This window comes from Cervus canadensis, chromosome 17 (assembly GCF_019320065.1).
Source record: "Cervus canadensis isolate Bull #8, Minnesota chromosome 17, ASM1932006v1, whole genome shotgun sequence".
Lineage (NCBI taxonomy): Eukaryota > Metazoa > Chordata > Mammalia > Artiodactyla > Cervidae > Cervus > Cervus canadensis.
Window position 1 is genome coordinate 34020370 of NC_057402.1, and position 69291 is coordinate 34089660.

The 69291-nt window shown below is 54.2% G+C and overlaps 2 protein-coding genes and 1 long non-coding RNA gene across 7 annotated transcripts; 2 read left to right on the plus strand and 1 right to left on the minus strand.

Annotated features, from left to right (window-relative positions):
* Positions 1–8872: 8872 nt before the first annotated feature.
* ISLR (immunoglobulin superfamily containing leucine rich repeat) lies at positions 8873–12012 on the plus strand. 2 transcript variants are annotated; one of them, XM_043490048.1, is made up of 2 exons: positions 8873–9184; positions 9991–12012. In XM_043490048.1, exon 2 carries the CDS (start codon positions 9992–9994, stop codon positions 11276–11278), a length of 1287 nt encoding a protein of 428 aa, XP_043345983.1. In that variant the 5' UTR covers positions 8873–9184; position 9991; the 3' UTR covers positions 11279–12012. The 2 variants fall into 2 exon arrangements, with proteins under 2 accessions (XP_043345983.1, XP_043345982.1); XM_043490047.1 differs by lacking the exon at positions 8873–9184 and adding an exon at positions 9671–9805.
* A 1956-nt stretch (positions 12013–13968) lies between these two features.
* STRA6 (signaling receptor and transporter of retinol STRA6) lies at positions 13969–56915 on the minus strand. 4 transcript variants are annotated; one of them, XM_043490043.1, is made up of 19 exons: positions 56799–56915; positions 36333–36465; positions 31081–31147; positions 30704–30789; positions 29364–29503; positions 28743–28766; positions 28393–28559; positions 26917–27039; positions 24491–24558; positions 24236–24312; positions 23903–23964; positions 22818–22980; positions 19592–19667; positions 18219–18352; positions 16854–16971; positions 16664–16765; positions 15857–16020; positions 15481–15630; positions 13969–14811 (listed from the first exon to the last, which is right to left on the minus strand). In XM_043490043.1, the coding sequence occupies exons 2-19, from the start codon at positions 36446–36448 to the stop codon at positions 14642–14644; spliced, it is 2007 nt and encodes a 668-aa protein (XP_043345978.1). In that variant the 5' UTR covers positions 36449–36465; positions 56799–56915; the 3' UTR covers positions 13969–14641. The 4 variants fall into 4 exon arrangements, with proteins under 4 accessions (XP_043345978.1, XP_043345979.1, XP_043345977.1 ...); XM_043490044.1 differs by lacking the exon at positions 56799–56915 and adding an exon at positions 42946–43078; XM_043490042.1 differs by lacking the exon at positions 56799–56915 and adding an exon at positions 39655–39785.
* On the plus strand, positions 38275–43089 carry LOC122455138. Its single transcript, XR_006273595.1, has 3 exons — positions 38275–38690; positions 39381–39473; positions 43027–43089. It is a non-coding gene; the product is annotated as an uncharacterized LOC122455138 (long non-coding RNA).
* Positions 56916–69291: the final 12376 nt, after the last annotated feature.

The window sequence follows — 69291 nt, forward strand, 5'->3', positions numbered from 1 at the left end:
ACTCTAGCATTCTCGCCTGGAGAATCCCCATAGACAGAGGTGCCTAGTGGGCTACAGTCCATCGGGTCGCAAAAAGTCGGACACAACTGAGTGACAAAGCGCCGCACACAGTACCTCTCTATGGAGTAGGAAGGAAGGGGTACTATTTAGAGCACAAATGCAACCAACAGAAGAACCAGGACAATTTTAACTAGCCCTGCACTTTAGAAGGCTCTGCTCTGACTCTAGCCTAGAGTTACCATGTTTAGTAGCATTTAGATAACAAATATGGTTGTTGTCCCAGTATAAGTATGCTCCCATTTGCTATTGGGGCCATACTTACACTAAAAAATTGTTGTTTAGTGGACATCCTGTATTTTATCTAGCAATCCCATCTTGCACATGCCTCTCAAGGGGACTTTTCCACCTAGAGCCTGCACCCAGTTCTAGACCTGGGACCCTGGAATTCTCTGCCCAAATGAACAGCCTGAAACCTACTTCCAGGGCCTCTGTAAGTCTTCTCACCCTAACCACTCCTCCTGAGGGAGAGCTACACCAGGGTGTGTATCCCCTGAGGCCTGAGTCAGTTTGAGGGAGGCAAGGGATGTGGACAGAGCTAGGGTATGGGGACTGGGACGTTCACTTCTCTTTGCATAGGGCCCCTCATGGTACGGGATGGAGCCTGGGGTGGGAAGAGAAACAGGACAGCTGTCAGCTGGGGGCTGTGGGAGACGGTGGGTGGGCCCTGCCTGCCTGTCTAGTTCTAGGACTCCAAAGAGTACAAGAATTCTAAATTTGAACTTGGCCTTCAAGTGGTTATGAAAGTACATTTTTCAAGGTGGGAGAATGGAACACATTATGTAGTTTGCAGGATTTACAACTTCTAAATATTTAGACATATGCTATGTGCGCCCCCAATGTACCCTTGTCCCAAGCCCTGCAAATGTTCTGGGCAGGCTTGATGGGTGTAACCACAGCAGAACTAAAAACAGAAACCATCCCGACTTGTTGCCTCTGGGGAGGACGGGGGAGGGAAGGATGGGAGGCAGAGAACCGTAATATTTTATATTAAGCCTCTCTGTCCATTTGATTTTCTGTTGTATGATTTGCATTCTTTGTTATGAAAAATCATTCAAGTTCCAAGCTCCTCCCTCAAATCTTCCTGACCCCCAGCTCACACCCTCTCCTCCCAACCCCTACACCCCTACGTGGTGTGGCATTCTGTCCTGCCTGGCTCTCTCCCAGAGTTCTCTGCAGCCGAGGCCACCTCCCCAGCTTGGCCAACCACCTGCCTCCTCTCCTTGTCTTCCCTTGAGAGGCAGCCTTAGGCTGAGGTCAGCACAGGCCTGTGGCCCTGCTTCCCCATGGTCAGCGGCCTCAGCAGGAACTCCTGTCCTCCCTACATCTCCGGGTGGTACTCTCACTGGTACCCTCCAGGCAGCCTCTCAAGGTTGGGGGAAGCCTGCTACCCTGCCTGCAACCTCTTTCTGCAGGTTTGTGTGGAGCAGGATTACATGGAAACAGTGCTGCAGCCTGGCCTGTTAATGGGAAGCAGGTACCCAGAGGGCTTTCTGCTGCTGGAAGCATGCTCCGCGCTCCTCCGGGCTGTCCCTGCCTTTCCCACCTTGTTCTCTCATGGCTCTGGCTCTGCCTGCTCCCTCCTCTCTTCTTTCTCTCTCTGCCCTTGTCTCTCTGTTTCTCCTTTGGTCTGTTTACATTAGCCTGTAGTCTTCTGCCTACTGCCGAGGATTCCACTTTCCAATAGCACAGGGACCATTGCTACTCTCCCATGCTGGATCCCAGACCCTGCTTCAGACCTGGTTTTCAAATACTCCTGTCCCACCCTCTAAACCTGCACCTTCATCCAAACCTAGCCTTTGAAATTGACCCCTAACAAATAGCCTTTGGGCTGTTTCGGCACCCTGGAGCTACTTAGGGACAGGTATCCTGACCGTATAACTCTGGTTCCAGTCTAGAACATTAATTCAAAGCCTCATTCATTCATAGCACTCCCCAATCCCACCTCTAGCCTCGTAGAAGGGCTGGGGCTGAAATGTGGAAATCTGGTATGTGCCCTGGGTGTGTGGCCAAGGTCTGAATTTCTGGAAATTGGGGGATTGGCCTGCAGAAGAACAAAAATAATTCCAATGAGATATGTCCCAGTTGGTGCTGCTGCTGAAAATGGTCCCTGTGAACTAAGGGAAAGGTCAGAAGAGGGCAGCGAGGATGGTGCTAGGAGGTGGGGACCAGGAAGGCCAGCTAGAGAGTGTCCAGTGACAGAGAGGGCAGTACCACACCAAAGGGAGGGGCTGGAGAGACTCTGGGCAGACAGAGGAGGGCTGTGGGCAGAGGCTTCCTGCTAGGAGCCTAGAGGTCTTTCTTCACTAATTCATTCAACACTATTTATTGCGCACCTACTAAGTGACTGGCCCTTTGGCAGGCGCTGGGTGTATTGCAGTGAACAGAACCAAGTACCCCCTCATGTGGAGCTTATATTCAGACTGGGGAGATGGAGAAGAATTATACTCAGATACTTCATAGGTGTTAGGAAGAAGGACAAAGAATTCCCTTGTGGTCCAGAGGTTTAGGATTTTCACTGTCGTGGCCTGGGTTCAATCTGTGGTCAGCGAGCTAAAATCCTGTAAATCCCACAGCCTTGTGGCAAAAAAAAAAAAAAGAAGAAGAAGAAGGATAAATAAGGCAGGGTGAGGGGACAGATTCAGACTTAAATTGAAGAAAGTAGGGAAAACCACTAGATCATTCAGGTGTGACCTAAATCAAATCCCTTATGATTATACAGTGGAAATGAGAAATAGACTTTAGGGACTAGATCTGAAAGGCAGAGTGCCTGAAGAACTATGGATGGAGGTTCATGACAATATACAGGAGACAGGGATCAAGACCATCCCCAAGAAAAAGAAATGCAAAAAAGCAAAATGGCTATCTGAGGAGGTCTTACAAACAGCTGTGAAAAGAAGAGAAGCAAAAAGCAAAGGAGAAAAGGAAACATATATGCATCTGAATGCAGAGTTCCAAAGAATAGCAAGGAGGGATAAGAAAGCCTTCCTCAGTAATCAGTGCAAAGAAATAAGAAAAACAATAGAATGGTAAAGATTAGAGATCTCTTCAAGAAAATTAGAGATACCAAGGCAACATTTTATGCAAAGATGGGCTCAATAAAGGACAGAATTGGTATGGACCAAATAGAAGCAGAAGATATTAAGAAGAGGTGGCAAGAATACACAGAAGAACTGTACAAAAAAGATCTTCATGACCCAGATAATCATGATGATGTGATCACTCACCTAGAACCAGACATCCTGGAGTGCGAAGCCAAGTGGGCCTTAGGAAGTATTACTACAAACAAAGCTAGTGAAGGTGATAGAATTCCAATTTAGCTATTTCAAATCCTAAAACATAATGCTGTGAAAGTGCTGCATTCAATATGCCAGCAAATTTGGAAAACTCAGCAGTGGCCACAGGACTGGAAAAGGTCAGTTTTCATTCCAAACCCAAAGAAAGGCAATGCCAAAGAAGGCTCAAACTACTGCACAATTGCACTCATCTCACATGCTAGTAAAGTGATGCTCAAAATTCTCCAAGCCAAGCTTCAACAGTACATGAACCATGAATTTCCAGATGTTCAAGCTGGATTTAGAAAAGGCAGAGGAACCAGAGATCAAATTGCCAACATCCACTGGATCATTGAAAAAGCAAGAGAGTTCCAGAAAAAGATCTATTTTGCCTTATTGACTATGCCAAAGCCTTTGACTGTGTGGGTCACGATAAACTGTGGAAAATTCTGAAAGAGATGGGAATACCAGACCACATGACCTGCCTCTTGAGAAACATGTATGCAGGTCAGAAAGCAACAGTTAGAACTGGACATGGAACAACAGACTGATTCCAAATCAGGAAAGAGTATGTCAAGGCTATATATTGTCACCCTGCTTATTTAACTTATATGCAGAGTACATCATGAGAAACACTGGGCTGGATGAAGCACAAGTTGGAATCAAGATTTCCGGGAGAAATATCAATAACCTCAGATATGCAGATGACACCACCCTTATGGCAGAAAGTGAAGAGGAACTAAAGAGCCTCTTGATGAAAGTGAAAGAGGAGACTGAAAATGTTGGCTTAAAGCTCAACATTCAGAAAACTAAGATCATGGCATCTGGTCTCATCATCATGGCAAATAGGTGGGGAAACAGTGTCAGACTTTATTTTTGGGGGCTCCAAAATCACTGCAGATGGTGACTGCAGCCTTGAAATTCAAAGACGCTTGCTCTTTGGAAGGAAAGTTATGACCAACCTAGACAGCATATTAAAAAGCAGAGACATTACTTTGCCAACAAAGGTCCGTCTGGTCAGGGCTATGGTTTTTCCAGTAGTCATGTATGGATGTGAGAGTTGGACTATAAAGAAAGCTGAGCACCAAAGAACTGATGCTTTTGAACTGTGGTGTTGGAGAAGACTCTTGAGAATCCTTTGGACTATAAGGAGATCCAACCAGTCTATCCTAAAGGAAATCAGTCCTGAATGTTCATTGGAAGGACTGATGTTGAAGCTGAAACTCCAATACTTTGGCCACCTGATGCGAAGAACTGACTCATTTGAAAAGACCCTGGTAAAGATTGAAGGCGGGAGGAGAAGGAGATGACAGAGGATGAGATGGTTGGATGGCATCACTGATTCAATGGACATGAGTTGAGTAAGCTCCAGGAGTTGGTGATAGACAGGGAGGCCTGGTGTGCTGCAGTCCATGGGGTTGCAAAGAGTCGGACACAACTGAGCGACTGAACTGACTGAACTGAACGGAGGGGACAGAGTGACAATATGGTGGCTGGGAAGATCTGGGGAGTTGGTATTTGAAAGTCTCCTGAGATAGAGGAAGTGAGCCCTACAGAGTCCAGTTTGAGAAAAGAGCAATAGCAGGGCCCCAAGGTGGGAGCGGGTGATGTGAGAAGATAACACAGGGAGCAGGGTGGGGGTTGGGGCAGATCACGGAGACACTTCCTGGTTTTCAGGGTCTGAGGAAGTGAAACCAAAGAAGAGAAGGGAGAGACCCTCACACCTGAGCAATGGGAAGGGGTGTGTGGAGAGGAAGGTGGAGGGTGGGAAAGGAAACAGGAGTAGAGCAGAGTCAGCCAGGGGCCAGGCATGCTCTGTCTGGGCGGGGGGCCTCTGGGAGGAGGTGAGAAGATGGGGCCTGGCCTATGCCCCCAGTTACAGCCTGGGGAGCCCCCACAAGGAACTGACGCTCTAGCTATCTACCCCTCATACCTGCAGGGTACACGTACCAACAAGTACACATGGAAAACCAGCACAGTGCATGCAAATAGAAATGATTGTGCATGAACACACACATGCACACAAACTCCTCATGTGAAGGTAGACTTTCATTAGAAATTCTAGGACATCAGGGCTGAAGGATATCAGATGGTCTCATCTGACTCCCACCTGAAACAGAGAAACTGTATTCTCAATGGCCCAGAACAGACTCTCCTTCCGGGGAGACCCACAGGCTTACCCAAGTCCCTCCAGGAGCAGCTGAGCTCCCTCCCAGTTATTCCCACAAGCTGTGTGGAGAGAGAGTGAGGTTGGGATCAAGACCCACCCGCCCTCTTGGCAGGATGGCAAAGCCCTACCACCACGACTGCCCACGCATCTGAGTGCCTGCTGTCTCCTTCCTCTCAAAGCTGGTTTCAGGGCCCACCAGACCTTCTCTCTTCACCTCTTTTTCGTGTCTTCCTTTCTCTACCTTCAGCTCTAACCCTGGCTCTTGGTGATTCTGCACTTTTGCCCGTCCCCCCCGCCCCTGTCTCTCTTTCCTTGGTCTCTCAGCTTCTCTCCGGTTCCCTCTCTGCTGGGCTCTATCCCTCTCACTCTATTTTCTTTCTCTCTCTCCAGGATCTTTCTTTGCCTTCCAGGAAAAGCTGACGTGGCTCTGGTCACTCAGCAGGAGTGAGGCCTCTTTGGGGTGGGGGCTTCAGGCGGGTTGAGCTGCTGCAGCTGGGGAGGGATTGGCCGCCCTGTTGGGGGGAGAGCCTGGATGGATGGGAGGAGAAAGGGCTGGGCTTCCGAGGAGGGCTGGAGAAGGGGGAGCCGGAAGAAAAACTCTGGGAAGAGGCGAGCCCCACCTCCTCTGTTAGGGCAATCAGCCGTTCCAGCTGGCCTGGGACTGTCTGGATTTTAACACCGAAAGCCCCACATCCCAGGAATGCCGGGCACTCTACCCTGAGGCCCACAGGAGCTAGGATGGGGCAGGCAGGAAGGGCTTCCAGACCTGACTCCTTCCCTCCCATTCCCCACCTCCCAATTCTCCCTTCCACTGTTGAAGGGCTGCCGGGTATCCAGGGATGGTGCAGAGGTTTGGGGTTTGAGAGATGCTCTCTAGTCCTGGGCCTTTGTGCCCGCATCTGTGATCTGGGGACAGTCAGTGTGTCCACACACTCACTGAGGACCCCCATCTCTAGGCCCCCAGGGAGCTCCTGGCCTGGGAAGAGAAAGGGGAGCTGACTCCCAGCTGTGTCCTTACCTGCTCACATCATCTCCTTGGGGACGGGCTTTGCAGGAAGAACTTGATAAGATGATGGTACGTGGAGAGCCTAGGGGCTGCCTAGGAGGTGATAAGCCCCACCCTTGGAGACGCGCCTCCACTTCTCAGGCTCTGTGGTGGGTGGCCCCGCGTGGCCCACTGTGAAGCGCCTTGGAGGACATGAGATGCTTCTTAGTAGAGGCCCACTGGGTCCCAGTGGCCCTTGTCCTATTGTCCTTCCTGGGAGAGGTGTGTCATGCTGTCCCCTTTTTACCCTCAGGAGGTGATGGGATCTGGGCAGATGGGGAAGGGTTGTCAGTGACTGATGCGTGCAGACTTGGTTCTGCCTGGGTGGGCAGGTTACTCTTGCTTCTCCTGCCATAGCCCCCGTCTCCACACCACACCACACCCCGCCCCTCCTCCCGCCCCAGCTGTTCTGCACAGGATTCTGAGGGTGGCCTAGTGCTGGCTTATCATCAAGGTCTTTGACAATGTGGAATGAGGTGCAAGGACCCCCAGGAAGGCTGGTAACATGCTCACACACCCAATAGAGTATGGATCCCCCACGCATGCTCATGCTCATGCTAAGTCGCTCAGTCGTGTCCGACTCTGTGCAACCCTGTGGACTGTAGCCTGCCAGGCTCCTCCATCCATGGGACTCTCCAGGTAAGAGTACTGGAATGCGTGGTCACTCCCTCCCAACCCAGGGATCTAACCCACATATCTTATGTCTCCTGCATTGGCAGGCAGGTTCTTTACCACTAGCGCCACATGGGAGGTGGGTCCCCTACATTGTGTGAGATAGCCTTAGAACGTCCTGTCCTAAGGAACCTGGTCTGGACCCAGAGTCCCTATTTGTAAAAGAGGGTGTGGAGAAGGGAACCTCCAAAGTGCTTTCATTTCTGGCATCTGATGCTCACCCAGCTCACTCACTCATTGAGTTAAGGGCTATTTATTGAGCATCTTCTCTGTGCCAGGGATTAACAACAACTGGGAGAACAAGTTGTCTGCTTTCAACAGGCTTCTTCCCTAGTAGAGGGATCTCCCTTTAAACATAAGGGAGTAAATTTATGTTGAGTAAATTAACTGAGAAAAACCTCTAAAAGGAAAGATAGTTCTAAACAAGTTAACTAATGGCCGGGGGCCGGGGGCGGGGGGGGCGGGGAGAAGGCAACTTGAAGAAACAGACCATGCAGATAGAGGGACACGTTTTTAAAAAAGCTATTATTAGCTTCAGAGAAATTTAAAAAATATACATATATATACATGAAACAAGAACTGGGTGTAAATCTACTCCCCTGGAGGCAGTTAGAGTTGGAACAGTGGAGTTCAGAGAGCAATGCTGCCTCTCCAGACAAGCAGCGCCAACGGTGGGGTTTCAGGCAATTTGGGAGACCCCAGAGAGAATATCACAGAAGGAGAAAGGTCCTCAGCCTCACCTGGCTGCCAGGTGGAGAGTCCTGGGTGATAGAACCATCTCTGTGAGCCTGAGTGCCTCAGAATCCCCGTCAGAAAGCTGAAGCCTGGCCGATTCCTGTCCGGAGCTTCCTTTTACCCGACTGGAGGGCAGTCACACCCCTGCCTGCCTCCCCGCCCTCCTCTCCCGGCTCATCAGGGAGACCTCCTGGGACTTCAAGTGTTTAGGGCAGCCTAGCCTGGAGCCAGCAGGCAGGCATGACTTGGGGCGGGAGCTGGTGAGGAGGATGTGTTTTCTTACATAAACAGGCCTGAAGTTTTGGCTTCTCCCCGAGACTCTGGATCACGGTGGGTGTTTTCTACGCTCTGGCCTCAGCTTTTCACTGGAACACACCCACCACCCACACAGATACACGGTCACAGAGACGCACATTCATTACTACACATAAACACACACACACACACACACCCAAATATATGAATTAGACTCACGCACATCCACACAAACACACGAAGACTTAGCCTCACAACCTGCACAAATACACACACTCAAACATTCCCAAACACACAAAGTCATACATACATGACCTCACACCCACACCCACACACCCCCCACACACAAACTCATCCACACACAGAGATGTCACACCCACACTCAGACATGCACACACAGTCCCTCACATGGTCCCAACTTGGAGAATACCCTCTCCTTTTTCTCCTGTTCAAACTGAGGTTAAAAGTCCCCCACGTTCCATGGGATTCAATTTCTCACCCCTCCCTCCCATAAAATCCTTCTGGCCCCATCTTTTCTTGGGTTCTGTCCAGCTAGTGCTGTGTCTTTAAGGAAGTTGAAGCTGCTAAAAGTGAGTGAGAGAGAGAGAGGAAAAAAAAAAAACAAAAAATTTGGCATCTTTTCCCCCTCAAGTTTCTGGTGTCACTTATGAAACACGGGTCCTTGTTGCTGCAGAGAGGCAGTCGTTTTGCTGGAAGGAGGGAGTATACGGACTGCCTGGGTTCCCTTCCTGCAGCCTCGTCTCAACAGATGGTCTCAGGTACCCTGTCTGGATAAGGGCAGGCCCTTATTCAGGGTGTGCAGACTGAAGGTGGGACAGGGACCAGGCTGCCCCTTCCTCCAGCATCGCCATCTTCTCTTGGCCCTGCAGACTGTCCAGGACTAACTCTTTCTTTGTTGCTTGTTGGTTCCATCTTAGAAGAAGCTCTGATTGACTAAGAAAGAGTAGTTTGAAGGTAAGTCAGCGGCAAAAGGGCTCCAGGGGCCAGTGGGAGGAGAAAGCAGTCTACTGGGCATGGGGACTGGACAGTTTCCTGTTGGTTCGGGGTGCTCAGACAATCCCTTGCTTGGATCTGTCCAGGGGTCATGGATCCCTCTAACAACCACAGCTCTGGAAACCCCAGCAGTATTTGGGTTGAGCCACTGGCCTCATCCAAGCCAGCTGAGAGGTCCTGGCAGGGGTTTATTTAGGCAGCTGCCTGGTGTAGTTTGAACCGAAAAGGCCAAGGGTGTGAGTCTGTAGAAAGGGTCTGGTGTGTGCTGTGGTCACGGCTGGTAGGAGCAGGAGAGGGGTGGGTGGGGCAGATGGGGGTGGTGTGCACTGCACAAGGGGCCTTGTCTAGGCCAGGGGGCAGAGCGTACCTTTGGGGGGCTCCAGGGGGAGGGGCTGTGGCCAGGATGTGGGAGGGCAGGAGGGAGGCTCTGCCAAATGCTGGGGGAGGAGGCGGCTGGAAAACAGATTTCAAGTCACAAAGTCAGCTAGGAGCCGGCCGAGGCAGGGAGAGCTCTCGGCTCAGAGAAGGAGCTGGGGTCCTCTTCCGTCCTGTCTTCGCCCCCTCCTGACTGCGTGACCTCGGGCAAGTCTTGGACCTTCTGTGGGCCTCAGTTTCCCTTCTGTAGAATGGGGGTGGTGGGCTAGGTGCTGTGAGGGGTGTCTTATCTGGATTATGTGGGCAGGGCCTTCTGATGGGGAAGAGCTCTGTGTCGGGGTGCCTTCTGTGGGTCTTTGGGGGTCACCTTGGAGGCATGTCCTTCTCTGCAGGATGCAGGAGCTGTGTCTGCTGTGCCTGGTGGTCCTCGCGGGCCTGGTGCAGGCCTGTCCGGAGCCCTGTGAATGCGGGGAGAAGTATGGTTTCCACATCGCCGACTGTGCCTACCGTGACCTGCAGGCCGTGCCATCCGGCTTCCCGGCCAATGTGACCACGCTGAGCCTGTCGGCCAACCAGCTGCCAAGCCTGCCGGGGGGCGCCTTCAGGGAGGTGCCCCGGCTGCAGTCGCTGTGGCTGGCCCACAACGAGATCCGCAGCGTGGCCGCGGGTGCCCTGGCCTCCCTGAGCCAACTCAAGAGCCTGGATCTCAGCCACAATCTCATCTCCGACTTTGCCTGGAGTGACCTGCACAGCCTCAGTGCCCTTCAGTTGCTCAAGATGGACAGCAATGAGCTGACCTTCATCCCCCGCGACGCCTTCCGCAGCCTTCGCGCCCTGCGCTCGCTGCAGCTCAACCATAACCGCCTGCACACGCTGGCCGAGGGCACTTTTGCCCCGCTCACTGCACTGTCTCACCTGCAGATCAACGATAACCCCTTCGACTGTACCTGCGGCATCGTGTGGTTCAAGACGTGGGCCCTGACCACGGCCGTGTCCATCCCAGAGCAGGACAACATCACCTGCACTTCGCCCCACGTGCTCAAGGGCACACGGCTGAACCGCCTGCTGCCGCTGCCCTGCTCAGCTCCCTCGGTACAGCTCACCTACCAGCCCAGCCAGGATGGGGCCGAGCTGCGTCCGGGCTTCGTGCTGGCACTGCACTGTGATGTGGATGGGCAGCCGGCCCCCCAACTCCACTGGCACATCCAGACGCCCGGTGGCACCGTGGAGATCGCTAGCCCCAACGTGGGTGCCGATGGGCGTGCCCTGCCTGGTGTCCTGGCAGCCAGCAGCCGCCCACGCTTCCAAGCCTTTGCCAATGGCAGCCTGCTCATCCCTGACTTCGGCAAGCTGGAGGAGGGCACCTACAGCTGCCTGGCCACCAACGAGCTGGGCAGCGCGGAGAGCTCGGTAAATGTGGCCCTGGCCACACCAGGTGAGGGTGGCGAGGATGCGCTGGGGCGCAGGTTCCAGGGCAAAGCAGCCGAGGGGAAGGTCTGCTACACGGTCGACAACGAGGTGCAGCCGTCGGGTCCAGAGGACAACGTGGTCATCATCTACCTCAGCCGCCCCAGGGGCCCCGAGGCTGCAGCAGCAGCAGAAGGGGTCTCTGGGAAGCAGCCCCCTGGCCTGCTTCTGCTGGGCCAGAGCCTCCTCCTCCTCTTCCTTGCTTCCTTCTAGCCCCACCCCCACCTGAGGGCTTGCTGACTCTTGCCCTGACCGCTGGCTGTCCCTCACAAGGGGTGCAGGGGCCTGGGGGTAGCAATTCTTGGAGCCTGCATCAGGGACTTCCCACCTTCCTACCTCCCCTTCTCATCCCTTCTAGGACACTCAGCACCCCAATTTCTAGACTTGCTCAAAGCTAGTGACTAGGATGGAATTGGATCCCCTAACTCACCGTCTATGGTGCTAATTGCTGCTAACCACACTGCACATGCTCCTCTGTCTCAGGGGCAGCATGCTGACCAGGCGATGCCCTAACCACCTAGGGGGAGCCTCACTGATGGAATTCCAGGCACTGGGACTGACAAGCTGTCAAAGTTACGGTCAGGGCCTGGGGCTTGGGGCTGGGTGGGGAAACAGCCTGAAGATGGGCACGGGAGATGTAGAATGAGGACACAGAGCAAGTGGCTGGCGTGGCTTTGAGGCTCTCTGACCTGCTTGAGTTCCTGCTGACCTTTGGTGTTCTCTAACGACTTGAGGGCTTGGGAGTCTCTGCCCTCAGACAGGACTAGAAGACCCAGGATGGTGCTCATCTCCAACTCTTCCTCCCTTGGTGTGCCCCTCCATCCTGGATTCCTGCCCTGCCTTCCTCTCCAGGTACACATCTATAGCCTGCATCCCCCCCGCCCCCACCTCGGGAGAGGCTAGCCAGCCTGGGGGCGGCAGAGAAATAAATAGCATTTCTGATGCTCCCCTGCGTCTGCCTGGAGTTTTGTCTGGATCTGGGAGCCCTGCTACTTCCAACCCCGTCCCTTTCCAGATCAACGTGTGCAATGCTTAGGGACAAGAGCCTGTGAGAGAAGCTCTGAAGCCTCTGACCAGAGCCCCCAGAACTGCTGAGACCAGCAAAGTGGAGACAGGGAGGCCCAGGAATGTAGGGTAGCAGCTGTGAGACTTGCAGTCTGGCCAGCCCCGCTTCCCCCTCCTTCCACACGCAGTATCTCCCCATCCCCCCCTCCCCCGTCAGCTTGCAGCTCCCGCTGAGCTGCCGTCACCAGAGCACATGTCGAGGATGACTGCACCTCTGATGGAAAACCGCGGGATGGAGCCAAGTCCCCTGTGCTGCGTTACCTTGGGTGAGTCACTGCCCATCTCTGGACTTTGGTTTCCTCAGAAGACAAAGGATGGGGTAGGCCATGGTAAAGTCACGGGTTCCGTTGACTCTGAGTATCTAAGGCCTTCTAATCCTAACCGAACGTGGACCCCTCGACATCCCTGGCTCTGTTCACATCTGAGCAGGCTTAGCTTCTTGCAGTAGGATGTGGGCCTAAGACCTGAGGCCGGGGGGTGCTGGGGAACATTTGTGCCCTGAATGAACTAGCTACTCGCTTGTTTTAAAGTCACCTGTGGCCCCCGTGCCCTCAGGGTGAAGCCCAAGTCTCTGGTCAGACATTCCTGGCCCCTCTGACTGGCTCTCTGAAGCCACCCAGCCCCACCCCTCTGGGAACAGCTAATTAATTGTCCCTTGAACGCTCTGAGATGTGTCATCCTCTGTATATTTACTTACGCTGTTCCATCTCTCTGGATATCCTCCTGCTTGTCACTCGACTAAGTCAGCTTTTGAGACTTGGCTTAGGTACCACCTCCTCCAGGAATCTCCGGGATGCTTTCCCCTCACCCCCTCAAATGGGACTAGGCCCCCTCCTCTGGCTCACATAGCCCTGAGTGTCCAGTGTCCCCGTCTGATCACTCTCTTGTGACTCTGTTTCCATATTAAGGACAGACCCTGTCAATCACAGACACAGGGCTAGGAATACATTTTACAGTGGGCTTCAGTGGGATCAACCCTGCCTTCCTTGCCCTCTTCCTGGGCACCCTTGAAGGTGGGTTGGAGCTCCCTGGCCCCCCCTGGCTTCCTGCCAGTTTGAGGCTGTAGTTTGGGTTTGGGAATGTGGTGGGGTTGGGGGTGGTCTTCACTAGCTGTACAGACATCTCCTGAGGCCCCACTGATCCAGGTATGTGGGGTGGCCACATTTGCCCCACTCTCGGTAGCCCCAGCCCCATAGTAGTCCACACCTCAGCCAACCCCCCCGCAGGAGTGGGGGACCCCCTCAGCGGCCCTTCCGTCTGCAGGCCAGTCTCCTCCCACCTGTGTGTGTGTGTGTGTGTGAGAGAGAGTCAGTCTTGTCCAGCTGTTTGCCACCCCATGGACTACAGCCCACGAGCCTCCTCTGTCCATGGAATTCTCCAGGCAAGAATACTAGAGTGGGTTGACATTTTCTTCTCCAGGGGATCTTCCTGACCCAGGGGTTGCACCCCCGTCTTCTGCATTGTAGGCAGTTTCTTTACCCTCTGAGTCACTAGAGAAGCCCCCCCACCCCAACCTCCATACTCCTATTCATATTGCTTTCTCCTGAAATCTCTCCTCCTCCCCAAATCCTAAACATTCTTGAAGACCCAGAATCAGTCCTACACCCAAAGCCCACACTCACACAGCTCAGGGGTGGCACCCTGGGTCCCCAGGCTCTCCACCACCCAAAAGGATGTGGCCACGGGTTCCCCCTCTGCCCTCTCTACCCAGCCCAGCATGTGACCAGAATACCCCAACCCCACCCAAGCCCCACAAACACAGTGTTGATTCACTGAGAGTCCGGGTGGTTTTCCCCAGATATCCCCCTCCCCGCCTCCCCCCACCTCAGGAGGACTGCTTCTCAAGCACAAGTTTATTACAGAGAGCACACTAACCTCTTTCATAATCTCTAAGGGCATACCAACTACAAAAATATCAGGCTCTCAAGTGTGGCCAGCTTGGTGTGGGGCCTGGTTGAGCCATGACTTTGCTGTGGGGTAGGAGCCCATGGCTTCCTCCTGGGCTGCCTTGCAAGCCATAAGGGCCCCCAGAAAGAGAGGGGGAAGCTTTAGGAGACAGGAGGCACTGCGTCTCGTCACGGTGGGGAGGTCCGTCTGCAGCTGAGGGGGCCAAGCTGGAAGGCTAGGCTGCCCTGGCCTGAATCGCCAACCCCGGTCAGGAGAAGGCTTCAGGGAAGCCTGGAGGCTGGTGGCAGGGCTGGGCGTCGGCAGGGGCCTGGACCTGCTTCCTGGACCAAGAGGCAAAACCACTGCTCGCCTTCTCCAGAGCCCTCACTGGCTTCCCAAGGTCAAGAGAGGCAGACCAGAGGCTTCCCGAGGCTCAAGGCTCATAGTGCTGACAGACTTCCATCCAACCAGAGTGACCCCCCGGCTGGTCCCGCTAAATCCCCGGGACCTGCGGGCAGAGCTGGGGCCAAGCAGAGGGCTGCCATGGCCATGGTGATGACGCTGGGAGAGCCGGGGAGGGACGGGCTGGGAGGCAAGGACACGGAGGTGTGGGCTTCCCCCGCCTCAGGGCTGGGAGCCGTTGGCCCGGGCACCCGGCGGGGCTGTCTTCCGGAAGGCCTGCAGAGCTGGGTTGTGCAGCAGCGTGTACGCCAGACCCCAGCGAGCCCTGCCTTGACGGGCCCTGGGCCCCGCTCCCTTGGCCACCAGGTCCTTGGTCTGTAGCAGCTGAATCCCTGAGAAGAGGCCTTCTGTGAGTCACTCAACAAACACCCAGCCAAACCCCGCCTCCCCCCTACCAACCCCAAGATGAGGGCAGAATCTGAAAATCCCATGTGTAGAGTGGGGGAGGTTGATGAGACAGGGGCTCCGGGTGCGATTTCACAGGGTGGGAAGCCGGGAGAAGTGCGGGGCTGCAGAAGGGCTTTGTTCAAGCTCAAGGGGTCATCCTCTGGCTAGCTGGTAGGAGAGGGAGAGGAGGAGCTCTGCGGGGGGCAGGGATGGGACAAGGGGCTGGAGCCAGCTCCGTGCCCCCCTCCCTACCACACCCAGGCAGAAGGGCAGGGGAAAGATAGACTGCTTAGATGGCGAGTAGGGGGTGGCCTGGGTGGTGGGGGTGACTGAGCCCCTTAGCAAGACAGAGGACTCATTCCCCAAGTAAGAATTAAGTGTGTGTGCACACATGTGACAGTGTGTATATGTTAGTATCAAGGAAAAAGTTACCCTGAGACGGGCCAGGAAAATTCTCACTTCTTCTCTCCCACAGGCAGCCCAGAGAGGAAGTAAGCATTTTCCTGGCCCTCTCTCCCTTGCCCGTGTTGGAGAGGGGGGCATGCCTTCCTCTTGGGAGAAGCCAGGTGGGTTCAACTCCCCCCCCCCCGCCCATCCCCAGTGGAAAGGCGCACCTTCCTCTTCCTCCCCCAGTCTGAGGCCATCCTGGGGGGTGACGCGGGGCTGGGGCCTCTGAGTTCGCAGGAGCAGGGCACAGAAGGCCATCACGGCTGGGTGTGACTGGCTGACCTCCATCTTCAAGAAGTTGCAGTATGTGTGGTAGCCTGGGTGGGTGGAGGAGGCAGCGCTAGTCGGGGAGGACCCAAGACAGCCCGTAACACAGATACAGGGAGTATCCTGCATGCCCACGTGGACACCTGAGCACGTGTGAGTGGCCCCCTGCTCAGGGTTACGGACATCCTCCAAGGAGACTAGGTCAGGGCAGACCCGCCCTCCCTGATTGGCCAGCCTGAGCATCCCCTACCCTTGGCTCCTGCCCAGTGACCTTACCGGGGTCAAGAGTGGCGGCTCTAGGAGGCAGCAGGCTGAGGTCCATCCGGCCAAGGTGGACAGCGTTGTAGAGGGCAGACAGGAGCACTCTCCAGGCGGCCACCATGGCGCCCACCAGCACGTTGACGGGGAAGAGAAGGAAGGTGGCTGCATAGAGCACTCGCCTGGGGTCAGGGAGAGGAGGGCTGAAGCAGTTCCCCACACAGAGGCCCTTCCTCGGGGTCAGTGTCAGACTGACAGGACCACAGCTGCCGTGTATTTACTGAGTACACCTCTGTGCACCCGCCTTGTGCCTTATGTAACCCAGCTCACCCATTTCCCCAATCTGGGAGGCCCAGAGAGATGGGGTGACTTAGCTAAGGCTGCCTAGCTGGTCAGTGGCAGATTTGGGGCTTCACTCCAGGTCCACCTGGATCTTCCTATGATCCTGGTGTCTCCCACCTCCTTTCTCTGGGTCCCTTGTTCACAACTCTAAGCCTCTCCTGGGGCCAGGATCCTCCCACAGCCTAGCAGAGAAATGACATGGCTGTTAACCTCCTCCTGCAAAGGGGAGAGCAGGGCTGATCCCCAAGATAGGGAAAGCTCAGCGGGTATTTCTGGCCCTGTGACAGGTAAACAGAGGCGTTGTGAACTAAGCTGGGCCATGGCAGCCTCTCTGTGGAAAAGGCGAGCTCTTTTTACCACCCGCTGGGGCCCCCTGTTAGAGAAAGGGGAAAGACAGCAGTGGAGGGAGAAAGACACAGAAAGGAAGACAGGGAAGAAGCGGCCAAGGGCCTGCGGGAGCCACAAGCCCAGGAGCCACCTCACCGGTTGGTCAGCCCCGGGCGTCCATGGTGAGTGTCCAGGAAGACCCAGTGGGCCGCCACGTTCTGCAGGGTCACAGCCAGGACCAAGGTCAGCCAGAAGGGCCTGTGGGAGGTGAGGGGATGGGGAGGGTGTCACTGTTAGTGGCCCTTAGGGAAGGGGTCCCAGAAGCCTCAGCCCCTTCCTCACTCACCATGAGGACTTCAGGTAATGGAGGAGCAGGAGGTTCCTGCCGTGGAGCATGGGCATGAACACCAGGAAGGCCAGGGTCAAGGTCCCCAGGAAGAAGAGGATCTGCTGCACCAGGAGCCCTGCCAGCATCGGGAGGAGGGGCGCAGCCATCAGCCCACCCCCGCCACTCCCAGAAACTCAAAGCTTTGGAATCGGGTAGACCGGGTTTCAGATCCCTGCTCTGCTGCTGTTTAGCTGTGCCACCTTGAGCAAGTTACTTAACCTCTCTGAGCCTTGGTTTCTTCCTCTGTAAAAAGGGGAGAGGGCCCCCCTACCCAGGAGGACCGTGCTGAGGAGGCAGTGAGACAAAATCTGTGGCCACTCTTGGAAAACCACAAAGTGCTTTGCAAATGTTACTTTTCCCCCCAATTGCTCCTGCATCCTTGAGGACAAGACAGTATTTGAAAATAATGTTTACATTCCTACTGGCCAGAGCCTGGCCCGTGGTAGGCACCTGAAAGCTGTCTATTGAAATGATGGGCTAATTGTTTACCTAGGATGTGTACAAAAGGGCTTCGGAGGCTTAAAGTTTACTAATTCAAGGAATTATGACTTTTAGTGCTAATAGTCCCTCTACCCCTTTTTATCATCTTGTCCCACCTTACCCAGAGAGTTGAGAGCTGAAAGAACCAGCAGGAAGGGAAATCAGACCCTTGCTGGCTTCGGCCCACTCACATTTGAGAGGACTTTACTCACTGCAGTGCCCAAGGAAAGAATCAGAAACTCGGAGCATGGAAGGGTCCTTGAAGTCCATCTAGTCCAGTTCTCTCAGAGTAGGACCCCCTTTGCAGCCCCCAGTAATGGCCACATAACCACGCTAGTGGAGGATAGGGAAGCCTGGCATGATACAGTCCACGGGGTTGCAAAGAGTCGGATGTGACTTAGCGACTGGACAATAATAACAGTCATGCTTGAATACTCCCAGTGACAGGGATCTCATTACCTACTGAGAGGCCATCATGATATAGCCCTCTCTTACAAAAGCAGCAATGTGCCTCCTTCATCTTTCCAGCCCTGGGTCACCCTCTGTGCTAACACCTGGTGGCACCCAGGAGCCAATCTAGTGATGGATGTTCTTTCACCAAAGGCTCCCGCACCTAGCCCCTCCCACTCCATCTGTGTGGACTCCCTGAGGGCAGGGGAGGCAAGGTGGTTCTTTCCTTTTGCTTTTACCCCAGAGCCAGCTCTAGCACAGGCAGGCAGACCCACAGGGGCAGCCAAGACCTGCAGCACATTCTCCACCCTCCCCACCCCCAACTCGGGCCAGTGTCTGGGGTCAGATGGAGGTCAGTGCTGAGGTCAGGTGGAGTGGACGAAGGGGGCTCACCAAGGCAGGTAAAAGCAGTCTGGTAGGCGGTGAAGCTCATCCAACAGAATATGGCCTGGCGGGAGGGGTGGGGGCTCTGGGTCAGGGGGCCCATGTCCAGGGCGCCCCCTCGGTGCAGAGCTTGCAGGTTGGTCCTAGGGTGGGAGTGAGGAAGGCAGGGATCTCAGGGAGCACACATACTGCCTTATTCTCAGCTCTGGGCCGGCCTCTGGCTGAACCCCCAGTCTAACCCACAGCCACGGGCAGGGAAGCCCAGGGCTGTGGGAGCCCAGTGGAGCCTACTAACCCAGCCTGGGAGGTCAGGGAGGGCCTCCCAGAGGAGGTGATGCCTGAGTGGAGTCTTAAAAATGAACGAGAGTAAGCTGGTAGCGGGTGGGGCAGGGATCAAGGGAGACAAATCAAAACAGAAGACTCAACCTGAGCCAAGTCAGGAAAGTGAGACACAACAGTAGGGATGGAAAGTGACTTGCAGCTCAGCCACCAGGGCGGGAGGCCAGGTTCCAGGTGGGCAGAGGCTTGAGAGCCTGAGCCACCTGACGCGAAGAGCCGACGAATTAGAAAAGACTCTGATGCTGGGAAAGATGGAAGGCAGGAGGAGAAGGAGGTGACAGAGGATGAGATGGTTGGAAGGCATCATTGACTCAATGGGCATGAGTTTGAGGAAGCTCTGGGAGTTGATGAAGGACAGGAAAGCCTGGAGTGCTTCAGTCCCTGGGGTTGCAAAGAGTCAGACACAACTTAGCAACTGAACAACAACAAATAGTGCCAACCCAGTAAGAAAAGATTCTGGAGCAGGAACCATGAGGCCTGATCAATGTAAAGTATACAGACCAGCTTCCTGCTAAGTCCCTGGCCCTCCCCTCCCCATCCACCCTACTCCCAACCAGAACCTTCTCTCCTTCTCTGCTCACACTTCTTCAGTGCTCCTTACCATTCACCATGAAAGGGCGAGGTAGGCGGCTTGGCATTCAATATCCCACAAGAATCTCTCCGGTGCCCCAGGCGCCAGCCGGCCCACCCCCTCACCCACACTCACACTTGCTCTTGCCCATGCAGCTCCTCCTGCCCATGTCACCCTGCCTCCCTCGTCTCCCGGTAGGATGCCAGCTCTCCCAGGCGACCCCTCCTCAGAAGGCAAACCCCACTCCTCAGCCCTTTATCAGCCGTGCCCTGCATTATTCACAGATATTTCTCCAACCAGATAGGGAGACCCCACCTCCACCCACCGCAGGGCAGCTGGCCTCAGGGACAGCTTGGTCCTGCAGGTATTCTCCCTCCCTCTAGTCCCGATTTCCCCCTCCTGGGTCAAGGGTCCTGCAGGCCCGACCTCTCCCCCACATCTGTATCAGGGGGTGTCAGAGCCTGCCACTGACCTGTGTGTCACCAGCGAGTGGACCAGCATGAGGAAGGTGAGCAAGCAAGACAGGACCAAGGCCGAGATGTAGCAAACTGGAAGGCCGAAAAGGAGCAAAGCGGGAGGTCAGGGCCTGGGGCAGGTCTCCCGGGAACCTCTGAACTGCTGTCGAAGGGGTGGCTGGGTGGGAGTTACCCCCACCCCACACCCATACTGAGCGGAAGCCTCTCGTCACTTTCCCTGTTCTCAGATCCAGTGTAAGTCAACAACTTCGGTTGGCCCATCCTGCCAGGTGACGTCTGGTGGCCAGGATGGGAGAGGCCGGCTCTGAGGTTGCAGATCTGGCCCTCACCCTGGTCTTGCTGCTTCCACTGCTGTGTGGCCCCCAGTGAGGGACTCCATGGGGGTCTGCCTGGCGTGTGCCTCCAGCTCCATGACCTCCTGGCTGTGAGGCGTCAGGAGATCATGCCATCGCCCAGCCTCAACTTGTCCATACCAGGCACACCGCTGGGCTGCCCACCTCCCAGCATGTTGTGAGCCCTAAAATCCCATCAGGGCCAGCATCAGTGGCCTTGGTTCAGAGCACAGAAGATGCGAGCGACCATCAGTGTGACCTGAATCCATCAGAATGAGGGATGTGACCGCTGCTACCCATCTCCTCCCCAACTCCCCATCCACCCTGGCCAGGAGTTCCTTGTATCAGCAGTAACTGGGAGAGAATGCATGATGTGCTGTGGACAAGCCTAGTCTTTAAGCATAGCAGGGCTGCAACCCTTCCACCCGATATCCACAGCCAGTCTCACACAGTACCCTCAGAACAACCCCACAGGAGAGGCCCAGGGAGACGTGGGACCCACAAAGAAGCTGAGACTCAGAGCTGGTGGGCTTGACCCACCAGCCACACCGCTTGGATGTTATGGAGCATGTTGTGCAATCTTCTGATCTAGGATAAGCCTGGGAGGTCTGCACCCTGATCCCATTAGTCATCTGAGGGAAGTGTTCCTGGTTCCCATCAGAGACTCAGGAGGGGAGCAAACACACATGGGAGAGGCAAGCACTGGGTCCTTGCAGCCACAGGTACTGGAGATGTGGGTCTTACCACTGACAGCATATTAGGATCACCTGGAGCTGTTTCAGTTCCCATGGCCCAGGGACTTCCAGTGGCCCAGTGGTTAAGAATCTGCCTTGCAATGCAGGGGACACGGGTTTGATTCCTGGTCGGGGAACTAGGATCCCACATGCTTCATGTGCCACAGCTACTGAGCCTGTGCATCACAGCTGGAAAGCCAGAGTGCCACAAGGGAAGATCCTGAATACTGCAACTAAGACCCCACGCAGCTAAAAAAATAAATAATTTAAAAAATTCCCATAGCCCAAGCTGCACCCCAGAGCAATTAAGTCAGAATTCCTGGGCATAGGACCCAGACCTTAGCTTTTTGGAAAGCAACCCCAGTAATTCCAACATGCACTCAGGGTTGAGAACCACTGAACTGGGTTTTTTCCCCCAAAGTCAGAGCCTTAATGATCTCTTATAGTCAGCAGTTGATTGAAATCCATCAGGCCAACCAGCACATGTAAAGCGCCAGCTACAAGTGGTTCTCAGACTCAGTCTTGTATTTGAATCATGGAGAAGGCTTGTCCAATCACAGAGGCTGGGCCCCACCCTCCAGATTTCTGAAGTCTGACTAGAGCCTTGGGATTTCTTCAAAGTTACCAGGTGATTCTCAGGCACAGACAGGAGTGAGGACAACCACTACAGAAACCTGGGGCCACTGTGCCTGCCCCTGGTTCAGTCGTGCAAGGAGGCAGAGGTGGGCCCTTTACTGAACAGAAGGCCAGGAGAAAGCCCTGGGCATGTGCAGCTCTGCTCCACTCTGTCCAGAGCCAATACGGTGCCAGCAAAGATACACCCTGGACTGTCTCAGCCAGGAGGCAAGGAGTTTGCCTGCTGAGCCTCCAAGGTGAGCAAACAGGGTAACTTGTAAGTGTCAGGTGTGTTGAGTAGAAACCAAATCCCCTGTCCTAGACATGTCTGCCTCTTGAGTTCCTGCTCTGTGAGAGGAGATCAATGATGCTGACCCAACAGGGCTGCTGTGAGCAAGGTCTGAGCTTGGATATGGACTGATAAGGGTCATGTCTGCTCCTGCCCGTGGCTCAGATTGTGACCTACTTGGAAAATCTTGGAGGTGTCATTTTTCAGCCCATCCAGAGCTTGTCACCTGTGGGCTTTAGCCACAGTTCCAGGACAGATTCTGGTAGGGGAGCAGATGCACTCAGGAAAGTGATGGTCAGGGAAGGAAGCAGTCACCACACACACCTCTGCCCACCCCTGCTCCCTCCCTGATGGTCTTGGTAAGGAAGAGCTGCAGGGCAGTCATACCTCCACCCGCAATAATGGCAGCCTAAGCTCCAACCATCACATGTTACTCCTCAGGAGCTAGGGTGCCTGTGCCAGCCAGAGACTCCCTAGCCAGAAGAGGGTGTAGGCCCCTTGACATCTGACCACCAGGCCCTGAGTCAAAGTGGTGGATAGTCCCAGCCTGGGTTAGGAGACTTTGTTCTTCTCTTGGCTGTATTTCTGTCTGGCTGTACAACCTCAGACCAGTTCTTCCCCTTGTGTCAAGTGAGGATGTGTCTCAGTCTCCTGCATGGGGCTGTGGAGGTGAGGCAGGTGGGTAACAGGGCTAAGGGCTAGCGGAGGCATCAGACCACAGAACTGGGAGGAAGGGGGGCGGCTGGTATAGTTTCAGAGCCCAGGAACTCATTGTCAAGGGAAGGAAGGAGAAAGGAGGTGCCTTGAGGACAGGGATTGGGAAGAGAAAGCATTTGCCCTTCCTGACCCCACCCACCTGCCATAGGATTAGCTCAGAATCCTCACCCGCCATCCCACCACAGTGCCTCCTTTCCTGCTTCCCTCAGAGCCTACGGCTGTCCCCTCAGTTCACACACACCATGCTCTCCTCGACCTCCACACCTATAGAGAGGGGCAAAGTTGCTGGGGGTAGGGGTAGTGGTGGGGGTGAGAGATCCCACACGAGCTGACAAGGGGCCAGTGAGATGACCCCTTCAGGTCTCAGAGACTCGGAACCGGAAGCTCCAGCTGTCCCAATTTGTAGATGAGACAGCCGAGGCTCAGAGAGGGGATGCCCAAGGCACCCCACGTGTCCGTGGCTCCTGGGACAGAGCTCAGGCATCCCAGCTTGGGTCCCCACTGCGGCACCTCGGGGGCTCCTGGGAGGCCTCACCTTCTAGAGCCCACAGGTGGTGCTTCACCAGCTCCACCACCTCCTGCCTGTCCTCTGACAGCACGATCCCAAAGCCGGCCAGCAGGTAGGAGACGTCCGTGGTGATCCCCGCCCTCACCTTCTGGATGGTGGGTACCACGCCCACTAGCAGCAGCAGGGCCACCTGGAAGAACCCCAAAATCAGGGCGGCAGGGCCTGGCTGTGCTCACACCAGACACTCCCATCCCAGGAGAAGTGTTTTCTGAGACTTCAGGAGATAAACTCCAGCAGCCCTGGGCTGCAGCCATGTGCCCATCACTCATCACAGTGCTCTTATCTGTCTCTTAAAGCAGCATCCTCAGGCCTCTAATCAGCATGTTACAGATAACGACTTTAGCCTCATCGACCCCAGACATGCTTTCAAGCAACACAAGTGCATGTGTGCATCTCTGAATCATCTATCTAAATTTAGTATGAAATTTCCAAATTTCCCATGTTGGAGAAAGCAAGGTATCCCATAAGTGAGCACAGGCATTGAAGCTAGCTGAACCTGGATTCGAATTTTGGCTACCCCGAGATATCAGCTGTAGGAACAAGGCCAAGTCAAATTCATCTCTCAGCCTTAATTTCCTCCATCTGTGAAAGGGAAAAGACTCATACTGACCTCCCAGGATCTTCAATTTTTTGTCTTTTTTAGGGGGAGGGGTGGTGGTGGTGGTGGGGATTTATCAAACATACATTATCTCACTAAATCTTCTCGACTGAAAAGAAAATAATTCTATTTCCTCCATTTCACAGCTGAGCTAGTGGGTTCAGGGATGTTGAGTAACTCGTCCAACATCACTCAGGAGGTAAATAAAGGAGTGAGGATTTAAATCTGTGTTTACATGACTCCAAAACTCATGCTCTGACCCTGTGTGAGCCCAAAAAAGGTTAGCATCCCCTCCCTTCTGGGTAGGCCAGCATTCCCAAGATGGCCAGAAGCAACAGGATAGGATTGTGGGTGGGGCTCTTGGGGAGCTGAGCAGGGGAGCCTGAGTCATCTCAGGGTTGGGGGTTGGGAGCAGGGGTCCAGAGGCAAACGGCATGACAGAGGCAGGACATACCTGGTAGATGGCTGTCCCTGTCAGGGTGACTGAAAGCACCAGCTTCAGGGGGAGTCGGAAACCTGCAGTCCCCAAAAGGAGGGGCATGGTGAACCCAAGCACCACCCAGGCCCCAGAGCCCTCTCCCGCCCAAAGGACCCAGGAATAGGACCACAGGTCACAGGATCCTGGACCACCCAGGCCAGTCAGGGGCTTCCCCTTGTCCCAAGCTGGGGTTGTTGCTCCTGATGACAATGGTACTAAAGGTCAGAGCTGGCTTTCTACAGCACCTGTTCTGTGCAAAGGAGGGCTGAGGTCACCTGTCACTCTTGACCTCAGCTCCCCACTCTATACCTCGCTGTGGAATGTAGACGGAGTGTCTGAAGTAGATCCAGGCCCGGGACGCAAAGCCACGCTTGCAGGTGTGGGAGCTGAGGAAAGACCCAGGCAGGAGGGAGCTCTCAGGAGAAGCTCCTGCTCCGAGCCTGGGCCCCAGGGTCTGGTTGATTCTTCATCTCTGCCCCAACATGTGGCCCGGTGCCAACCTCCCAAACAAACCTGCCTGCCCAGGCCTGTCCCCCAGCCCAAAGGATGTGCCTGGAACCTCACCTGCTTTTCAGCTTCTTCTGGCAAAGGAGGGTCCTGAGATATTCTTCAGAGTAGCTGCTCTGCAGCCCCTGTGGGGACAGAAGGACAAGAAGATGGGACCTGTCTTGAGCCATCCCTGGGGCCCTGGCTCAGGGTACCATGGTGGGCACCCTGTAGGTGCTCCATACAAACCTCTTGGCTGTGGTAGAGTAGAGAGAAAGGGCACCTTGTGGGGATAAGGGCCATGCCCCCCAAAGCTGCCCTCCCCTCCTCCTTAAATAAAAGACTAATCCGTCTCCTAGCTAAGAACTCCCAGTGCTGGCAAGTTTTTCCTAAGGGCTATTTCCAACCATCCCCGGCTTTACTCAGTCTCTTCACATCATTGCTTTCCCCCTGGCCCTCAGGCCTTTGCTAGCTGAGACGGGGGTTAAAGGGAGACTATGTCCCACGAGTTTATCCCTTGACCAGGACACAGGCTGGGCTGTTTTGGGTCAGATGCCCCAGGCCTCTCCTACTCCAGGGAGATCACAAGGGTGACCTGATTTGTCTAAGCCACATTCCAGGCCTTAAGCTGCCTGCCAAGTGGCAGAGGCCCACAGTAAGATGCGGTGAGCCCCTGGCCCCTGATCATTTGGAAAATATAGGCCAAGTCACCCATTGCCATGGGAACCCTGGGATCCAGGGCAGGTGTGGATCAGCTCAAAGAATGACTGTGTCCTTTGAGGATTAAAACTCTTTGACCAAGGGCCAAAGAGGATTTTATTTCTCCTAAGACTTCCCAAGAGGAAAGGCGTGAAATGGAAGGAGAGGCTGAGAAGATCCCCAGGAGAGAAGGGAAGGGCCTGAGCAAGGCAGAGACGTGCCTGGTGTATCCTGGGGAGCCGCTCCCCTCCTCTGAGCGTTTGGAGGGCAGTAGTGACAAGTACCGAGGACCCTACTGCTACCCTGTGAGCTCAAACCTGCAGTCAAGTGGGTCAGCGGGGGATCCAGAGCCACCCTGGAGATGCTGAGCCCACCTGCCTCTTCTCCCCTCCGTGGGGACCTCACTCCTTCTCTGGTTTCAGTCCCAGCCCCTCCGTTGCGCTCCAGGCCCAGGGTCCAGCTGCCCGCCAGACCCCTCGGCACCACACACGCACATCTGTACATCGTCCCCCGCACACCTGCTCTCATCCAGGGCTCTGCATGTCGCCAGGAACTGGCGCCACCACCCACCTGCTGTCTGTCCTGGATGCCACCCTTCAAGCTTTTCCTTCAACCTCCCCATCTGCAGAGCAACCAGCCTTTTGCATCTCTGTGGGGTAGTTTCCCTCCTCCCCCTCTCTCACCAGGCAACGACTCGACCCCTCCTCCACCCATGCTCTGGGGTTGCAATTCTCACACTGCACTGTAAATATATGTCTCTGTATCCATCGCCCCCAGCACACTGGGAGCCCTGGAAGTCCAACTCAGGTCACCTGGCTGAGTCCATAGCCCCAGCCCAGGACCTGCATAAGATAGGTGCTTGGAGAATGGTGAATATGATTGCCATATCTTGTAAGAATTCTCCCTTGCCATGACATATTCATCCACACACCCACCTACCCAAAACTTCAGAAATATTTGCTGAGTGTCTACCATCTCCACCATGATGCTGGGAAAGTTTGAAGGCAGGAGAAGGAGGTGACAGAGGATGAGACGGTTGGATGGCATCACTGTGTCAATGGACATGAGTTTGAGCAAACTCTGGGAAATGGTGAAGGACAGGGAAGCCTGGCGAGCTGCAGCCCATGAGGTCACAGAGAGTCGGACATGACTGAACGACTGAATAGTAACTCATGTGCTAAGACCTGCCCGATGCTGCAAATCATGCAAGAATGAAACAGATGCAGCCCATTTCTGCACCTCACACTCTTTGCTAAGCCTGCAATGCCTTTCTTTTTCTCTCCCTACTCCAGATCTTCCCTGTCCTTCAGCCCCTGCAATGTCTACTTCCTCCAGGAAGCCCTCCAAGCATTACTTAGTTCTTCCAGCCCTCCCCTTTATCCAACGTTATCCAACCTAGTGTTGATTCATAATACAATTCTGCCCCGGGTGCTCCCTGAATCATGTCAGCATCTGCAGAGCTTCTATTAGGCACAAGGCCCTGGCCTGTCTCATTTCTCCAGCTAGATCCTCCATGTTCCAGAAATAGAGCTATGAGTTCCCTGTCTTCCAGCCCACTTCTCCTTTGTTGAGTCCCCACTCTGCAAACAGCTTGATGCTCTAGGCATCCTGGGTGCCAGCCAAGAGCCTGGCTTGGCCTTTGCTTGGGGAGGGAGGACTCAGCGACTCAGCAAATGTTTTCTGAGCACCTTTTATGTTCTAGGCCCTACATCAAGTATGACCACATGTAGGAGACCAAAAGACCTGGGCGAGTCCAAGGTATCTTGAGTGCCGAGTACAAGCCCACCCCAGCCCTGCGCCTTTACCTTGGAACCCGTGGCTGCCCCATGACTGAAGCTTCTCACCAGCTGCACTGGGTACCAAAGGCTCAGGAATCCGAGGCCCAGAAGGAGAGGCAGCGAGGCCAACAGGGAGTAGTACTTGTAGATCTGGAGGGACAGACAAACATCAAGACACATCTACCTTCTGCCTCCTTTTCCCAATCAAAGACTGAGATTCATTTCCCTTCCCAGCTCACAGGGGCCCCTGAAGGTGATCGAGGGTGTGGGGGAAGGCTTCTGGTTCTATCACTACCCTACAACCTAGGCCACTTGGCACCGACTCCTACTTCTCCTTCTCTGGCCCCACAGAGGTGCTTGCCCCTCCCCCAGGCCCCTAGACTCCCAGGGCCCTTTCAGAAGCCAAAGGGAGGATGTTTTGTGAGCCCCTCCTACCCACCCCAGGGGACTGCCATGGGACCTGAAACAGGAGACAGCCACCTTCTAAGTCCTGGTGCTTTGACACTGGCCTGTTTTTGTTTTTTTCCTATTACAGTTTGCAACCTGAGCAACTGCAAAGAACATGCCCTGCCTCCTGGGGCTGAGGGCCTCCTAGGGTTGAACATGGATTCATTTATTTATTAATTCTGTATGTTTTTACTGAGAGCTTAGTATGTGCCAGGTCCTGGCTGGTGAAAAAGACCAACCAAGTCCTTACTCTCACGGAAACCACCTGAGCTTCAACTCTACCCTGAGGGATCTGTGTTATCAGCTCCATTGATGGGAGCGGGGTAGGGTAGGTGGGGGAACCTGAGCCTCAGAAAGGTGATAAGGTGTTCTCAAAGAACCTGGCACCACCTGGCATCATTGCATGCATTTGCTTGTTTGACTGCATGTTCCCTTCCAGAAAAGGCAGCTCTTGGGATGCCAGGGACTTCATTGGTCTTAGTCACAGTGCTACTCAGTGACTGGAAATGCCCCTGGTACAGAGAATATGCTCAAATATGTTTGTGGAATGAACTAAGGAAGGAAGGGATAAAGCTGGATTCAAACTTGGGTTGTCTGATTCTAGGCTACACCTACACCCTTTGGGCTCCAAACCAGGCAGCTTCACACCCCAACCAGGCCCAGTGAACCAGGTTCTGAGGTTCTGGACTTCTCTTTTTAGCCCTCTGAGACCATCCCCCAACTCAGCGCTTGCGTTCTGCAACTTTCTTCACTCTCTCTCCAGCCTGGCCAAGGAAAGTCTGGGCAATTAATAATGGGGAGATTTCAGGGTTCCTCTCCCTCCTTCTCTGCCCCTTCCCTCCCCTCCCCCTCCCAGACAGGAAGCTCCTGAGGGCAGGCCCAGCTGTCTCTCCCACAGAAGGGCCAAGCTTGGAACCAGCACATGGCTAAAGGCATGAATCCCGTGCCCAGTAGAAGGCAGCAGGGAAGCGTGTAGACAGAGGTGAAAGGGGCCTCACTGGCTGATGCAGCTGCCCCATACCGCGCTGTCCCAGGCCGTCCCGAGTCCGTGGTTACCTTGGGTGATTCAGGACACTCTGCCCTTTGCCAGACCTGGACCCCCAAATGAGCCCAGGACAGCACGCTGCCTAGCAGGTGGGCGGCTCCATGCCTGACGGTGGCACAGGCAGCCAGCGGATAGTAGAGGGCAGGATAATAGAGCAGAGCCAGTATCTTCCACAGCCCTGGAAGGCAAGACAGGCAGAGAGACACATGATGGAGGAGCAGAGGTGGGGCCTGGGTCCCGCCCATCCCCACTTCTCTCCTGTCTCTATCTTCCCAGCCCCTCGACTGGTTCAATAGGCAAGAGCCCTGCATTCAAGCCAGACTCTTGACTAGTATCAGCTCTGTGATCTTGGGCAAGTTACCTCTTGAAGTCTCAGCTTCCCCATCTGTAAAATGGAGTAACATAGCACGTTAGCAAAGATCAAAGGAGAAGGTATGTGTAGGGTGCCTAGCACCATGCCTGAGTTAGTACTAAATAAATTCAGCTACTATTTTATTACTGTTCCCATCTCTGACCCTCGGCCTCCACCACTGTAGAATGGAGCTGATATCTGCACTTTGCGGAGTCATTGTGAGGATCAGATGACCTGAGGCGGCCACGTTGGAGGGCGGCGGCTCCTCTGGATGGTGGCTGTGCTTTCTACCACCACTTCCTTAAGCCCAGATCAACTCTCCAGGACCCCTCCCTATTCCCCTCCCCTGCTCCTTCATGTTCACACGGGACTAGGCTGTCTGAGGTCTGGGGGACTCCGTCTGTGCCCCCTCACCCAGGGGGGTGGAGTTTGTATAGGAGCAGAGAGGGCAGCATTGACCCAAGGATGGAGCGACAAGATTTCAGACACTGGGGTGGGACAGTTGGTGAGGGTGATGGGACAGCGTCTTCTGGGCGATGGCGCACAGCTGGGATCAGGAGCCCCAGTGCTCTGGATTCCCACCAGCCCCCTGCTATCCATCCAGCCCAGGGCCTTAGCCATGCTGGGTACCTCGGCCGGGTGGTGAGGTGAGGCTCAGGAAAGGCAGTGGGTCCTCGGTGGGGAGCAGCAGACACAGGGAGCTGAAGAGGACCATGAAGACGGCGGCAGGCACGGTCCGGGGCCTGTCCCCAGCCAGGAAATCCACAGGGCTGGTACAGAGCAGGGGCAGGACAAGAGGCCGTCACTCAGGCCCTGCATGCCCGTTACCACCCCGTGTTCCACACACTGGGGAGGTGGAATCCTTCCCCTTCCAAATGGGGAAACCGAGGCCCCTTCATGTATTCATTCCACAAATATCTGTGGAGTGCCTCCTACGGATCCAGACCTGGGCCCTATGGCAAGTGACTCAGGAACACGCCCCCCTCCCCCCAACACACAGACGCAGAAGGAGCAAGCCTAAGCACTGCTCCCCCCGCCCACTCTGGAAGCTTCAGGAAACGGCCGCCTCCACACTAATCGGTCTGTCTGGGCTGGCAGACCTTCAGAGAGCTGGAGAGTCACAACATCCTTATGCAACGGCCGCCGCCCTGGCCTGGGAGTGGCCCCAGGGCAGAGGGCAGACAGCGGGCACGGCTATCCCAGGCATTGCCCCTCTGAGCTCAGAGCAAGCCTCTGAGACCCTCTGCTTCAGTGCTCCAGCTTGCCTCCATGCCCAAAGGGCTCCATCCTGCCTCGTTCACCCCTGGGCCCTCCCCTAGGCAGGGCAAGCTCTTTTTCCTGGCCAGCCAGTGCAGTAGAAACCCCCGGCTCTTTCCCGTCAAAACCAGCATGGCAGGCCCCACTCCGGTGTTCGGTGTGCAGTCCGAGTGCAAGGCTGTCTACACTGGGGCTCCACCTACCACCTCCCCCGATTCTGCAGTCTCTCCCACACACACCTGCCCAGTCCCAACTTCTCAGGGTCATCCCCATCCCAGGCTCTGGGGTTGCAAGGCTGAAGGAGGCAGGGAGAGAAATTTCAACCAGAGGAGCTGGTGGTCAGTCCCTTATAAAACTGTGTCATGTCTAGGAAATACCCTCAGGGAAGAGGGTGAAGATGGCGTGGAGTGATCATGGCCTGTCTAGACCATGGGTTGCCTGAGGGGGTGTGTCCTGGAGCTGGGCCCTCTTGGGCCCAATCTCCCTGGGGTCTGGAACAGGTGTGGGTGCCCCTGAGCGGGTCCCTCCCCTTCTCTCTGGGGGTCCCAAGCAAAGCTGGAGATCTCAGTGAAGGGGGGCGGGATGGGAGAACCTCCAGACTGAGAAAGTTCTGGGTGTCACAGAGGCCCAGGGACCTAACAACTCACCACCCCTCCAGAGTGGCCCTGTCAGCTGGGCCCCCCAGAGAGGAGAGCCGAGGCCAAGGCACCAACCTGGGCAACCCGGGCCTGCCATGCCCACAGTGGGGCCAGAGCTGGCGGCGCCTCACCAGCATGGCCAGCAGCAGCAACACGAGGATCTGAAAGAATAACACAGAGGCGGGGCTAGGATGCCCAGGCCTTCCCCCAGGGGCTGAGTCAGAGCCCTCGGCCCTGGGAGGCCCCTAGCCCCCGTGCACACTCGGGCAGCATGCTGGGGACCAGCAAGGAGGTGACAGAAGTTTGAGAGGTTAGACTCCGTCTGCATCCCGGTTTGGGTGCCCGCCCGGGGAGAACTCCCAATACCACCCCCCAACCATGTTTAGGGTCCCAACGTCTCCCTTAACCACCCCAGCCTACATCCCCCTGGTAGTAGGCCAGTTTGGACTCACCGACAGCACGGCCAGGCAGGCGTGGTAGAGGCCGGGTGGCACGCTGGGCTGACAGGAGGGGACCAGCCTGCAGAGCAAGTGAAGGCTGGTCAGGCTGAGGTAGGGAAACCCCAGGTGTGCGGCCAGGCCTGGGGTTCCAGGCTCCCTAGGCTGGGTCTCTACCCACCACCTCCCTTGACCCCTCTGATCGCTCACACACAGTTCCACCTTCTCAGGGCTGTTCTGGGCCCCATGACCCTATGGGGTGCCGCTCCCATACCAAGGCTTAAGGTTATAGGGCTGAAGGAGACAGAGGGCTCCAGGGGAAGACATGGGAGAAACAGAATGGGTCAATTCAGCCTTTCTCTCCATCAAGGCTCGCTTCATTCCTCCCTCCTCCAGGAAGCCTCCCGGACTGCTCCAGGTGTCAAAGACCCCTTCTCCGAACTGCGGCTGAGCATACCACCTGGATCCAGCAATCAAGCACTTGGTTCTGTGATCTGCCTTTCATTCACTGGCATCTGAGTTTGGTCTGTCTGTGACTAGAATGATCTACCTTGGTCTTCCAGGATTTATGTCTCTACTTGTTTTACTTTTGCTAAGGGCTGAGTCATGTGTCAGAGAAAGGTATCAGGTGGAAGCCCTGAGCTCAGGATTGGACCTAAACCTAGAAAAGCAGATAGGATTGGGTTCCTGCGGGAGGGCTAGACCTCTGGGTTTGCCCAGCTGGAGCCTGGGAGTGCCAGAGGGAGGCCACCAGTGTGGATGGGACCACCAAGTTCTGGCGGACGAGGCATCGGAGGAAGCCCCTGCTGCAGCTGGGCCTGCCCTGCCCAGGGGTGGGGGCAGGGGGCTCACCCACCCTGATGGGCTCCGTCCCCTGTGTGGACAAGATGAGTCTCAAGGGTGGGCCTGAGGACTCTGCGCTAGAACAGCCCAGGCTTCCTGAGCTTGGAAATCCCAGAGAGTGAGGAGCAGGAAAGAACCCAGTCCCGTGGGCTTGTCCTTCAGGTGGCAGGGTACAGAATAACCTTTTTTGTGCAATTTCTTGGCTCAGGTAGCTCCAGCCTCTTTCCAAAGCAGAATAGTGCTCATGGTAGAGTAGAGTAGGCGTCACGGGGGATCAGGTTCCTTCTGTCTGCCCTCAGGCCTCACACGCCCCACTTACAACTCCGTGGCACCTTACAGGAGTATGTGGGGTCGGGTTTGGGTGAGACAGGGTTGCTTGCTAGCCCCAAGAGTCCAGAGCCCCGACTCCTGGCCATCTCTGGTGGCATCTCGTCACTTGACAAAATCCTACTCAGTCCTGCCCCCCACCTCCAGGTCCAGCCAGAGCAGGGGCTCAGCAAACTGTCCCTGGGCAGCCTGACCCTTTCCCATTCATCCTAGACCAGGAGGCACCCTGGACCCCCTCCAGAGACCTGTCTGGGGGAATCACTGGCCTTTCTGTGCCACCTGGCACCCGCCTCCATCTACCCTTTATTTAGCTCCGTTTGACTGAATCTCATGAACCCTCAAATGTTTGCGGTCTGGGCAACAGAAACTTGGCCAAGCAAATGTTTGGCTGATGGTGCGTGGACCCATGTTTTGTGCTGTGGGGCAGGCAAGATGGCACAGACATGAAGAACACCGTGGTAGGGAGGGTGGGAGCTTGATCCTCGAGGGAACACAAGCAGATGCTGGAGGATGAAGAGGGGGAGACATTTGGGCCAAGGCCTCAGAGTGGGTGGTATCTGAGTTTGGAAGATGGTTAGCATCTCTTCAGGCAAACAAGGGCCAAGGGAGCTCCATGTAGAGGAAAGAACAGGAGAAAGTGCAGTGACAGGCAGCAGCGAGTGGAACTGGGGCCACACGAGGTTTTCAGCTTGATCGGAGCCTGGCAGGCTGAGAGCCGGTGATAGCAGGCATGGGAGGCACTGAGGGTGTTTAAGCAGGACAGTGTTCTAGATTTTAGGAGATTTCTGTGGCTAGATTTGAATAAATACAACAGCACGGACTTCCCTGGTGGTTCAGTGGTTAGGAATCCACCTCCCAATGCAGGGGATGTGGGTTCAATCCCCGGTCAGGGAACTAAGATTCCACATGCTGTGGGGCAACTAAGCCTACACTCCACAACTGAGCCCAAGTGCTCTGGGGCCTGTGTGCAGCAACTAAGACCCAATGCAGCTAAATAAATAAACATTAAAAATTTAAAAATGCAACCTAGTACTTACTAAGCATTGAATAAGTGCCATGTACTGCTTGTTCCACATACTAACTCAGTTGTTACCTAAAAGGTGGATGCTATTAGTATCCTTGTGTAAACGAGGAAAACAAGGCTCAGAGAGGCTAGGTGTCTTGCCCAAATCACACAGCTAGTAAAGCACCAGAGCCAGGATTCACACTGAGGTAGTCTGACTCCAGCAGCCGCAAGTGAGCAGGATGTGAAAGATAAGGAGTATGTGGAAGCCATTAAGTTGAACCATATGAAACTGCCATTTCTTTACATCAGAGACAGTTGCACATCAGCATTTTCAAATGGCCCAGCGTAAACAGTCTCAGAGGTATTTAGGAGGAAGAACTGACATGACTTAATGTGGAGGAGCAGGAGGAAAGGGGCGTTTCTGGGATGGCTGTAGGGTCCTGGGCCTTATTCCAAGATGAAGAGTGAGGACCAGAGTCAAATGGAGTCCAAGGAAGCAGAGGCCTGGTACTGAGCATCAGAGGTGGTGACAGGCCCTCGGGGACAGAGGCCAGATTGCCATGTGGTAAGGACAGTGGGACAAAGGAGAAGCCAGAAAATTGTTTCAAAAGTTTGACTCTGAGCGAGAAGCTGCAGAGGGCCCCACCCAGAGCAGAGGGCAGAGCACAGCTCTGGGGGTGAGAGACAGGCTGACTGTCTGGGGCAGGGGTCTGCAGGCCTGGGTTCCAGGGGGGCCTGGAGCCCTGCTCCCTGGCCCTGTCCCCCTCCCACAGCAGAGTGACCTGCAAATCACCCTGGCGTTAGCCTCACTTAGTAGGAGGGCAGGCCATGGAGGAAGCCTCCCAGTTCCGCCTTCCAGGCAGCCCTTTGAAGTGGTGGGGAGGTGACTGACATCCTGGACAGCTGCCACAGATGTATTTGTGTCCCCAGGCTCTGGCTGGGGAGCTCAATATTGATGACGGGTGGATGACACATGAGCACATGGCAAGTAGCACCTGGCCGGAGGAGCCTCTGGGGGGAGGAAGGAGCCAGCCTGGCTTCTATAGATCAATCCTATGTCCAGAGAAGACCCCAGCCAGTGCATCCCAACCCCATCAGACTCACCCCCACCCCCCCAACCTCTCCAGCCAGGCCCTGGTGCCAAGGGGACGCTTGAGTAAGTGTGACCAGGAGGTTGAGTCCATCCCAGACACTGTCACCAGTGCCCATGACCCCAACTCCAGCCCACTGAGGCACAGGGGGAACCCCTGTCCAGAGCTCCTCCAAGTTTTGGGGCACGACCTCACCAGGGTGTCTGACTCACACAGGAAGAAGTGAGTCCAAATTCACCTCCTTGGGATTCCCCTGGGATCCCAGCTTCCCACTCCCACCTCCAGCAGGAAGCTCGACTTGGTTGGGCCAAGTACATAGAGTCAAACAAAGCTCTTCATTCTCACCTGCAGTGGGAGAAGGGAGCTACAAATGCGAGATGTCACCTACCGCAGAGGTAGTGCTGTTCATCACCCAGTCCCTGCCACGCTTCCAATTTTATTCTAAGGCCATGTCTAAATACTGGAGCCACGGAGCTGGTGGCGGGCACCTGGCCCCAGCCAATGCCTGGGCCCTGAGGTGGCTAAGGACACAGCTTCCAACTAAGGCCTTAACTTGGGTGGAAGTGTGTGTCCTCCTGGGGCTCCTGGGCCTCTCTCCATTCTTCTGCTTCTCTCAACTCACACACACACACACACACACACACACACACACACACACACACACACACACACACACACACACACACACACACACACACACACACACACACACACACACACACAGAGCAGGAACCTGGGGAGCCCTGGGCTTTCAGGCAAGGGAGGCGGGTACATTGTGCTGACAGCAGGACTGCTTCCCAGGTGGTCAGAACCCCAAGTCCTCCAAACAACACTCCTTCCCCCAGGCTGGGGTGGGGCCTCCCTGCCTGCCGGGTGACCCAGGCCTGGCCAGGCCGCAGCCCGGCTCCTGGGAAGGCACCAGAGCATTTTCCCTTCTCCAGTTTTGGTTGCTGATGGAGAACAGATGTGCACATATCTGGCTCGACGCCGCCCACCCCCCACCCCCGGCCCACCTCACCTTTCCAGTTCCCCAAACCCTCAGACAGAGCAGGGAGGTGGGGGATGGGGCTGAGGCCAGGAACAACAAGAGGAGAACTGGGCTCCGGGGCCCACGCAGGCCGGGCGTCCTTGGCAGCATGGGGGCACAGGGAGGCCCAGCTCCTCTGCCAGGGTGCCCAGACTAAACAAAGATAGAGGGATCTGGGCAGAGGCGGCCGTGGGCCGAGTCCTCAGGCCACACAGACTTGGGAGGAGGCCGCCTCCCTCCCCTGACCTGGCCCGAGCACTCCTGCTCAAGAGAACTGGGTCTCCTACCTTCACGGAGCCTCAGACCAGCCTGCGCCAACAGGGCAGCCTGTTCCCCCAGGCCTCCCCCTGACCCGGGCCTGCTCGGAGAAACTGACGCTCATTAACAGCACACCCAAGATGGTCACCACACAGACCAGTAACCCCTTGAAGGCAGGCCCGACTTCCCTCAGCCACTCACCCAGCACTCTCCGTCTTGGCTACAGGCCAGAGTCACCCAGCCCAGGTGGATCTGAGTTTGCAAGAGGGGTCCCCGGAGTCTGTTTTTGAAACACACCACAGGGAGTTCCCTGGTGGTCCAGTGGTTAGGACTCAGCGCTTTCATTGCCAGAGCCCGGATTCAATCCCTGGCCAGGGAACTAATATCCCACAAGCCATGTAGTATGGCATCACCATCCCCCCACAAAAACAGTCAAAAAATAAACACGCCACACAGGTGATAGTTAGGTGCCTAGCCTGGCCGAGGTCCCCCACCTCAAGTATCTTAACACCAGTGTGAGGGCTGTTCTCACAGAACAGGGGAGGAGTTGAAACCCAGAGAGGCTGTGACTTGCCGAGGGTCCACATAGCAAACGAGCGACAGAGTCCCTCTTAGCAACCCTTGCTCAGGGTCTTCCCCACCTGCCCCCCAATATCAGTAACCTCTGCCACACCCCTCATGCTGGCCAAGAAGAGCCAGAGAGAGTCCAACTCACCCCTCGGGCTGGAGCTCCTGGCCACCCTGGGGCTCGTCGATGTACCAGCTGTCATAGGAATCCTCGTCGTCAGTGGCCCCGGAGGAGGTCTGGTTCCCTGCTGCCTGGGTGGACATCCTCCGACCCTTCTCCTCTGACCCAGAACAAGAGGGAAAAAGCCACTACAGATGTGAAAAGAGGCTTGGGGGGAGGAAAAAAAGAAGAAAGAAAGAAAACCCAAACAAAGAAACGTTTCTTTTTAATCCTAAAGGTTACTTTCTTGCTTTTAGCTCTCTGGGAAAAGCCCGTTTGGGAGTGAGGGCCGCAGGAGGAGGGAAGGGCTTCTCCGGTCCCCTCCTGTCCCTTCCCGCCCAGTCTCGTGCGGTCCTGTAGGAGGCTATTATCCCTCGGGATCCCTGGGCTCTTGCTAGAGCACCTGTCTGTCTCTCTGTGTGACTGGCCACGGGTAGGCTTTGCCTCAAAGCACCATTTTCAAGGAAGTTTTATCCAATCCAAGCTGCCCACAGAGACCTCCCCCCTTCCTTCCCCTCCTCCCAACCACCCAGATGGACCCACAGACACACACTCAAGGAAGGACCAGGGAGGAAGAAGCTGCGGAGATGAAAGGGTGGGCGGGCAGCGGGCGGGCTCAGCACACCCGGCTGGACTCTCCCAGCTGGGCTCCTGTCCCCTCCCGCTCTCAGGGGTCCAGCCCAATCCCCTCCTCTTTGTTCAGGTTCCCTGGAGACCATCCCCCAGCCGCAGCCTGCCCCTCACTGGCCCCTGTGGGCGCCAGTGATGGGAACATACCCGGGGTCCTCGCAAGCCCCCCTCCCAGAAGTGGAGGCCCGGCTCCACCAGCGGCCCGAACCTGGGAGGAGCATGATCTGGAGGCCGGCACCTGACTGCACCCACATACCTGCCTTCCGCGCCTGCCCCAAATCGCTCACACCTTTGCCCAACACATCTACTGGGCCCCTGCTTATAAGTCAGGCATTCCGGCAACCCAGGGAGACTGCTGGGGCTGGGCCAGGGGTGGAGGCAGGGGAGGGAGCCCGTCCGTTCCTTCCCCTGGAGGAACATGTGTCCCTCGCGGGTAAAACCTTTTTGTTTCTCCAACTTGATTTCACAAGGAGATAACTCACCCCCACAAGGCAGAAATTAGTCCTTTAAACTCAAAGCAGACCCACGGGTAGGCAAGAGCCCTGCCTGCCTCCTGTTCCTCCCGGAGTGTGGGATGTGGGTAAGGAAGGCAGGAGTGGGGGTTCCTCTCCCCTTCCTGGTTCCCAACCGTGGTGGGAGTACAGCAAGATACAGACGAGGCAGAGAGGGGTTCTCAGGACCCTACTCCTGGGTGGGAATCAGACCCGCTCCCTGAATTTTTGAGGGTCCCTGTCCTTTCAATACCCCACAGGTGCCTGGGCCCCCACTGCCTTACCCAGCTAAGGCATTCATTCAACAAGCACAGAAAAGGACATTTATCTACTTATTGTTTTAACACACATTCACTGAACACCTATGAAGTGCCAGAACTGTCTGGGGCCTTGTGACAGGAGAATCTACAGTTTAGGAGGACACAGAAGTTTAGGAGGAGGTGGTAAATAAGCTCGAATCTGAAAGTTACAAAGAGAACATAGATTGCCCTGACGTACACAAGAAACTGAATTTAATCTGAAAGGATGGGTTGGGTGGGCTGGAGGGAAGCGTGTTCCTGATAGAGGGAACAGTGATGCTCAGAAGGGTCAGAGCTTGAGATCCTAAAAGCTCTCCTTCCAAATTCTGTAGCCAGGCCCACCAAGCCTTCCAGAATTAGGACATGATTTTGCTCTGTTGGCCTTGGCTCCTCCCTCTCCTTCCCGATGGCCCCTCTTCCAGGAAGAGGGCTCTGGCCACCCCTCCCCTCCCCCACAGAGACGTCAGAATCTTGCTGACTCAGAGCTGAACCTGAACTTTGATGCAACGCAGGAGCCCACACTGCCCATCTGATTCCAGGCATTTGGGGGTGAATCCTGCCTCCCAGGCCCCGCTACGATCTCCTAAGGACTGAGCTGGGTCTCTGCTCCTCTGCCCTCCTTCCCCTGATGCACAGTACACTGGGGCCACACAGACTATCTAAACTGGGTTTGGCTTGCTGCCTGTTCTGGTGACCGTGACTCCTCCACGGGCCTGTCTCGAGCAGGCTGCTGTTTCCCCAGGCAGCTTTCCAGAGCGCTGTGCTCCAGCACCGAGCCCACCTTCCCTTCACTGTTCAGGAGTCTTAGACCCGAAGCTTGCATGCATGCCTGCTAGGTTGCTTCAGTAGTGTCCGACTCTTTGCGACCCTATGGACTGTCTATGGGATTCTCCCACTGTCTGCCCACTGTCTGCGGGATTCTCCAGGTAAGAATACCAGACTGGGTTGCCATGCCCTCCTCCAGGGGATCTTTTAGGGAACAACTAACTCTCTGATGTTAAATCCCCCTCCTGATTCCTCCAACAACTGGATTCCAGTCTGTGCTGGGGAGCTCACTTGCTCTACCAGGTAGAGAAGTTCGGAGCTGGATAAATGCCCATCAGAAACTGCCTCCTACCCTACAGGGAGCCTGAATCTGCCTTCCCAGTCTGGTTTGTTCATCCCCTCCTTCATTCAACAGCTCTAACTGCAGGCCAATTACGTGCCAGGCAAGGTTCTCCATGCTGAGAATAGAGCAGTGAGCAAGACAGAGAAAGTCCTGCACCCCAGGGACCCTCATGTGTAGTGGGGGCAGGGAGAGAGAACATGTGTCAGGTATGCTGAAAGGGAAAATAAAGTGAGAAGAGAGAGGAGAGACAGACAGACAGAAGCAGGCTATTTTCGGCAGGATGCTGAGGACAGGCCCAGGTGAGAAGGTGATGTTTGAGCAGACACCTGAACAAAGGTGGGCACCCAGATGGGCACTGAGGAAAGGCATTCACGCTGCCTGGAGGGGCCTCCATCAGCCTCAGGGGCTGTAGCCAGAACAGCAGGGAGGGGCCCAAGCTACAAGGTCCAGGCTTAGCCCCTTCCCCATAGCGCCCTTCCCTGACCCAAAGCCTGCTCTGTTTCCAAAGAGACCTCAAGTGGAGACCGTGCCTTCTCCCAGGGCTAGCCCGGTGCCCATGCAGAGAATGCGGAGACTACTTTCAGGAAGGCCCTAAGCAGAGGTAAGGAAATGATGAGCTTTGCCTCTCTCCCCAGGTCCGGGCACAGTGGAGAGAGGGGGCAGCCTTCTGCCCAGTTCCCCTATTCAGGGCCAGGCTGAAAATGGTAGGAAGCAGGTCCAGAAGAAAAGAGCTGGGTTTCTACATGGCAGGGAGAAGTGCCCTGGTTGGGCAGGCAACCTACCTGGATTTGAGCCCTGGGATGGGCTGTGTGACCGTGAGTGATTCCCTTGGCTTCTCTGAGTCTCAACCCTGCCTCTCTCCCAGGATGGGGCAGGTTATCCAGCCAGGAGATTCTTTGATTGTGGGCTCTCTCCTCTCTCCAAGGCCCCCGCTCCCTGCCCTCAATGACTTCATGGCCCAGGAATGTGGAGCCAGCACACCAAGCACTGGTTGTAGTAAGAAGGTCAAAGCCACAGAGAGCGGCTGCAATTGCCCAGGGTACCCCATTTTCTTCCACCCACCCACCCTCTTGGCCCCCCAGTGGAGTGGCTTCCACGCTGGTGGGGGCAGGGAAGCAGGCTGGGTTGAAGATCCATGGCTACCGGGTGGTTGCGGAGCTCAGGCTGGGAAGGGGACCCCACTTCTTGAGCCCAAAGCACCACCCCAGCTTGAAGGTAGGAGAACTCACATCTGTGAAATGGAAGGTTATCACTGAGGTGTTAGGAAGGATGCCACCCAGTCAGATTGCGAGCTGGTGAGAAGAGAAAGGTGGCAATGACATGCTGCTGAATTCTCCCAAAGGCCTGGAGGCAGAGGAGAGGGCAGGCCCTCTGGGGTTGGCTGTATAGGGGAACTCTATCCAGAAGAGTCGGAGACCGGCACCTGCCCTCAGGAGAGGGAGGGATGTTGAGTGGAGGTAGTTGGAAGACAGACAGTGAAATCCTGGAGAAGGGAGAAGAGGGGAGGAAGAATAAAGAGATGGTCTGAGCAGCCTTGGAGGCTTCCTGGAGGAGGGGGCCTGGAGCGAGGCCCAGAAGCCCAGAGGCTCAGACAGTAAAGTATCAGCCTGCAATGCAGGAGACCTGGGTTCAGCCCTGGGTCGGGAAGATGCCTTGGAGGGGGAAATGGCAACCCACTCCAGTATTCTTGCCTGGAGAATCCCATGGATGAAGCCTAGCAGGCTGCAGTCCATGGGGTCACAAAGAGTTGGATGTGACTGAGTGACTAACACTTGAGCAGTCTTGGAGGCTTCCTGGAGGAGGGTGCCTGGAGTGAGGCCTTGAGATCAGACAGGGTCAGCGATGGCAGCAAAGATGAGTTATGTCATAGGAGAATTGAGAAGGGGAATTTGAGAGGCAAGGACAGTGCAGAGCAGTGTTCGGAGATGCCTGGCACACTCAGATGAGGCCAATGCCAATACCCAAGGAACAGCCCAGGCCAATAGGGCTCCCAACTGAATACAGATCTGGGGGTGTTCATGCTGAGAGGGGGTCACCAAAAGCTTCTGGGCTTGAGCAGACAAAAATCATCTGCCATCTGGGCTTGGCACTGAACTGCCCGGCCCTGCCCCTTGCGCTGGAGTTGGCCCATGCAGATCTCAGGACAGGGCTTCCTTCCTCTCCGTGTTTTTGTTCAAGTTGATTAAATCTGAGGAATTTTTGCGTCCAGGAACACAGGCCCACGTGTGTGCCTTCAGCAGCCCATGGTTATCAAAATCCTTAAAAGGCAAAGTGCTAAGCTTAAAAGGAACTGACAGTGGGGCGGAAGGCATGAGGAAGAACCTCAGACACACCCCCAAGGACCTGCAGTTCCTCCAGAGCCCCCCACTCAGCATCTCAGCAATATCCCCAGAACTTTAGTAACACCACAAGAACTCCCAGAACCCAGTGTCAACCCTCTATGAGCCCCCAGAACGTCAGTAACACGCCAGAACATCTAAAACACCCGAGAACCCCAGCCACTTTCAGAGGACCCTCAAACTCTGGCAAATCAGGCATGGGTGGGGCAAGATGGTCAAAACCATGGTGGGTAGGTTCTAAAGGCCCAGAGACCCCTCACTGCTCACCACACTCCCATCCCAGCTTTTGCCTTGGAAGTCCAACTGCACCCCCAAAATTTCTGCAGCACCCAAACCTCAGTAACACCCCAGAGCCTCAGCAACACCCCAGTCTCCAGCAGCACAGCAGACAATGGCCAAGGAGTGCTTCAGTCCAGGGGTAGGGGGACGGCCCATGTCCCTGCCTGTGCAGCCCAGCCCCCTATGACCGTGTGGATAAGCAGCCAAGGCGGGTTCAACCCCATGTGGATCTATGAGCTCTGGGTCTGTCCCCATCTACACAGTGCCCTCACTCACACACACACACATACTGAACTGCCCCCGGCACACGCAAGTGCCTAATCCTGGCTCCAGACCTAGCCTGACCCCATTCAGTGGTTGGAAGGCAGGGTTACCGGCTGCTCAGCTCATGATGGGAAAGCGTGGATAGCTCTCGACTCCTACCTCCCTTGCCACATGGGAGCATCAGTAGCATCATCTGAAATGCCTTTCTTGGAATTCTCCTGCCCCCTCACCAATAGCATCACCACAGCATGAGGGGTTGGAGCCAGAGTCCTCTGGCCTGAGTGTGGACACTGGTGGGAAGGCGGGCAGCCAGTTCTTGCAGGGGAGCAGTTGTTCTTCCCCTCCCAGAGTGCTAGGCTAGAACTGGTTCAGAGGAGGGAAGGCAGGGAGGCAGATTTCAGCTCAAGACAAAGGTAGGTTTCTTAATCTCACAGAGTAGTGAGCCCACCACAAGAGGAGGCAATCAAGAATCGGCTAGTAACATCAAGATGCTGCAGAGGGCTCCCTGCCTTCAGAGGAGGACTGGTCAAAAGGCCATGAAGATTCCCCCAGCTTTAGAGGCCTGGATTCTCCCTTCCTAGCACATCCTCCCTAGGATGGTACCACTGTGGTCTGGTCTTGAGATGTGGGCTTTGTGCTACGCTCCTTCCTCACTCAGGACACCGACTACTGGGCAGATCCCAAGTTCTCCTTCCTCGTTCCCTGCTGACTACAGGACAGGGCTCTCCATCAGTCTCTTGCCCACTTGCAAACCCTATGTGCTCAGTCGCTTTAGTTGTGTCCGACTCTTTGTGATCCTATGGACTATAGCCCCCAGGCTTCTCCGTCCACGAGATTCTCCAGGCATGAATACTAGAGTAAGTTGCCATGCCCTCCTCCAGGGATCCCAACCCAAGGATCAAACCTGCGTCTCTGGTGTCTCCTGCATTACAGGCAGATTCTTTATCCACTGAACTATCTGGGAAGCCAACGAAGACCGTATGTAGACACAACTGTGCTGATGTCCCCCTGCCTTTTGCAGCTTGCACTAGCTCCCCAAAGTACCCCAAGTCCAGCCATCTCCAGGCCTCCAACCTCATCCCCCAGAATTGCTTGACCTTACCATCCCTGCCATCTTCCCGCCCCAGGCCTTCACTTGTACTCTGCCCCCCCGATACCTTTTCCTGGCTCCCCAACCTGTCGCAATCCTACCTGGCCCGCAGGCTTGGCTCCAGCCCCACTGCCACAGCGTTCTCTTGACCTCTGCCTTCTGTATGTCCTCCTTCTCCTTAGTGATCACCCTGGGGAGTCCTGTGCCTCCCGGCAGAGTGCTCCCCACCACCTGGGACCTCCTCCTCCTCCTCTGAGCACCAGCCCCAGATCTGGCTGGGATCCCGGAGGGATGACGGGCTGTACTGCTGTCTCAGCACTTGGCCCCGAGCAGAGTCCCCAGCACCTGCTTTAAAAGGTGTTTGATCTCCTCCCTCTCTCCAGGAAAGGCAGTTCCCTCCTTCCTACCAGTTCTGGCCCTGCCCCTCCTCCCACCCCCCAGGCCTCCCCCACCCCCCAGGCCTCCTGCCTGTGATTCCGGGGATCAGAGAAGCCCACCCCACCCCCATCTCTCCAGCTCAGGCCCACAGCCTGGCTGGGGCCCCACACAACACACAGGGCGGCTTGTTTTTGGCGGAGACTCTCCAACCCCCAAACCATTTGCCCGAAACTTGATCTCCTTGGCCCTCAGTCACCTCGGTGGAGAAGTCTGCACGGGGCTTTCTTTGATGGCTGAGTTTCCCCAGCTGTGGCGCTGGGAGGGTTCAGGAACCCCCTACCTACCTCCGTTTGTCACCATCCATCACTCCTGGGGGGCCATTGCCTGATGAATTGCACCAGGCCGGAGGGGAACCACCAGCTAATCTTTTAATAACCCGATCAGCGTCCTGCTGCTGCCCAGCTGGGCTGAGGGCCCTGACCCTGGGAAAAGGGGAATCTGTCACACTTTCATGGGGCCTTGGGGCTCAAATTTCAGGTAGGATCCATTCCAGGGGGAGAGCCTAAAGCATCTCTTGAAGAGCCTTCTCTCTATTCTAGAAGAAGGCTGGGGTTCTGGGGGCTGCTACTCACCCCAAGCACAACCCCCAAGGCTGCAGGGACAGTCACCCCATCCCTGTCCCTGAGTTGGGAAGGGGAGGGGTTTGGATCAGATTTTCCCATCCTCTCCCCTCCCCCTCCCCCAGCAGGGGTGACCTGGAAGGGTGTGAACCAGATAGGGAAGGAAAACAGGGCTCAGAAGGTGCAAACATATGGTGCTATGGTAGTCAGGGAGGGAAGGAATGAAGGTGGGGACCAGAAGCAGGGCCCTCAATTCCCAAGAGAAGGATACCATGGGAGGTGTCTTCTGCCTCCTCAACCTGGGAAGGGGATCCAGTCAATGAAAGGATGGGGCAGCCTAGGCAACAATTAGGATGTGAGACTGCTTCTGGTGATGGCACAGACCCCAGAACAGGACTTCCCTGGGGGTCGTGTTTAAGAATCCACCTGCCAATGCAGGACATGTGAGTTTGATCCCGGGTGAGGGAAGATCCCAGATGCCATGAAGCAATTAAGCCTGTCACCACAACTACTGAAGCCCACGTACTGAGCCTGGGCTCTGCAGCAAGAGAGTAGCCCCCACTCGCCGCAATGAGAGAAAGGCCACGCACAGCAACGAAGACCCAGCACAGCCAAAAAAAAAAAAACAAAACCCAGAACAGCGGGCACGGAGATGAGGATGGTGCCAGAGCTGTGCCCGCCAAATGGAAGGAGGGAAGGAGGGAAGGAAGGAAGGAGGGCAGGAGGGGGAGTGAGCAGTCCAAGCCAGGAGGGAAGGGGTCTCTGACCTGACTGTTCTCTTCCCCGTGGAGAAGAAGGATTTTCACAGAAAGGGTTAAACCCCCAACACTAGGAGAGAATTCAACTTCTGCTCATTTCTAGGAATCTGTTCTCAAGGACCACTTGTAAATATATGCAGAGAAGATGCCTAAGACTGTTAGTAATGTAAAAATTTGTCAACAAGCCCAATATCCATCAATAAACTTTGATAAGTCTGTATGGTAAGGTACTGTTCCACTGTCACAAAGAATAGGTACCTCCTTGTGAAAAAACAAGGTAGAACCTCCAAGACAGAATGCCATGTAATAACCAAAAAGGCAAGTTGCAGAACGATATATACATATGTTCCTTTAAACTAGGTACACATTTTGTGTGTGTGTTGTTTGTGTGTCTGTAAATACATAAAAAATGAAATGGACAAACACATAGCAAACTGTCCACAGTGATCACACTCAGGGGAAGGATGAGTTTAGGGAAATGAAGGGCGATTTTCACTAACAAAAACTATTATCTGTCTTTAGTAAACAAAGGAAAACATTGTAAGGCTGTGTTGAAGCTGCTATGAGGAGCTGTGACACCATCACTGAACTGTGTGAAATGGATTCTGTGCCCAACCTAGTACTGTACATTTCACAGTATTCCTTGAAGTTAGACGCAACCCTGTGTTCTAAGTATTAGCCAATAAGATGGAAAAAGAAATGTTGAGTGTGACTTCCAAAGAGGTGTTCTTTTAAAGAGGGGTGGTTTCTTTAGCCCTTCCTTCTTCCAATTGGTTGAAATGTGCTTGTGATGGCTGGCCCGCAAGCAGCCGTCTTGGACTATAAGGTAAAGGTCATGAGTTAAGTAGGAAAGAGCAATAAGTCAACGGCAAAAACAGAGTCTGAGTTAAGACCACATCCAAGGGCTGGAGGAGACCTCAGAGACCCCTGCCTGAACCCACATCCAGAGGAAACTGAGGACCAGAGAGGACACATGATGTGTCAGGGGCAGCGACTGAGCTAGCAGAAGCTTTGCCAGAGATCCCCCACCCCCATCCCACCCACACATATACACAGAGCTCATGGTTCTTTCCCCAGAAACCTCCCCCAGAGCTTGAATGCTGCTCTGTTCTGTGACTAGGAGATCCCCCCTGGGGCCCAGTCTTAGGGTTGAGTGAAGGCCCCCACAGTTGCTTACGTGACTGGCCTGGGACATACCTCTCGTACTCTGACTCTGGTGAGAACATAGCAGAACCTTTGCCCACCAGTGGGGCTGTCTGTCAGTATCTCGGGTTTGGTTTCTCTCTCTCTCTCTGTCCTTCTGTCTTCTTGTCTGTCCCCGTCCATTAGCACCTCTTTTCATCCCAGTTATTGTCTCTCTCTCCTGTATTCTTCTCTTTCCATCTCCCTCTCTCTGAGCCTGACTGTGAAGCACACCTCTCCTCTCAACATTTCGGGCAGTACCCTTCCTTCGGTCACACTGTGTGCCGACTCGGGGCCGCCCCTGCCAGCTCCTGCCTCCTCTCTCCCCCTCTACCTGCTCTGCCTGCCATTGGCCCCCAGGCAGGCTGGACGCCCTCTCAGGGGCTTGAGTCCTTGAAGCCAGTGGGGCAGCTGGGCAGCTGGGCACACAGAAAGCAAAGCTCAGCACTGCGGATGCCAGTGGAGAGGCCAGGAACTGCTCCCTCCTGCGACCCCAGAACTTTAGCCCTTCTGCAAGGCTGGCAGAGGGGGCTGTTGGGGTGAGCCCAGGGACCATGGGTATGACTCCAGCTCAGGCTTGGCTGAAGGCCAGAGCCAGAGGGCTTCAGGAATGACCTAAGACCCTCCAGTGTTCCAGGCTGGAGCCTGGAGCAAAAAGTCACCAGGGGAAGGGTATGTAAACTGATGGGGTCGGAGGCGTGGGGACTGGTTCAGTCACCACTCAAGAGAGGAGAGTTTCAAGGTAGCCATACCCCAATCCTGACCACCACAATCAATGGAGGGAAGAAACCAGGCTTCTAATTTTGCCTTTATCACTCACTAGCTGAGTGACCACAAATAAGGCCCTTTCCAGCCCTGGGCCTCAGTTTTCCCATCTGTGAAATGGAGAGAAATAGGCTGCAGTGTTTCACTTTGTTGGTCTGGGTCTGTGATTCTATCACCTCATGAACCCCTGGATTTGAAGGGAGTAGGGTGTGGGGCTCAGATGGTTTCCCTGTTGGGGAGGAGAGGCTAACTGGAGAAGGGCTGGGGACTGAAATTCCAGTGTGAAGCAGTGATGATCACACGATCCCACTGGCCTGGGAATCAGGAAGTCTGAGGTCTGAATCTACCCCTTCACTCATCCGCCTGGTCTCTCTGTGTCTCCGTTTTCCCTTCTATAGAAGGGGATAATAGTCCCAGCCCCCAGGCCTCAGGAGGACCCAGTGAACTCCTCCTGGTCCCTACCAGGAGGACTCAGCTCAGACTGCGGAGGTGAGGGGTGAGGAAGGGGGGAGCTGGAGGTGGGTCTTGGGAGGTAGGAGTCTGCAGGCCTACAGGAGCCATGGGGGCTGTCAGCAGGGGGGCTATTGTGGGAAGCAGGAAGGGGGCTCTCTGGAGTGGGCTAATCACAGGCCGCGGCTCTTCCAGACAAAGCCAGCAGCCTCTGAATGGCCACTCTTCTGGAGAAGAAAGAACACTTGAGGGCCCCATTGAGGCCTTGCACGCTGGGACTGTGGAAAGCAGCCTGGAAGTCAGCCCCGTTGCCTCCTCTCCTCACCCCACACCCCCTGCCCCTTCTTGGCTCCTTCTGTGGGAATCAGGCTTTTTCCTAGAGTTTAAACCTTTTGAAAAACCACAGGAGGCTGAATGCTGAATCGGGGAGGCAGCTGGGAATAGAGAAAATACTAGGAAGGGAGTCAAGATCTGGTCCTGCTCTACTATCCTGGGCTCAGTTTTTCCATCTGTAAAATGGGGGTACTATCCTGTCCTGACCTGCTAAAATTCATGAGGTGTCCAGACTTTTTTGGTGGAATACAGGCTAGGCTCAGAGAAGCCTGAGAATTAGGAACAGGCCTACTGCCCTACCACTTGCTGCCCTCGCTCCTGGCACCGGCCTGTCCCCTGAGACACCAGGATGCATCTCCGAGTCCAAGTGCAGGTCAAAAGCCCAAAACGGTCTTCATTATCACAGATGGGTTCCAGATGAAATGGCCAAAAGAACTATTTCCTATTCTTTCATGCACCCGCGGGCTTCCCAGGTGGCTCAGTGGTAAAGAATCCCCTTGCCAGAGTAGGAGACAAGGATTCGATCCCTGGGTTGGGAAGATCCCCTGGAATGGGAAATGGCAAGCCAATCCAGTATTCTTGCCTGGCAAATTCCATGGACAGAGAAGCCTGGCAGGCTACAGTCATGGGGTCGTAAAGAGCCACACGCGACTGAGCACGCACACATGCTTGCATGCCCAAGCAAAAGCTGCACTGGGTCTGTCCTTCAATTCTTCCTTCTTTCCTCCCTCCCTCCCTTTCCCCCTCCCACTCTCCCTTCCTACTTTCCTTCCTTTCTTTCTACAAGGCTTTAAGTTCCCCCAGTCACCTATCCTTTGCCCAGCCCTGTCCTGGGCACACAGACATGATTCCTGAAAAACCTTTGGTTGAGCATGGGCAAGACATCATTTGAGACAGGAGAGGCATACGCAGTGTGTGGCAATCAGGTGGAGTCAACAATCTGATTCCAGAGGAGGAGGTTATTAGCCAGACTGGAGGGTGAGTAGGGTGACATCAGGGGAGCCTGTGTAGTTTGGGCAGAGAAAACAGCCCCAGCAAAGACAAGAAGGGGAGACAGGGCAGGCTTGGCCTGGGGCAAGAGTGAGCCCTCCCCAGGACACTACGCTGAATGAAATAAGTCAGCCACCAAAGAACAAGTACCATGTGATTCCACTTACCTGAGGTGCCTAGAGTAATTTCATTCATAGAGACAGAAAGTAGCCTGGTGCTTGCCAGAGGCTAGGGGAAGGGAAGTGGAAAGATGTTGTGTAATGGTGTAGAGTTTCAGTTTTACAAGATGAAAAAAGCTCTGGAGCTTGGTTGCACAACAATGTAAATATCCTTAACACTACTGAACTTGCACACTTAAAAATGGTCAAGATGGTTGGTTTTATCTTATGTATGTGTGCGTGCGTGCGTGCTAAGTCACTTCAGTCATGTCCGACTCTTTGCAACCCTATGGACTGTAGCCAACCAGGCTCCTCTGTCCATGGGATTCCCCAGGCAAGAATACTGCAGAGGGTTGCCATGCCCTCCTGCAGGGAATATTCCCAACCCAGGGATCAACCCAGGTCTCCTAAATTGCAGACAGATTCTTTACTGTCTGAGCCACCAGGAAAGCCCTTATATTACATATATTTTATCACAAGTTGAAAACAAAAACAAAAACCAGCCACACATACACACCAAAACATGAGTTTTACCCAGAGACTAAGGAGGGGAGAGGAGGCTAGCAATGGGAGGAGTGGGGTTTCAGATGCAGAGGGCCCTCAAACCACACTATCACTGACATAGTCATCCCAGATCCTCTGTGGAAAGTTGGAGGGAAGGAAAGAAGAAAGGACAGGGAAAGAGGGAAGCGTTGAGGAAGGGACTCAGGATAAACCAAAGGACAGTGGTGTGCAGAGGCAAGGGGCTGGCCTGCAGGAGCAAGGGTCTGGGTGCAGTGTACAGAAGTTTGTCCGAGGGCAGAAGGGACTGGTTCACATCTTATAACGGCTCTGAGGGTCACTTCAAACATGCAAGAGAAGAGCATCACTGAACTTCTAAGACTTCAGACCTAGAAAAGGCATACCATGGCTTCTGGACCCAGCCTGGTTGGCCAGGCCCAGTTGTGGAGTTAAAGGTTTCTAGATAACCTCTGCCAGCCAAAATGGCCAGACTGTGGCCTTTCCCAATATGACTTACAGAGTTTTAGAACACCAGAGTTCATCCGGGAAGATTTGTCCATCTGACTCCTACCCATTATACAGATTGGTCCACTGATACCCAGAGGGGGAAAGGAATCTGCCCAAGATCACCTACAAGTCAGGTGACTACAACTCTGGTCTTATGAACCCTCTCTGTCTCAGTTTCTCCTTGGAGGAGCTGAAGAAACTGAATTTTAATCATTGCAGAGGAAGCCTACCACATACCCGAGGGCCCTTAGCTGGACTGGCCAAACCATCTTTAGAGTGTGTGTGTTAGTCATGTCTGACTCTTTGTGACCCCCATGTACTGCAGTCCACTAGGCTTCTCTGTCCATGGAATTCTTCAGGCAAGAATACTGGAGTGGGCTGCCATTCACTTCTCCAGGGGATCTTCCCAACCAGGGATCAAACCCAGGTCTCCTGTGTTGCAGGCAGATTCTTTACAGTCTGAGCCACCAGGAAAGCCCACCCGTAGACTGGTTCTCTTATTTTTTGAGAGTGATGTCTTTCAGTCAAGATGACTTCAAATAGTGCTTTTGGATGAAATCTATGCTGTCCATAAATCCACTCTTTAGTCTCAGAACTTTACTTCTAGAGTTTTAAGGTACAGAAGTCCTGAATAGTATGATTAAAATCCATGAGCCAGTCCCAGGATATGTTTAGCAGGGGGAAATGTAGATAGATTTAGAATCTCTAGGTTCAGATCTCAACTCTGCTTCTTACTAGCCACATTATCTGAGATTCTCTCAGCCTCAGATTCTTCATCTGTAAGATGAGGATAATTATATCTATCTCACAGAGCCATATAATGTCTGGTACCTGTAGCTGCTCAATGAAGAGCCATATAGTGTCTGGTACCCAGTAGCTGCTCGATGAAGAGTATCAGAAATGATGGTGATGATATTGGCTAAGGATGAGAATGATGATAGTGATGTTGATGATGGTTGTATTGGTGGTGATGGTAGAGATGGTTCTTACTGAGGAGTGTTCAGAATCCCCCTTCTCCCACTGAGTATCAGCAAGACCCAGGGTGAGGAAGGATGGGTTCCAGCTTGACAATTCTTTGGTCAAGAATTGTGGCAAGCTCTGGGCTCTCTGTAAAGAGAAACTGTGCCCCATATTCTATGTTTTGATTCAGAAGGTTAACAAACTGGTTCTAGAAACAGGTGTTAAGGGTATGTTCCCAGGGAACAGACAGTTCTCTAACTCAAGATCTCCAGGGAATGAATAGGCATGTGGAAACAGGCTTTCCTGGAAATGGGAAGTCCTGATTACCCCATACCCACATGCTCCCCACACAGGGATAAGTACTCCTTAACCCTGACCCTGCTCGAATTTTTCCATAGAACTTATCATCATCTAGCAGACATCACAGTTTACTTATTTTCTACATTTAGTGTTCACTTCTATCTGCCCCACCTCCCTCCCCCACTAGAAGATAAGCTTCAGGAGGGCAAGAATCTTTGGCTCACTGCTACACTCCTGATGCTTAAAATAGTGCCTGGCACATAAGACATGCTCAATAAATATTTGTTGAATGAACAAAAGCTAAATGGGAGGAATCTACCTGGGAATCTATTCCTGGGGATAGGCCCAGCTTCCTAACTTGTTACCTGGGTTCTCCACAAACAGAGAAAGGTGGGGTGTGGCCCTGAGCACCCAGCATGTAGGTTTTTAGACTGGGCCCAGGTAGGGACTGTGGGTGGAAGGGGGCTATGTTGAGCCCAGGGGTCAGTCCCCAACACAGGCAAGGCCTTCAGGGGGCCTGAACCCCAGGTCCCTACATCCCTGCTGAGTCAGAGGCTGAAGACTGAGGAAAAGACACTGGACCTGGAGTTCGAGGTCTTGAGTGTGGGGTTTAATGAGGAGGGCAGGTATGCCCTGCAGCTCTCAACTGAGAACCCCCTGCAGGCTGCTCTGGGGCTGGGGTGCAGCTGCAGGTGATTGATGGGGACCCCTCCCCACCAACTCTGCTGTCACTGATGTCACTGAGCAGAAAGACCCTGGACAGAGCCTCACCCTCACCAGGAACAAATTAGTCTGTACTTTTCCTAAAGGTATGAAGTAAAGGTGGTAGCTGGGAAGAGACAGAGACCCTGCAAATCCTGCCCAGCCCCTGTCAGGGACTCCAGGGAGCCTCAGGGGAAACAGGAGGGGCAGGGCCAGAGCTCTAGACTGAACCCACAGTTCTGCCAGTGTGACTGAGGGCAAAGCTGACCCTCTGTGAGCCCCCACCTCCTTCAGGGTGACATGGGGACGCTGATGCTGGTCAGGGTCAGATGAGGAGGGAATGAAAGGACAGGTGAGGAATGGCTTTGTGAAACTGTGAGAGCTGAGCACACAGTAGGTCTGGGGCCAGTCCTGCTGGGCATCACGCTGAGTAGCCACTGGACTGTGGGCATGCAGGGTAGACAGAGAGATGACGACCTGGGCCCCACCTTCTGGAAGATTCCAGCAATCAGGTAGAAAGGCAAAAATTCCAAATAAAAAATAGTTAAGTGATCTGGAAAGAGGAGAAAATCCATGCCTGGCTTGTGAGGCCATCCAAAGAGGCTTCCTGGAGGAGGGGGCAGTGAGGGAATGGGGAAACTAAGTCCCAGGCTTTCACATGATCAGAGATCAGGGTCCGGTTGAACTCCTCCCTGGGTGGCAGGACCCAGGATCATCTCACAGGCTAGGAGCCCTCAGCTCCCCACATGAGTAAAGTGAAGAGGCCATGGGGGTGCCTGACAAAGGGTCATCCTCAAGAAACTCCTAGCCAAGCCTGGCTTCAATTCGAAGGCCAAGCCACCCGGGTTTCCCAGGGGCCCTGCCTGTCATCCTCATCCCCTGAGGGAGGCAGAGAGAGAGATTCCAGAGTCCATCTCTGGGACTCACTTTCCCTACCCAGGTTTCTGCAAGAATGATGGACAGCATGACATATAACTGCATGTGGAGGCGCTGAGCCTGGCCAGGGCCTCGGGAAGGGTGGCCCAGTGGGTGGACGTGGCCACCTTCCCCATCTACCCGTGCCCAGACCAACCCCGATGAATCGCTCTGCACGGGACAGGAACACAAGGACTTGTACCACTACTGCCGCGATCTGGCTCTGCTCCAAGCCAGTGCAGACCCCACGGCCCACCACTGAGGGGACCTGGCCTTCCACGTGCACCCTGCCCCTCAGCCTCCAACCACAAACTGCCATCCTGGGCCAGCCCACTGGAACCAGTGTCACCACACCCAGAGCCCCAGCTGCCCAGGCTGCAGGGAGGTATTCCCTGGGTGCCCATCAGGTTCTAGCATCACTGCTCCCCTAGTTAGAAAACCCTGTGTCTCTGATGAGCCTGGCTGCCCCACAGTGCTTCACTGAGCAGAAAGGCAGAACTTCCCAAGGTTGCCTCATTGGGTTCTGAAGAACAGGCAGTCTGAGAGTGGAACGGGGAGTTCCAGTTTGAAGTGGGAGACAAAGGAGCAAACAAAGGCCACACAGATCAAGGACATCACTGGGTGGGGTTTCTCTGCCCAGTGGGTGAGTGTCCCCAGAGACACTTCAGTCCTCAAACTCACTTTCACATGTTCTCACCGGGTTTCAACGGAGGCCTGGAGTGACCAGGAGACAGAAGTCTTTCTTTTCTCTCCCTCAACCCCATCTATCTTCCACCACAACCAGGAGGGACTCAGCCCTGAACTGGGACCCTGGCAGCCTCAGGCCCAGGTGAGAGGATCTAGCTCTTGTCCAAGCTAAGGAGGATTCATTCCCCAATGAGGTAGTGTTCTGCAACCAGACAGTGTATCTGGTGGGCCTCGCAGCCAGTATAGGTAGAAGCTAGTAGAGTAAGCAGCCCATTTCACAGGTGGAGAAACTGAGGCTCATCCCCCAAGGATGCCTGATTCCATCTAATGCCAGCCATATTTCCTGGGGACCTTAGTGCACAGTAGTGCATGGGATCCAAAGCTGGATCAAACCCTGGGTTCAAAAAAAAAAAAAACCCTGGGTTCAAGGTGCCACCTGGCTTGAAGACAGCCTGGCACAATGTGGGGATCCTATGGGCCCAGAAATTATGTGCTGGGAGGAGAGCTCTGATGAGGGAGTGTGCAGGTCTGAATTTGAAGCCTAGGAAAGGCTTTTCAAAAGAGATGTCATTTTAGGTGAATCCTTCATTCATTCAGGCTTCCCTGATAGCTCAGTTGGTAAAGAATCTGCCTGCAGTGCAGGAGACCCTCGTTCGATTCCTGGGTTGGGAATATCCACTGGAGAAGGAGGCTACCCACTCCAGTATTCTTGGGCTTCCCTTGTGGCTCAGTTGGTAAAGTATCCGCCTGCAATGCTGGGGACCTGGGTTCAATCCCTGGGTTGGGAAGATACCCTGGAGAAGGGAAAGGCTACCCACTCCAGTATCCTGGCCTGGAGAATTCCAGGGACTGTACAGTACATGGAGGTCGCAAAGAGTTGGACACAATTGAGCCACTTTGACTTTCATTCATTCATTCCCTCATTGATCCATTCATTCATCCATCAAACATTTGTTAAGTACTGACTCTCTCAGATTCCACGCTAGGTGAGTAAGATTTAGGAATGGTAATTGTGGGCTTTGAGGAGAATATTCTAAGAAGGAGTGAACAGAATAAGCTGACTGAGAAGGAAAGGGTTTGGCTGGCAGAAGAAATGAGTTGAGGGTGAAACCAAAAGTTTACAACCAAAGGTATGTGACTCTCCTGCAGTGCCTCCGTCCCATGATGCATTGGTCTGAAATGGAGCCCAGGTGGTGCGCTCAGCTGGGCTGGGAGATGGCCGATCGATGGATGGGAGAAAGTGGAAGGAACAGTGACAAAAGAGCTAGATGGATATTTAGGTCAGGAGGCAATGGGGAGCCACCAGAGGGGTTTGTGCAGAAGAAAGACAATCTGATCTGTGGGTTAGACAGAGTAATCTGGCAGAATGTGCCGGGACAACTGGAAGAATGGACCAGGGACCAGGGACCAACTTTTCTTGCCCAGGTCTCAGTTTGTGACCTGGACTACTCTGGCCTCTGTTTGGTCGTTAATCAGTCAATCAGCAAATACTGTTGATCACCTACTGTATGCCTAGCTCTGAGCTGGGTGCTGAGGGTACTGTGGTGAGTTTGTGAATAAAATAGATAAGGCCTGGATTCCTACGTGTTCTAGCTCAGGGAGAAGCAGTCCTGGGCTGTCTAGGTCCCTGTGTGCCCTGACCACCTGTTCCAGGGGCCACGTGGACAGTTTTTGTGCAGGCTGCTCCTCTGAATGCCTCTGAGGGAGGGTGGGACTCCTGCAGGGAAGGGGGGCTGGGAGATGGCTGAGCCAGCCGCTGCAGCTCTAATTTCTGTTATTTAATGTCATCATCTCCCTGCCGTTCTCCCTCTTAAAGTGTCAGATGTCTGCTTCTACCAAGACAAGAAAATGGCTTTCAAGGGAGAGGAAAATCACTTCCCTCCTAGGGGAGGGGTCAGCCATCACAACCCTGGCAACAGGGCCAGGAAGCCAGTGGGGGGAAGAGACCACGGAGAGGCGTCCTCCAGAGGATAGAAGGGCTGTCTCAGCTCAGGCAAACTCACCCAGCAGTTCAGCATGAGGAACGGGGGTACCTTTCTGGCATCTTTGGAGGCTCAGAGACACAACTGGTGGGACAGAGCATGACCAGGCACTCAGGGAGGGGTGGGCTTGCAGGTGGTCCTCTGGATCTCTGGGCAACTCCTCAGGGAAGTGGATCTGGCCTAGAACCACAGGGAGGGAAACCACCCTCTCTCCCCTCATTGCAGATAGGGAAAATGAAGCCCAGGAAGGAAGGACTTAACCCAGTTCTCTTTGATTCTCAGATGAAGAGGAGGAGAAAGCAATCTAGAGGGGTTGAGGGTGGCGAGAAGAGAAGACAGTGAGCAGCGGGGAAGGAGAGGAGAGGAAGGAATTGCATTCTCAAATTCAGCCCAATGTCAGCAATATTCAGTTCAAGGCCAGGAATGGATTTCTAGGCTCCAGATGCTCATGGATAGACCCAAGGCCACCTCCTGACAGGAAGCCTTCCGTGCATTAATTTTGTTCCTTCCAAACTAGCCTCCATCCTGTCTGCATCAGTTATTTCAGTCATTCAATCGTGAACTTTATTGTAAACTCACAAGTTGTTCTCCAACTTGTGTGTCAGGTTTTTTTTTAAGCCAGAACTGATGATAGTCATGTTTTGAGAGTTGGGGCAGAGGGCAGGGGATTAGGAATACCATGATCAAGAAAGAGTAAGGGGTAGGAGGCAGGGCTCAGTGTGAAGCTGCAGTGACTGACTTTGAATCACTCTGCTTCTCAGCCATGGTCCACAGGTTACATAGCCCTAAATGGCCATGCTGGCTAGTCACAGGTTTCCAGAAATACTGGAGACTCTGCTGGGACAATCAATTCCCCTAAACTAACATCTTCTCTTCAGGTCTCAAGTTACCTCCTCTGTGTCTGGGGGAGCTGGGAGGGGGCTGGGGGTAGGGGGAGTAGGGGTTGGTGGTAGGGAGGGCTTACTCCCCTGAGTATTTCCAGTGTGTACGGCCAGGCCACAGACCCCAGAGCAGACCCCAGACCCTCGGGGCCTGACCCACAAATTGGGGGCATTGGCTGCAGAGGGAAGATTACCGCGCACAGGAGGGAACCAGCTCCAGGCTTCCTGCCAGATGCAAGGGGTGCTCCCGCGGTTTCCTTTCCAGGCAGAGCTCCGCCAGACTCATCCTGTCCCTGCCTCCTTCACCTCTTGGCTGGTTTGAGACCATGAGGCTGCACCACCCCAGCACTCCCAAGGCCCTTTCTCCCCAGGGCAAGGGTTGATCTGGGCAGAATGAGGGTGGCCTGTCCAGTGCAGGACAGGGTAAGGTACCCAAGGATGAGGGAAGCAGCAAGTGTTAAGTCGCTCAGTCGGTGTCTCACTCTTTGCAACTCCATGGACTGTAGTCTGCCAGGCTCCTCTGTCCAGAGAATTCTCCAGGCAAGAATACTGGAGTGGGCAGCCATTCCCTTCTCCAGGGGATCTTCCCAACCCAGGGATCGAACCTGGATCTCCTGCATTGCAGGCAGATTCTTTACCGTCTGAGCCACCAGGGAAGGACAGACGGAGGAGCAAGGTGCAGGCCAAATCTGGCTGCTGAGCCCCTGTGTGGGGCTCCTGCTCAACTCCTTAAAGGGCATATGAGGCCTCTTGGGAAATAAGGGGTGGGGGGAATGGGGTGGTGGGGACGGGGTGGGGGGTGGGGAGGAGGCCACCGCAGCTTTGGGCCGGGAGCTACAGGGCCCTGGAGGCGCCGGCCGCAGCCCCTCCTCCCACCTCACTCACCTCTTTAAGAGATCCTGAAGGTGTAAGGACAAACTCCTGCGAGCCAGGCGGAGCTATTTAAGAGGGAAACTGTGGCCTGGAAATTCCCAGTGATGAAATTTCTGGAAACATGAACTTGAAAATTCCTTGCTGCGGCTCTGTGAGCCATCCTGGGGGCTCCTGCACGCTAGGCCCTGGAGCTTCCTCCCACGCAGGGGTGGGAGCGAGAATGGGAGCGGGAGGCTGGGGAGGTGGGCTCCCTCCCCTCACATTTACCTCTTGCAAACAATCGCAGTTTTGTTTCAAGGAAATGATTCTGTTCCCGAGAAGCCTTTTAAATGATGCTTTCAAGGGTCTTTTTTTTTTTTTTTAATTCTTTCCATTTAAAACATTTTTTTTCTTTTGCCCTGGAGGGGAAAAAAAAGAGCAGAGTAAAAGCTAATAAAGCAATCACCAAATACTGAGCACCTGGCTCTAAGCCTGCGGATTCTGGTTGTAGCTTTGGCACCAACAGGCTGGGGGGCTTTCATTAAAAAGAAGTGGAGGGGAAGGAGCAGTCAGTGGCTCTACCCGCATCCCTGCCGCCGGCCGTCCGTCTGGGCGTCTGTCTCCCTTTGTTCCCTCCTTCCTCCCCTCCCCCACCCCCTCTCGGATTCTCTCCTTCCTCTCGGATCGCAGTTCCGGCTGGCTCTCCAGCCCCAACACTTCCAGCCCCAGGCATCCTTCTGCCTTCGGGCCAGCGCACTCCAGGCCTTCGCTCTCTTCCCCTTTCTGCTCCGCTTTTCAATTTATTTTGCCTTTTATTGCTCGCTATTGCATAGACTATTGCCCTGGAGACAGGACTGGTTCTAGTAGGGGAGCGCTCACTTGGTGGATTTCATTAACATTCCTGCCCGGCGCATCTGGGGTGGGGCGGGGAGCTGGCCCGGCGGGGCAGCGGGCTACCTCTTTGTTCCCACCCCCACACCTCAGTGCCAGACCTTTAGGGTCAGGGTCCGCTGCCCAACCGTACCCAGTCTAGTGGTGGAAGGGGAGGGCCCATAGCCCATTTCACAGGTGGGGAGACCGAGGCTCGGACTGCTACTAACAAGATGGGAAGGGTGAGACCAGGTTAGATCAGGGCTGCCAGCCCCTCCCCAGCTAATGCCCCAGTTCCTCGGTATTGGGGGCCCCATGTCACCCTCCCCTCTCCCTGCCTGTGCTCCGTCAAGTGACAGAGGCTGAGAGCAGGCCAGCCCCTCCTTGCAAATGAGGCAGTTTTATGGGCTTTAGAAAAACACTCCAATTGTTCCCTCAATTACCCTGAGCGGATTGAATATATTAATCTCTCTCTTAACTGGAGTGAGAGACTCTGCTGCTGCCCCTCCCCCAGCCCCAGCCACCAGCATCCCTTCACGGGCACGTGCCGCGGAGTGACTCTCAGTCCCCGCTCCCCTGGCCTGGGCCCCTGAGTAGGTCAGCCTGGGTCCAGGCAACATACTTCTGCTGTGCCTAACACACACACACACGTGTGCACATGTGTGCACACTCACACATGCACACACTCATAGATGTACACACACACACACACTCATACACAGACACACGTGGCTGCTTTACATCTCTCTCTCAATTCGTATTGATTTTCTCCTTTGCCGCTATTTGGAAGAATCTTTTCCTTGTGTAAAGTTGGTCAGGGGGCCGAGGGGGGCGGGAGGGGAATGTGGGCAGCTCCCCCTTCTGCTCCTGTGACAACTGCCTCCAGCTTAAACACACTCTGCCCCAGGCAGCCGAGCTCCGTTAAAAGCTACCCGAGGTTTCCCTTTGTAGCTCGATTTTCTTTTATTTCTGGGGAACAAAGACGCTGTCAAGGCGTTCCCCATGTGCTGTCACCCATGCAGGGAAGGGTGTAGACCCATCACCAGTCACCCAGGTGGAGAGGCCAGGCTGGTAGGAGAGGAGCGGCTGGCCCAGGCCGGCCCCAGGGAGGGCAGGGGTGAGGGACATGGCCAGTCCCTCCTCATGAATAGAAAGGCTCTTGGCTATTTGTACCATGATGACCCTGCCAGCTGCCTTCTGTCCCCTCATGCTCCTGGATGGCACTGAAAGATTTTCTGCCCATGGGGGTCTCTGAAGGGCCTCAAAAGTCCCTGAGTAAGACCTAAAAATATGTTATTTGGGGGGGTATCCCATATTTAGGTCCTTGCCCAAGCTGGTCTCTTCTCTCCCACGGCTGATCTCCATGTCTCTGTATATGCCTCTGGAGTCGGTGCCTGAAGCTCAGAAGAGTAGGGTATAGGAGAGGTTTGGAGTCCAGCCACCTCGTAGTGAGAGGCAGGCATAGTGGGGTCAATTGGATCTGGGTTCAGGTCAGTCTCTGGCATTTATGTAGTAGCTGGGTGACCCTGTGCAGGTTGTATAACTTCCCTCAGCCTCCATTTTCACATCTGTAAAATGGGGTAGGGCCATTCCTATGCCCTCTATTGCTGGGGAAATTAAATGACCTAGTATATGGTTAGCTCTGCCCTGCAGGCAGGGTTTAATAAATACTGTCTTAGTCACGAGTTGAGATGTCTAAGCAAAGCAGATAGGTCTGAAATGGCCTCAGTTTCTGCATCTAGGAAAGAGGGTAGCTCCTTCATGCCTAACTGGTCTCCCAAGGGGAGGGCATTGGGATCTTGTGAATTCCACTGTCTCTGGGACCTGGATACCAGGTTTCCGGGTGGAGGAGGCTGGATCAGCCTAGGGTGCTGGTCTGGGAAGAAACTCCATTAGCAGACTGCTGTATCCAAGCACACCAGATGGCCCTGCTGCCCAGCCCCCATCGCTGCCTTCCCTCACCCCAGCCAGGGGCTGTCGCTGACTCACACCTCTTAGAAGCTGTGTGTGTGTGTGTGTGTGTGTGTGTGTGTGTGTGTGTGTGAATGTGTGATATATGTGGGGTGAAGGGGAGATGGAGAGGAAGGGGGTACCTGGCTCTGATGTCCTCCCAGCCAGCCCAGGCCCAGCAGCTGATGGGCTCCAGGGTTGGAGTGAGTGAGGGGGGCTGTGATTGCCTTCTCATCTCCAGAAGTTACCTTCATGGGAAAGGAGGAAGGAGGGGCAGGAGGGCGCAGTTGTCTTGACCTTTCGAGGTCATCTTCCTCTTTTCTCCTTCACTCACGCCCTTGGAAAGTGGAGGCTCCCCCAACAGACACTCTGGAACACAGCCACTCTCACAGACGTGCAGACACATAAGGACATGCACATGTTGAATATACACGGACCCACCACATCCACCCCGACATCACAATGATAGACTCACACCAGCTCAATGATGGACGTACTTGGGGCACACCTCTCCCACACAAACACAGGCCCACACCTCCTTGGGGACCTTCTGGCTTTATCTCTGTAGGAATTCTCCAAGTGCAGCCTCTACCAGATGAGAAAGAGGCTTTGGGGACACAACATGTGTGATGTAAGAGGTGAAATTAAAACCCTGTGTGAAACAATCTTTAATAACTGGTCTTTAATGAAACAGCGGGTTGAGGAGGGCAGGAGAGAAAGAAAGCTGACAGTGCCCAGTTGGCCTTCCCTGGCCCTGGTGAGGGCTTGGCCTGTCAGGAGTCAGTCAAGACACCCCAACCTGGATTCCGAGCTGGTACTGCAGAGTCCCTGGTCTAGGAGCAGCTGAGGCCAACAGGATGGATGGAGGATGAATTGAGGACGTCCTTTCTCCCACCTGGATCTGACAGCTTGTCCTTGGATCCAATGGTCCAGCCTTCTTTAACCCACAGTGGTCCTCTGTCCATCCAGCCATCCATCCATCCACTCCCCCAGCAGTATGCAAGGTAGCTGATCTCTCAGCCCTTAGGGAGCTGCCTGGCTAGGTGGGGAGAAGAGACAGGAGAAGTTGGAAGATCATGACCTAACAAGCACACTCTGAGGGCTGCTGGAGCTTGCGGAGGAAGGGATGGGCTTGAGTTGGGTGGTCATCATGGACTCAGTCTGCTGTAGGAAAGCCAGTTCTGACTGGGAATCAAAAGACCTCGGTTTAGGATTCCATTTTGAGGTTGCTTAAGAGTTGTATTGTTCTGTCGCTAAGTCGTGTCTGACTCTTTGCGACCCCATGGATTGCAGGCATGCCAGGCTTCCCTGTCCTTCACCATCTTCCAGAGCTTGCTCAGACTCAGGTCCATTGAGTCAGTGATGCCATCCAACCATCTCATCCTCTGTCGCCTCTTCTTTTCCTGCCCTCAATCTTTCCCAGCATCAGGGTCTCTTCCAGTGAGTCAGCTTTTCACATCAGGTGCCCAAAGTATTGGAGCTTCAGCTTCAGCATCACTCCTTCCAATGAATATTCATGGTTGATTTCCTTTAGGATGGACTGGTTTGATCTCCTTGCTGTCCAAGGGACTCTCAAGAGTCTTCTCCAGTATCACAGTTTGAAAGCATCAATTCTTCGTCGCTCAGTCTTCTTTATGGTGCAACTCTCATATCTCTACATGACTACTGGAAAAACCATATCTATAAGAGCTTTATGACTTCAAGCAAATCATTTACTTCTCTGGGCCTCAAGTTCTTCATCTGCACAATGGGCAGAGCAGTATCCACTGACAGGGAGGTTGTGAGGCTTAGATGAGGAAGAGGGTGGGAAATTTCTTGGTTCATTATAATCCACCTCACAAATGTCAGGGGGTAGGGCATCTAATCCCTGCCTCAAAGAATGGGTGTGATTCCAGTAGTGATTGAGGAAAATGGTTTTCAAGTGGAGAGGACAGGGTGAGCAAAGGCGTGGGAGCCAGAACATGGAGGTGTGTGAAGGAACAGCAAGCAGGGAGAAAGGATGGAGTGGAGGGAACATGCTTGTGGGAATGGGGAGTTGCAGGGAATGCTGAGGCAAGGGAGGGTCGGTGCCAACTCCAGGCCTCTGAGCCCTCTGCTGTCACACTTGCCCAGGCTGCTTGGAGCCAGGCTGGCACATGCAAAGGGCTCAAAGTCCATTAGAGCATTGCATGGATCTTGGGAGGTGGGCAGGGTAACCTTGATAATGTTCATTTTCTGGAGCAAGAAACGGAGTCCTTAGGAAGTAAACCGCTTACCCAAGGCTTCCTACTGACTCAATAGCAAAGTCAGGCTGGAATCCCAGTCTCCACGATCTATTTTGTTTTTTTCTGATACAGTAGTCAGCGCAGAGGTGGGAATGATTTGTTGTGCTCTTTCCCAGGGAGACTCATTCTTCAGTGGGCTTTCTAGACAACGTGACAGGATCATGGGCAAGCATTTGGAGGAAGAGATTTCTTCCCTGTCACCCCATATCCTACCACATCCAGCCAAGATAGATTAGTCATGGTTATGCTGACCCTAACAGCAAGTGCTCATTGTGCCTGATGGTTTGGGAGCAGGACTGGGGAGGAGGTTGGGGCGGTCAGTGACTCAGAGTCCCCAGGCAAACTCCCTAGACCGCTGGAGTTGGCTGAGGACACTTAGAAAAAAGTGTTGCATAAATAGCCCCAGCGCAGAATTAAGCCCTTACCCACCCTGTCTGAGGAGTGAGATTGGGTTACAGCCAAGAAGATGCTGTGGATAAACATCAACTTTGGATTCCCGTATGAATTCAGATCCCTGCTCTGCCTTGTATTACGTGTTCCTGATGAAGTCACTTCACTTCTCTGACTCTGTTTTCTCCTATGTAATACGGGGATAATAATGTCTACTTTGCAGTGTGACTATGAAGATTAAATAATATGTTAGCCTGACTGCAGTCCCAGAGTCCTCCCTGGAGGAGAGGGGATTCCAAATAGATTCCAGTTCCAATACAGATAAACTGGAATACACCCCTGGAAGGATACAGCCTCGGAGGCAGGAGTGGGCCACACTTCAGCACCCCTCCTGTCCCTGCAGGGAGGTGCATCAACTCTCATGCAAGAATGATCTGTTAAACCCTGATTCTGCTCTAGGCCTGGCCTCTCAGAGCTCTCAGGGAGATGAGACCCCACAGAGGCCACAGCAGTCATGGGGGTGGGAAGGGAAGCTGCTGGGCCTACCCTGGGTGTGGGGTGAATGTTCTTTAATCCCTGCACTGCCACTTTCCAGCTATGGGAAGCTGCTCCCTCTTTTCTACATCTATAAAATGGAAATAATGATGATAGTTCCTGGACAGAATCATTGAATTGAATAAATAGTCAATTTAACTGGGAGATTAGGTTGAACATGAATACACTACCATGTGTGAACTAGTTAGTGGGAAGCTGTATATAGCACAGGGAGCTCAGCTCAGTGCTCTGTGATGACCTAGAGGGGTGGGATGGGGGACGCGAGGTCCAAGAGGGAGGGGAGATGTGTATACGTCTATGTGTGTGTACAGCTGATTCACTTCATGTACAGCAGAAACTACCACAGCATCGTAAAGCAATGATACTCCAATTTTTAAAATTATGGACAAAAAAATAAATATACTAAATGCTTAGAAAACTTAAGTAATGATTATTATGCCAAGTGAATGGCAGCTTGCCAGGTAAGCAGGGGTTGGAGGGCTACATTCTAGGCAGAGGGAACAGCCTCTGCAAAGGCACAGAGGCTTGAGAGGGCGTGGTTTCTTCGAGGATCTCAGGGAGGTAAGTGGTGGTGGATGGGGACAGATAAGGGACCAGGTCTTGGGAGCACACGTAGGAGGGAGCGAACTGAGTCGGCCCCACCCCGCACCCTAGCAGCAAGCCTGCCCTTGTCACTGTTGGGAGGTGGTGGAGGCTGGGTAGACATGAGACCCTCGGGTGGGGCTAGGGGGGTGGATATTATTTTAATCTTCCTCTTAAAGCATAATTGCTTTCAGTCGGTGGGTGTCCAGGGAGGCGCCTCCCCACAAGATTGCTTTCCAGGCTCCTTTCCTCCAGGAGACAGGCAGGGCTGGGCCAGCTCTGCACTACTTTAATATGCTGCAAATGCGATTTCATGGCCACAAATGAGATTAGGGCCAGAGTCTCTGCTCTCTGGTAGAGATGGTGGGCGGGCAGTGTGGGCCAGGGACTGGTGCTGAGCATGGAATGAGGTGGAGGGAACCAAGGGATCCCAGCATTGAGGCCTGAATAAGCAGTTTCTTGTAACTGGAGCTCCCGGGACTTGCTGGCTCACTCCAGCTGCAGAGGAGGCCCTGAGGCCCTGTCCTGGGAGTGGGGTGCTCTGGGCTGTCTCCCCCAAACTCTCCACAGCGCCTCATTAAGGTAGAGGGCTGTGATGACAAATGCTGGCTCTACAGCCATATGGCTTGTGTCTAAGCTTGGCTCTTCAGCACCTGCTACTGCCTGTTTTTTTAATCTGTAAAAGGGGTTTACAGTTGTACTGACCTCACACGCAGCTGTGAGCTCTAAGTGAACATATATAAAATGTATAGACAAGTGCCTGGCACACACACCTTATGAGGTGTGTGCTGAGTCGCTTCAGTTGTGTTTGACTCTTTGCGACCCCATGGGCTGTAGCCCGCCAGGCTCCTCTGTCCATGGAATTCTCCAGGCAAGAATATTGGAGTGGATTATCATTTCCTCCTCCAGGGGATCTTCCCAACCCAGGGATTGATCTTATGTCTCCTGGAGGTGGGTTCTTTACCACTAGTGCCACATGGGAAGCCTGCTTATGAGGTCCACACTCCAAATATTCATGCTTTAGTAGGGGAAAAAGGCCCCTGAGGGCTTGTTCTCTGGAAGAGGCAGGGCCATTTGGGAAGCAGGCATCACTATCCCAGCTGAAGTGGGGGCATCTGGAGAACTGGCAGGGAGGAAGGAAGCATCTAACCTTAACATCTTCCCTCACTCATTCAGTGAGCACCCACCTGGCACCCATCCTGTACCAGGCAACAGCCTGGGCCTTGGGGACAGGGCATCACCAGGCACAGTCTCTGCCCTCAGAGACAGAAAAGTCAATAGTGGGTTACGAGCCAGGCCAGGGGGAGGCCCAGGGACTGTGGGTCTGATGCCTCTGGGTGGAGGTGGGGGCGGTGGGGGAAAGTGTCGGGGAAGATTTGCTGGAGGTTACTGCATCTGTGTCTTGAAGAAGTATCATGAGTTATTCAAACTGGTAGAGGGAGGACACTCCAGCCAGAGCTTAGGTGAAAGGCAGAAGGCTGGAGAGACCAGTGCCCGTTCAGGGGCCCTCAGGCATGTAGTGTGGCGGGAGCGTGGGTGTGAGGCAGGGATTGGTTGCAATGAAGCTGGAGGGGCTGGGACGAGCAGACCGGGAGACTCCTGAGTCAGCACCTCTCCTGGGAGCAATGGGGAAGTGTTTATCGAAGCAGAGGAGGGACATGGTCAGATTTGTGGGTGGGAAGAGTAGGGGTGAGGGAACTGGTTGAGCCTACTGCCACCTCCGCCCACTGCTCTCTCCTGAGTGGACCCCTTGGCAGGGTCCCTCTTCCACCCCCTCCTGACAGAAGGGAATGGCAGGTGGCCTTTCCTGCTTACCCCTCTATTCAGTCCTTTGTTAACAAGTTATTGATTTTTCCCAAGAAAAATGCCCAAAAGCCACATTGCATCTTTAACAAAGTGATTCACAGCGTGACGATGGGACCAGGGCTGCCCCAAACAAGAGCTCTGGTTACCAAGTGCTCAGAGGACTCCTTCAATGCGACAATCAATAAACGTGCCAGCTGAGCTCAGGGATGCGGTATCCGTGTCAGACAACAAGGAGAACAGCACACCCATAACAACCATTGCAAGTCTCCCATTGCAGACTTGCGGCTGCAGGGGCTCCAGATTGGCACAGATTGGCATAAACTTGAGGGAAGCTTGTTTCTGGGCTGTCTGCCACGTGCCAGTGTCCATTCTTGCACCTGATCCTCACCACACCCCTAAAAAGTAGATTATCCTTGCTGTTTTGCAGATGAGGAATGTAGGCCCAAGGGAGTCAGAAGTGAAGTGAAGTGTTAGTCATTCAGTTGTGTCCAATGCTATGCAACCCCATGAACTGCACCCCACCAGGCTCCTCCATCCATGGGATTTCCCAGGCAAGAATACTGGATTAGGTAGCCATTCCCTTCTCCAAGGGATCTTCCTGATCCAGGGATTGAAACCGGGTCTCCTGCATTGCAGGCAGATTCTTTACCATCTGAGCCATCAGGGAAGCCTGATAAGGCAGTCAGAGGACTTGCCCAAGTGCTTGCCTGGAGGAGGCAGCGTTAAAGCCTCCCCTGGCAGATTTCAAGCCCACTGGTGGTGTTCTTTGCTGCCCAGTGTGGTGGTGCTGGGCCAGTCTGGTCAGGCCTGAAGGATAGAAATGGGGTGCAGGACAGGATTGAGATTGTCAAGTACTCCGTGACAAAATGTGGGGAGGCACATGCGTTATACCCAGCAGCCATTGACAGAGCAGATCCAGGTCACCTCCGCACAGTGGAGCACCAGAGGAAGGTCAGAAGGAGAGCCCCCCAGTGCCTCCAGGATCCGCCACCCCGTCAGCAGCAGGCCTACACTGAAGGGGCACAGCTGGAGCTGGGAGCAAGCTTCCATCAGTGATCCCAGGCTCGGCCTCTGGGCACTGGGACCCTGTCAGACAGCCCTGCCACCCGTTTGTGTGGGATAGAATGGGCTCCTCCGGCTTCTGCTCTGGCTTACAGGGGCCTGGCCCACCTTGCCCAGCTAAGCCTCCAGGGTGCTCCACCTCTCTCTCCTTTGACTCTGGTGTCTGCAGGTGGCACAGTGTCACAGAGCATCTCTCTGGACCCATTCAAAAAGTCAGGTGTTTCCATCTCTGAACTTCACCAGTTTCTTTTTCTAATTTATTTTTTACTGAAGTATAATTGAATTACAATGTTGTGTTAATTACTTCTGTACAACAAAGTGAATCAGTTATCATATATATATATATATATATATATATATATACACACACACACACATACACATTCTTTTCCAAATTCTTGTTATGGTTTATCACAGAATATTGAATATAATTCCTTGTACTATACTGTATTCTTGCCTGGGAAATCCAGAGGAGCCTAGCAGGCTGCAGTCCATGGGGTCGCAAAAGAGTCGGACACAACAGCAACTCAACAACAACTACTCAGTAGGGCCTTGTTGCTGATCCATTTTATAGATACCAGTTTGCATCTGCAGTCCCACACTCCCAATCCAACTCTCTCCCACCCCTCTCCCCCTTGGCAACTACCAGTCTGTTCTCTATGTCTCTGATTCTGTTTCAGAGATATTACAGGTTCATCTGTGTTGTATACTAGATTCCACATGTAAGTGATATCATATGGAATTTGTCTTCCTCATTCTGATTTACTTAGGATGATAATCTCTAGTTACATCCATGTTGCTGCAAATGGCATTATTTCATTCTTTTTTATGGCTGAGTAATATTCCGTTGTATACATGTACCACATCTTCTTTATTCATTCACCTGTTGATGGACATTTAGGCTGTTTCCTTGTGAATTTGATCTTCTTCATGTTGTCCCAGGTTTAGGAATGAGGGATGGGGTAAAGGAAAAGTCAATATGCTTTGGTGGTTATGACCACAGGCTTTGGAGCCAGCAGGTCTGCATTTGAATCCCAACTCTGCTGCTTTGAAGTTTGGACAAGTCCCTTAGTTTTGCAGAGCATCTGTTTCCTTGTCTTAAAGTGGAGTAGCAGCAATACCTCCTGGGGACTGTGAGTGTGAGGATTGAATGAGTCAGTGACTAAGTGCTGGGCACCGCACCTGGCACATAGTAAGAGCTCCCTCATGAGCAGGGAGTGAAGGGTGTGAAGATGCAGAGGTGACGAGGATGGCAGTGATACCAGGGTATCAGATGGGTGCTCGAGCCCGCAGAGAGGGGCTCACACAGCAGGTGCCTACGTCAGGGGCCTTGTGGGAAAAACAAGGCATTCAAATTCAGTCATTTGAGGGGAATTAATCAGAGGGGTTGTTTGCAAAGTTGAGGGTGATGTTTAGGAAAAATAAAAGGGACAGTGTAGTCCCCTGGGGGCTAGTAAGTCAGAGGACCCCTTACTGCCCCTTAGCCTTAACAGGCAAGAGAGGGAATGATGACCTGGAGGGGCAGCTATAGGAGAGTGCTGCCTGTCAGGCCAGGTGGCCCTAGGGAGGGGACCCGTCTACCTAGAGAACCAGCCAGGAGGATCTTCCAGGCTCCCTGATGACCCTCCCATATACCCAGCCCAACCAGAACCCGGTGAAGTAGTGACGTAGATAGCCTCCTGGGCACAGGGCAGGGTGGAGACGCGGGAGAACGGGAGACACCCAGCCCTGTAGGTGACAGGAGAGGAGACTCAGCTGCATCCTCCAGCCACGCTCACCAGCTTTCCAGTTGGAACTCTCAGAAGAAGCCGACAGCCCAGTCCTTGTGCTGCTTCTTTGGTGTAGGAGGGACTCAGAACAGGAATGGGGACAGGCTGGAGGGAACCACAGACCGAGGGTTCCGGGTGCCCCCAGCAGATCTCTGGCTGCAGTGACTGAAGCTCAAACTCTGCCCAGCACCTTGAGGGGTAGGATGTGAACCGGCCCCCAGGCGCCCCCGTGGGAGTTGTAATTGAAGCACAAGGCAGAGCCAGTCTCTGCTGCTCACCCCCAAATCTCTCTAGAAACTTCCAGGTTGAGCCTCAGCTGATGTGAGGTCAGAGTGGCTGTGGATTCACCACTGTAGTTGGAGGAGGGGGCCCTCCTGGAGTCTGCCAGTCTTCCGACAACAAGTGAGCACCCGTTGCACACGTCGTTAGGGCTCAGGGGAAGTGGCATTTGGAGCGCAGAGATCCTCTTAGGGAACTGCCTTGGCTGACAATTGTCAGTAACTCAGGGAGGGGCGGGACTTGGCCTCAGGTTTATGCAGGCAGGTGTTACCGTGAACAGAGAACTGTACAGAGCAGGAGAGAAGGGGGTCAGGAAGGGCTCCTGGATGACATGTCTTGAGCTGAACCCTAAGGATTTAGGTAGGAAGGGAGGAGAGCTTTCTGGAGACGGGGCTGCCTTGAGAATGGTGGCTGTGGGAATGGGCTTGGAAGCCGGGATCAGAGTGAGTCTGGGGAAGAGAGGAGGTGGGGGGCTGGAATATCTGGGGTGGGATGAAGGCTCAGGTCCTGGGTAAAGATGTGCAGACTATGCCCTGAAGATATTTTTTTACTTCTCTGGCTCATTTCTTCTGGGGTAGAACCTGCCAAGGCAAAGTTGTTTAGCAAGGAAAAGAGCAAGCATTTGGGGAGCACTTAACAGGATCAGCACTGAGGGCTTTGCCTTCATTGTCTCATTCAGTCCTCATAGCTGCCTGATTTCCCCACTGTACAAATAAAGAGACCCGAAGCTCCGAGAGGGTTAGTATTTGAACCAGGGTCACACAGTTATCAGCTGCTATTTGCTACGAAACCCACTAAATTTCCCACTTCATCTATCCCCTCCCTGTCCCTGAAGCCCAGTTCAGCTGCCCAGAAGAAACGGAGATAAAATGTTGGGATGGGGGATGGGGAGCAGTGGTGGTGAAAGAATGGGGGAGGCAGCAGGACCCCTCCTTCCCCAAGAGCTGGCCTCAGATCCGGAGCCATGGCTGTGGGCTCCCTAATGGCTGTGTTTAACCC

Bases quoted from the DNA above. Each gene is read 5' to 3' on its own strand.
- STRA6 (XM_043490043.1), bottom strand. From the start codon at position 36,448: ATGTCCACCCAGGCAGCAGGGAACCAGACCTCCTCCGGGGCCACTGAC. The intron at 19,668-22,817 runs GTGAGGCCTCCC...TCGGCCTTCCAG, and splicing joins CCACCTGTGGGCTCTAGAAG to TTTGCTACATCTCGGCCTTG. The intron at 16,021-16,663 runs GTGAGGTGGCTC...CCCTGACCCCAG, and splicing joins CGCCCGGGGCTGACCAACCG to GCGAGTGCTCTATGCAGCCA.
- ISLR (XM_043490048.1), top strand. From the start codon at position 9,992: ATGCAGGAGCTGTGTCTGCTGTGCCTGGTGGTCCTCGCGGGCCTGGTG.